General features: G+C 42.7%; 2 protein-coding genes across 3 annotated transcripts; both read left to right on the top strand.

Annotated features, from left to right (window-relative positions):
- Nucleotides 1–30,757: 30,757 nt before the first annotated feature.
- Nucleotides 30,758–55,875, top strand: LOC133420292 (L-amino-acid oxidase-like). 2 transcript variants are annotated; one of them, XM_061709952.1, is made up of 8 exons: nucleotides 30,787–30,890; nucleotides 36,797–36,855; nucleotides 37,031–37,254; nucleotides 51,080–51,192; nucleotides 51,287–51,488; nucleotides 51,700–51,765; nucleotides 52,250–52,386; nucleotides 54,672–55,875. In XM_061709952.1, the coding sequence occupies exons 2-8, from the start codon at nucleotides 36,825–36,827 to the stop codon at nucleotides 55,465–55,467; spliced, it is 1,569 nt and encodes a 522-aa protein (XP_061565936.1). In that variant the 5' UTR covers nucleotides 30,787–30,890; nucleotides 36,797–36,824; the 3' UTR covers nucleotides 55,468–55,875. The 2 variants fall into 2 exon arrangements, with proteins under 2 accessions (XP_061565937.1, XP_061565936.1); XM_061709953.1 differs by lacking the exon at nucleotides 36,797–36,855 and having other exon boundaries at nucleotides 30,758–30,890.
- Nucleotides 55,876–65,629: 9,754 nt separating this feature from the next.
- LOC133420939 (L-amino-acid oxidase-like) lies at nucleotides 65,630–70,559 on the top strand. The gene is made up of 6 exons (XM_061710818.1): nucleotides 65,630–65,670; nucleotides 65,748–65,879; nucleotides 65,974–66,175; nucleotides 66,387–66,452; nucleotides 66,929–67,065; nucleotides 69,350–70,559. The coding sequence occupies exons 1-6, from the start codon at nucleotides 65,630–65,632 to the stop codon at nucleotides 70,143–70,145; spliced, it is 1,374 nt and encodes a 457-aa protein (XP_061566802.1). The 3' UTR covers nucleotides 70,146–70,559.
- The last annotated feature ends 1,530 nt before the right edge of the window (nucleotides 70,560–72,089 follow it).

The following is a 72,089-nucleotide window of genomic DNA, read 5'->3' as shown; positions in this document are numbered from 1 at the left end:
TTCGTCACCATTGGTTCAAGAATGCGTTAAGAAATCCGTAAAATACAGTCGACCTCATCGTTTCAACTTGTTCTGTCATGAAAGAAGAGAGAGTACCTGAGCATCTGCTCGAATACGTCTGCCGACAGATGGAACAGGTTTCCTCTTGGATCATGTAAACTATTTGTAGCATCGTTTACAGTCATGTGCAAAAGTTAGTACCGATGTTCTTAAGTCCTTTGCTTTTTTGTGTGTAAAAACTGTGAAAGGCATTTGATCATAGAACCATGTCTGGAGGAAACTAGCAGAACCACCTCAGACCCACTGTCAAGCACGGTGGTGGAGGGATGATGGTCTGGACCTGGACACCTGTCGGTCATCGAGTGGAGACCGGAGTCTCTAGAGACTAATGTGACGACGTCTGTCTGACAGATGAATCATGTGACAGGAAATTATCCCAAACACAGCAGCAGGTCTACAGGAATCCAGATTCTGGAAGGACCTGGTCCAAGTCCAGACCTGAACCTGGTTCAGAGAGCTGTGGAGACGTGAATGTTTAAAAACCTCAATGAACTGAAGCAACGTTGGAAAGAAGATCGGAGCAGAATTCCTCCAGAACCATGAGATGCTGATGAAATGACATAATTACTTCAGGTTATAGCTGTTCAGGTGAATCTACAAGCAATTGGATATGTGGACTTCCATCGGTTTGGTCCGCTTTAAATGGACCGCAGTTGTTTTGCCTGTGTAGTCCGGTTTCTTAGGGTGGTGTGAAACGAACTCGGATGTGGATCGAAGAAGTGATCCGCCCAAGAAAGGAGGTCCCGGTTCATGTGAACTGAACGCAGGAAGCGGACTTCAACGCAAGGCATTATGGGTAAACACAACTTAAGTGAAAATGCACGTAGCATAATTGCTTGGATGCTTCAGATGTCAAGTTAGGACGAGGTTGACGCTTGGATAGCGTGGTTACACGGAAACATGTATCACTGGTAACAAGGACGTAGCGCTGCATCAACCAACAGATGAGCAAGTTTTCTTCTTTGCTTTGAGGAATAACATTTTCTGTTTTTAACACCATTTTAGTAAATTAAATGATGTCACAGTGAAAAAGGGTTATTGTTCGTCTGAGGTTGCGTTGGTCTAACAGTAAGAATGACTATGATGAGATCATTTTTATGGCGTTTTACACAGAAACCAAAGGATGTTAAGAGGGTAGCTTTTGCACATGACTTTATCTAAGATCGCGTGGCTCACGGAAAAAAGCGTAATAAATGAACCGCCTCGGGCTTGTGGACCCAGAACAACGCTGAAAAACAGTTACTGCCACCTGGTTTAACTCATCTACTCTGTAGACATTTCTGCACTGAGGAAAGAAACAAAAAACACACTTATATCCTGCTTTCATTACAAAAAAAAGAAAGAAAGAAGCTCTGGGCGTGATTGACACTGCTGAGGAAAAAGAAACAAACAAACGAACAAAAGCACCGTAAATAATTCTAACTCTCTATGTGTTTTGTTTGGGGCAGTGCAAGGGGGAAATTTGAGTTCTTCTTAACATTTACTGTCTATAACCTCTATACAAGCTTCCACTTCACAACAATCCACGATGCATTCAGAAAGCATTTACAAACATAGCGGTGTGTGATGATGAAAATTCTACCAAGCATTTATGTTTGCTACTGCAAAAGGCAAGAAAACACATTTTACAGTTATACATGCACTACTAAACAGGAAACAACACAAATAATACATATTTATAATAAAAATTAAAGCAGAAAAACAATATTCATCAGCCTATTGAGGTCTGTTCCTAACCGTCAACGCAAGTTATGCTTCTATTTATGCTTCTAATTATTATTTATTATTTATTACTTATCTCTTCACTGCTGTTGATCCCGCCATTTGATTGTGTTCAAACATGTGCATTGAAATTCTTAAGTGCCAGTTTTCTTTTTATACATTTCATGTTGTAGTTTGAATCAGAATGTGTTTATTGTGACAAATGTGTCTCATTAAGTTTTGATGTTCTTGAGTCTTTATTTTTCACAGAAGTTTTTTCCATCCTGTTGTGGGAACACTGACCAGGTTAACCTATTTGGACCCCCCCCCCCCCCCCAAATATAGCCCGGTATAGCTAATTCTAGATAGTTTTATGCTAACAGAGTTGGTCATGTTGGGAAAACAGTTAACTATCATTACTGATTAAGTTTTAATGTCATAAATATATTAGTCAGTTGGAGAATAACCAGCTAGTGTTGCATTTCTGGTCAGAACTGATGGACAAATGTAGCTTAATGCTAGTTGTAGATAGCATTATGCTAAATTGTATAATTACGCTACTCAATTTGAAAAAAAACCACGCTAGTGTTGCATTTCTGATTAAAAACAACAGACAACTTAGCATTATGCTAAACAGCGTAACTATAGAAATTGATAAAAAAATAACTAGCTAGCATTGCATTTCTGATCAAAACTGGTAGACAAAGCTAGTTCTAAAAAGCTAGCTTTTTTTAAATTGGATATTAAGGCTTGCAGATACAAAAAGAAAAAAAATACAGCTGACAAACATTTTATTTCTGAAAATAAGGAACTTACACGGCTAATTATAGCTAGCTGATGCAAAATGGCGCGGCGACGCTGGTCAATTGGAAAATAAGCCGGCTAACATCCAATTTATGATCAAAACAAAATGGACGAATTGAGCACAAAACTACTGTTCTAGCTAACTTCATGCTAAAATGGAAGTTGGAAAAATAGCTAGTTAGCGCTGTATTTCTGATGGAATCTGATGGACAGGTTTAGCATAAAGCTTTTTCTAGCCAGCTTGCTAGTTAACTGGGGGTTTCAACCGATGGCCTTCTTCCACTGATGATGATTTTATGATTGTTTAAATGACATGTAACTTAGATTTTTTGGGGCCGCTGGTTTCAGTGGGAAAGACTTGTTACTGATATACTACAGTTTCCTAAAAACCAGAATCAAGTGCATGAAAACATTTTTATTCCATTTCTTCTGATTGTCAGTTTCCTCAGTAGTCGGTTGGAAAAGCATTTTCTGATGTTGTTGAAGCATCAAGTTGTGCTGAGTCTCAGATCGTTGCGTAGTCTGTTGAGAGTTAAAAAAAAATTTAAACATCGGGCCGTGTTTGCTGGATATTCAGCCTTAACATGAGTAATACAAATGAATGTTGTTTGATTTAATGTAATAGCCTTCCAGCATCTTGATGTGAAATGTATAACTACCAGATAATAGCTCATTTTTAGACTACGCATCCATTTTGAGGGCCTTTTTGTTCTGCTGGAATACATCTTCCATTACATGTCCTCGAATGAGGATTGTTTCCTCCATGAAACAGAATAATGACTTTTGTGCTTTTCCTCAGATGTATGTAGTATTTTTGAGGAATTCTTAAAATAGTGAACAGCTTCACACACCGTCGCTTGCCTGCTCTTCCTCTCTTTGTAATTTTTTTCTGCCATGTCTGTTCTCTGTTAAACGCCCTCCCTGAATGTTCATGCAGACTCAACACTGGAATAAAACACTGATTCCTAAATGGCAACCAGTTGCTTTAGTTTGGTTTGTGAAAAACTCCTCATAACAGTCCAGAATATGAGGAATCGTGACGTCAACAATACGTTCACGACCACACGTGAAGGACACGACTGTCCCGACATCACCAGATAAGTTACACACGAGTGGACCTGCAACAATCTCACAATAAACCACATGAACATATAAAGGTAGGAGAACAACCATGGAACCTGTCAATCACAACCATGGAACCTGTCAATCACAACCATGGAACCTGTCAATCACAACCATGGAACCTGTCAATCACAACCATGGAACCTGTCAATCACAACCATGGGACCTGTCAATCACAACCATGGAACCTGTCAATCACAACCATGGAACCTGTCAATCAAAATGGCACAATGTTAGAGCAGGGGTCGGCAACCCAAAATGTCGAAAGAGCCGTATTGGACCAAAAACACAAAAAACAAATATGTCTGGAGCCGCAAAAAATGAAAAGTCTTGTATAAGCCTTAGAATGAAGACACATGCTGCATGTTTCTATATTAGCTGGGGGAAGATTTTTTTTTTTCATTATGCACTTTGGGAAAAAAGTCGAAATGTCGAGAAAAAAGTCAAAATTTCGAGAAAATAGTCGAAAAGTCGAGAAAAAAGTCAAAATCTCGAGTTTAATATTGAAGTACAATCTCGAGAAAAAAGTCGAAATGTCGAGAAAAAAGTCGAAATGTCGAGATTAAAAAGGAAATGAAAAAATAAAAAGAGAAAAAAAGGGAAAAAAGAAGAAATAAGAAGGAAGGAAAAAAGAAAAAAAGGAACATTTTTGAAAAATCTCCAGGGAGCCACTAGGGCGGCGCTAAAGAGCCGCGGGTTGCCGACCCCCGCGTTAGTGGAACCTGCTGATGCAGGATCAGGAGCAAGTCTTCAGGGACCAAACTGATCTGCTGGTCCAGGATCTGGACCATCAGCTGGTTTAGTCTGGACCTGCTGGTCCAGGACTAAGACTGGACCATCAGTTTTAGGTACCAAGAGGATCTTCTGGATCTCTGCCCTGAACTGGACCAGTTGCTCCGGTTCGGACCAACATGAACCTGACGACCGATACTTCTACTGATAACTTCTGCAACCTACGTTTCCTGAAGGCAACATGACTGAGGAACGTCCCCCGCCTCCTCTGTTCTGCTGTCACTCATGATGCCACGCCCCTCTCAGTTGATGCCACGCCCCCCACGCCAGATCGGGGCCAAAAGTCTGAACCTGAAAAAAAAATTTGAAACTGAAAAAAAAGAATTGAAACTGAAAAAAAAAGAAGTGAAACTGAAAAAAAAGATGTGAAACTGAAAAAAAGACGTGAAACTGAAAAAAAAAGATTTGAAACTGAAAAAAAGATTTGAAACTGAAATAAAAAGATTTGAAACCGAAAAAAAGATCTGATACTGAAAAAAATAAAATTGAAACTGTAAAAAAGAATTTTCAGGTTAAAATTTTATTTTCAAATTAGCAAAACTTTTGGCCTTGATTTGGCTCCATACACATGTCCGTCATTTCTCTTCTCCTCAGGCCAACACCAGATACAGGAGTGATGTCATTCAACTCTTCACCCCCCTCTAGTGACCCTCTGGTCTACTACTGCTCCCACTCCCAACTTGGACTCTTTATCGGCATTGGCATGATTGCAGCGAAAGCCCTCCTCCTCCTCCCTCTGTCAGCCTTCATCCTCTTCCTGGGTTACCAGCGATGGCGAGGGCAACGCTCCTTCAAAACAATGAGCCACTCGGACCTCTTCACTCTGCCACCTAACCGCCATGGAGATGTTCTGGGGCCCCGGTTTCATCTGCTACCTTTGGGGCATGTACAATAGCGAGGTGGCGACGATGGTGGTGGGACTCTGTGCTTTTTCCCTCACTTTCTATGGGGAGCTGTCTTTCCACATCCTGACCTGTGTGGAACGGTACCTGGCCGTCATTCACCCCATCCCCTACATGAGCCTAAGAAGCGCCCGTGGCGCCAGGATCAGAAACATCATCATCAGCTGCGTTTGGCTGCAGTGTTTTGGAGTGACCAGCGTCCATGTGGATTTGTCAGGAAAATACGTTTTCATTTTAATATGGTGCTCTTTGGTATTTTCTGTAATTATCACTTCTTTCTGTAGCCTCTCCATTCTCTGTGTCCTGATCCGTCCTGGACCGGGGGAGGGAGGCGGGGCGAAAAAGCGGGTCGACCAGTTAAAGCACAGAGCTTTCGTCACGGTCGCGGCCACATCCAGCGTGCTGTGGTTGTGGTTTGTCGGGATCCTGGTTGCGACTGCCGTGAGTAACTTGTCTCCGCTCAGGGAAGACGTCGGATGTGTGGTGATGGCGAGCGTCGGCTGGTTAAACGTGCCCACCAGTTTGGTGTCACCTCTGATGTACCTACACAGAGCAGGGAAACTACCATGTTGCTTTTCTAAACCACAGTGAAGACAAAGATTGAATTTTAGCCTCATTAATTAATTGTCATACTTAGTGTTGTTTTTGGGAGGCTCAATTTTAGTTTTAGTCTTGTCTCGTTTTGGTCAACAAAAATGAAGAGACATTTTAGCAGAGTTTTTATTTTGTAATCTACATTTTAGTCTCGTTTTTATTCGTTTACGGTATTGCATTATATTGTGGCAGGATGAGGCTCGACTCCAGAGGTTGGTAAAACACGTCTTTATTCCGTGACAGCGGAATCCAACTCCACAAAAGAACTGTCAGTTGACAACTGTAAACTAACACACGTTGCTAAGCAACCAAATAAATGCTTGTGACCACGCCCCCTTCCATACAGTCCTGATGGGTGCGAGGTCCGTTATTGTGTCCGCCACACAGCCCCCCCCAGAACACCCAGAAGGTTGTCCTTGGAAGGGCCCATCAGTCCCTCACTGGTGGCTTAATCAGCCGACCATAACGGCTGCGCCGTCCTTCCTGTACCACCACAGGAGCATCAGTGTGAGCAGGATGCTGCGGAGAAAAAATAACTTCTTCGGTGGTAAATTAGAACGTCCATCCTTTGCAGCATCGACAGGAGGTCTCAGTGGAGGGCGTCCACGACGGGGGACCTGGGCCGGGACCACAGCTTCATCCGCTACAGTGTGTGCGGGTTTAAGCCTATCTAGTGCCACGTGCTCTTTGCGGCCTCCTAGGTCTAACAAAAAAACCTTAGGGCCTCTCTCGAGGACTCTAAAGGGGCCGTCGTATGGAGGCCGTAGAGGAGAGCGATGAGCATCATGCCGCACGAAGACAAACTGAGCCGACTTGAGCTCCGATGGAATGAATGTCCGCGGAAAACAGTGGTGAATGGGCCCCGGGGTCAAAAAACGATTTGATGCGAAGGGACCGCTTGCTGGGTGAATTTGCGGAGCCGAGCTTTCAGGCAAAAATTCTCCTGGCACACGGAGTGGCTGACCGAACACGAGCTCTGCGGGCGACGCATTTAAATCTTCCTTCGGGGCCGTGCGCAAACCGAGCATGACCCACGATAAGCGGCCCACCCAGTTACCATCCGAGAGCGCAGCACGCAGTGCTGCTTTGAGGGACCTGTGAAAACGTTCACAAAGGCCATTAGCTTGTGGGTGGTATGCAGTAGTACGGTGTACCTGCACTCCCAAAGCTTCTGCCAACGACGACCAAAGTTCTGAAATGAACTGGGGGCCTCTGTCAGACGTGATGTCAGACGGGACACCAAAACGTGAGACCCAGGCACCCAGGAAAGCACGCGCCACATCTTTTGACCCTGTAGAGGACAGGGGCACTGCCTCGGGCCACCTGGTGGTACGGTCCACCATGGTGAGGAGGTGCGTGTAACCCTGCGATGGAGGAAGAGGGCCCACCAGGTCGATGTGGACATGGTCAAACCGCCTGGCTGGAATGGGGAACGGTTCCAGGGGCGCCTTTGTGTGCTGGTGAACTTTAGCCCGCTGGCATGCTACACATGCAGCTGCCCACTCCTTAACCTCCCTGCGGAGGCCGGGCCAGACAAACTTGGCCCCAACCAGTTTCACTGACGCCCGGATGCCAGGGTGTGAGAGGGAGTGTACGGAATCGAAAACCCGCCGGCGCCAGGAAACTGGGACCACCGGACGGGGCCGACCAGTGGAGATGTCGCAGAGAAGAGCTGGACCTCCGACCTCCACCGCCAAGTTCTCTAGTCTGAGACCGGTACCAGCAGACCTAAGAGTCGCAATGTCCTGGTCATCGGCCTGGTCAGCAGCCATAGCAGAAAAATCAACTCCCAGGTTTACAGGGCACACCAGCGCGCGTGACAGGCAATCGGCCACCAGGTTTGTTTTACCCGCGACATGCCGAATGTCCGTAGTAAACTCTGAGATGGACGCTAGATGGCGCTGCTGGCGAGCGGACCACGGCTCTGTCACTTTAGACATTGCAAATATCAACGGCTTATGGTCTACATATGCCGTGAATGAACGGCCTTCTAGAAAAAAACGAAAATGACGGGTGGCGAGGTACAGCGCCAACAACTCACGGTCAAAAACACTATACTTTCGCTCACTGTCACGTAGTTTGCGGCTGAAAAATGCAAGAGGTTGCCAAACTCCTGCCACCCGCTGCTCTACGACTCCCCCTACTGCTATGTCCGAAGCGTCGGTTGTCAAAGAAATGGGGGCCGAAGGTGATGGGTGAGCTAAAAGTACTGCATTGGCCAGGGCAGACTTAGCATCCTCAAAGGCACTGATGCGGTCAGGTGTCCAGTCCACTGGGTCACAGCCTTTCTTTTTTTGCAAGGCTCCATAAAGCGGCTGCAGGAGGTGGGCGGCGCGAGGGAGGAAACGGTTATAAAAATTAATCATACCCAAAAACTCCTGCAGCGCCTTAACCGAGGCCGGGCGGGGAAACTCTGCCACCGCTTGAACCTTAGACGGCAGTGGAACTGCACCCTGAGCTGAAATCCGGTGCCCTAAAAAATCAATAACCGGCAGGCCGAACTGGCACTTAGCCGGGTTGACAATGAGGCCGTGTTCATCTAACCTCTGGAAGACCAGTTTGAGGTGTGCCAAATGCTCTTCTGTTGAGGAACTGGCCACCAAAATGTCATCGAGGTAAATGAACACGAACGTGAGGTCTCGTAACACAGAGTCCATCAACCTCTGAAAGGTCTGCGCTGCCCCCTTCAGGCCAAAGGGCATGCGCAGAAATTCAAAAAGCCCAAACGGGGTAATTACAGCGGTCTTAGGCACATCCTCTGCTCTCATGGGAACCTGGTGGTAACCGCGTACTAAATCCACCTTAGAAAAGATGGTTGTCCCTGCTAAATGCGCGGAAAAATCCTGAATGTGGGGGACTGGATAGCGGTCATGCACCGTGACGTTGTTAAGACGGCGAAAATCCCCACACGAGCGCCACGAACCGTCTGCCTTGGGCACCATGTGGAGCGGTGAGGCCCAGGGGCTCTTGGAGCGTCTAACTATGCCTAAACGCTCCATAGAGGCAAACTCCTCTTTAGCAATGGCTAATTTCTGTGTGTCTAACCGACGAGCACGCGCAAACACCGGGGGCCCCGTGGTGGTGACGTAATGCTCGACGCCGTGCCTGGTTGTCGCGGTGGAAAAAACAGGTTTGATCAGCCGCGGGAATTCTGCCAGCAGACGTTGGAACACGTTACCTGCTGCTAAAAAACTAGCGTGTGCTAGCGGTCCAGATCCCCCAGTCTCACACGGGAAAGTCATAAAAGTCACTGCATCTATCAATCTGCGGTTTGCAACGTCCACCAGCAAACCGTTAGCACACAGAAAATCAGCACCGATGATAGGAACAGCAACACTGGCGATGACAAAGTCACTCTCAAACCGGCGTCCGTTGAAACAAACAGTCACTGTCCGGGTCCCGAAAGTGGTGATGGAGGAGCCGTTGGCGGCGCTTAACGGCGGTCCGTTACCTCCGGTCGACCGGTCCGTGGCGGTTGGCGGCAGGAGGCTCAGCTGTGAGCCTGAATCTACCAGGAAACGTTTCCCTGATGCAGAGTCTGCAATAAACAGCAGCTCCTGACCGCCGATCGCTGCCACTGAGCGCCGGTTTCCCGGTGGCTCCAACTGACACGGAGGGACGCAGCGTCTCGCCTTGGCGCCGAACCGTTGGTGGAAGAAACAGAGATCTGTCCCGCGTCGTCTCTGGGTCTTCACCGCAGCCACCACCGCTGGGTCCGCGTCCTCCGACGTCGATCGCTGGGCGGTTGTTGCGACGTGGTGAACGGTCAGACTCCGGGAAGCGATCAGGACCCGATCCGCTTCCTCAGCCAAGCCGCGGTGGTCGCCCGTTGCGAGGCAGCTGGAGTTCGCTAGCGCAGCGCGGACGGGCGGCGGCAGTTGGCGCAGGAAAAGATGTGGAAAAAGAAATCCACCATCGTCCTGGCCCAGCAGTAGAAACATCTGGTCCATCAGCTCCACCGCCGACCTGTCACCCAAGCCCGGCAGGGAGAGGAGTCTGTCCGCTCTCTCCGAGGCGGAAAGGCTGAACCTCCGGAGCAGCAGCTGCTTCAGCGCGGCGTACTTGTCCCGTTGCGGAGGCGCACGGAGCAGCTGAAGAGCCCGCCGAGTGGACTGTTGGCCAAGGGCGACGACGACCAGATGATACCGGGAATCATCGTCAGTGATTCCCCGTAGCCGGAAAAGCGCCTCGATATGCTGGAACCAGGAGCCGGAGTCCTCCTGCCAAAACTCAGGCAGCCTCAAAACCGCAGCGGAACCTGCGGCCTGCGGAGGCTGCTGAGATGAAGACGAGATGTCTTCTGTTTCTTCAAACATGTTCAAACAAGGGGTCACCAATGTGGCAGGATGAGGCTCGACTCCAGAGGTTGGTAAAACACGTCTTTATTCCGTGACAGCGGAATCCAACTCCACAAAAGAACTGTCAGTTGACAACTGTAAACTAACACACGTTGCTAAGCAACCAAATAAATGATTGTGACCACGCCCCCTTCCATACAGTCCTGATGGGTGCGAGGTCCGTTATTGTGTCCGCCACAATATATTATTTTATTATCGTTATCGTCACATGACCAGAATTTCCGTTGCGTCTCGTTTTCCTCAGGTGATAAAGGTTCGTTGATGATGATATTTAGTCATAATTTTTGTTGACGAAAGCAACCTTAGTGGGAATGCAGATGAAAGCACAGTGGTAGTAGTAGTACTTTGTCCTGCGTTTGGTCGGTTGGAAGAAAGTGTTTAGGATCTCGACCATGTGTCTGTTTTAGATGTGAAGATCCATAAAGGTAACCCCTGCCTCTCACCTGAAATGAGCTGGGATAGGCTCCAGCAGACCCCCCTGACCCTGCAAAGGATAAAGCGGGTAAGATAATGGATGGATGGATGGATGGAGATCCATAAAGGCTTCGGGCGGCATCCATTTCACGAGCAACATGGCGCACCCTCCCTTCCTGTAATAACTCGCCCTGCACACAAAGACACATACTCTACACTCAGTTCTTTTATCAAAACAATACATGATATTGCGTATGGTTTGCTGACCATTGTAGATGAAACACAGTCACCATATTTAGTCATCATTTTTGTTGACGAAAGCAACTTTAGTCATACCACTGATTTGCTGTTGATCCACTTGTGCTCGGCTGAAGTTACCCAGGTATTAGTCAGGGCCCTCAAATGGGAGCTGAGACTTTACTACTGGACTAACGTGCTCCTCATCTCCTCGTTTTATCCTTTAGTATAATACTTTGTAAAATCTTCAACAATCTGAAACCAGGGGCCTCATTTATCAACCCTGCGTACGCACAGATGTGTGCGTAATGTGTGCGTAAGAACATTCCCAAGCAAAGTATGGAATTTATCAACCTGTACTTGTGCGTAGGAATGTGTGTAATTTTAAACACAACTCTGACCATGCGTACACACAAAACCTAGTGGTAGAACAGTCAAACTGCAAATAGAACCCATTAAAAGAGTCACAGTGTTCAGCGATCTCAAACTTCACACATGTTCCCCGTTTTCTCTAATTAATAAACATTCTCCATTAGTAATTTAGCAGACATTTTGAATAATTGGTGTGACAAGCTATAAAAGACAGCTGTGGCAGGACGACCTGAAAAGAAAATACAAGTACCATGGCTTATCTTGCACTGTTGGAGGATTTGGAGAACCGTGTTTTCAAAGAGCTGATCTGTTCAGTGAGAGACAGAGTGGCTTCCCAGCAGGTAGCGCTTCCCCAAAAACATTCTGATGGATCGATGCCGTGATTTACAACCTATGTTGGAGCGAGAGACCAAACGCACCAAAGCCATCCCAGTCACATCCAGCTCCGTCCACCCTGGGATGTTTGACCACCGGAACATTTCAGAGAGGGATTGGAGACATACATGTATGCGGCATTTCGCAGCCGTCACTAAGCAGAATCATGCCGGCAGTGTTGGATGCAATAATTTCTCTGGCCCCAACTTACATCCAGTTCCCATACACACATCAACAAGCCGAAATTAAACGAGGATTTCACGCCATTGCCGGATTCCCAAACATAATTGGAGCTATAGATTGCACCCAAATCGCAATAAAAGCACCATCACACAATGAATTCAGTTACGTGAACATGAAAGGATTTCATTCAATCCATGCACAAATAATCTGCGATGCAACTATGACTCTGTCAAACGTTATTGCCCGGTGGCCTGGAGGAACGCACGACTCATTTATTCTGCAGAACAGCTTTATTGGTGTTTGCACCTCCAAGCAGGAGCTTTTGACTCCAACCAAATCTTAATATGGATAATCTTCCAAGAAATATATGAAACATGGTCAACATAATTATTTTACTAGGTAAATATCACATACATAAATGCAAATGGAATAACAGCAAACCGTCCATTGTACATCTGAAAAAAATGAATGTAAACTGTAGCCTACTTAGCGTCTCTTAAACTGATGTGTGAAAAAAACGATATTGCCAAAGGCTTATATGAAACGATGTCTTTGTCTCTTAATTTTTATTAATACACTTCCCATAGCTTGTCAGTAAATGTATCTTTTTTTTTTTGCTCTCAACCCCCTAAATGTTGAATATCTGTAGATAATTGATTGTTTCGTTTCATGTGCCTTTTATTGTAAACCCTACAGAATTTTGTCCAATAAAGTTTTTAAAAAAAACAACCTCCAAACGGGAGCTGTTGTTGCTCCATATATGGTCAATTGGAGGCGTTTCTGTATGCAAATGACGGTAACCATGCACGAGCACGGCAGTTAAGAACAGGTGGGATTTATCATCACTGATGTGCGTACGTTCGATAAATTCAGATTTTTTTGTACTTACACACATTCTAAATTTCATTCCTACGACAGAATTTAGAACCTTTTCTACGCACAGTTGAAAATGAGGCCCCTGGTGTGGAAGGACCTGCACGAGTACAATGGCTCCCACATCAAAGCGAACATCTACACGTCCAGTAAATCCTGACCCGAGGAAACTTTAACCAGCTACATTTAACGTCCTGTCACTCCTGTCTCTCCTTCCCCGGGCCCCCAGGGCGTCTAGAAACACCCCTGGACACGGCCATCTGTGTCAGGGTGTATTGAAGCAGGGAAACATCTAGAACACGCAGGACTGTGGCTCTTGAGGACCAGGACTAAAGACCACTGCTCTATATAATTAAGTCAATAAATAAACAGCAAAGTCTTGTACATTTGACAGCATTCAAATATCCTTTAAGCAAAGATAGATGTTTAGTCAAATTATGACATGGAGACAAAGTACTGATGTATTAATGTTTTATTAAAATCCATACTCTTTAATAGGAGTCCTCTTAGGACATCATTTGATTTACAGCTGAGGAAAAGTCAAACATGCAAAAACATGAGAATACACTCTCCTGGTACCAGGAATCTCTTAAAAGCAATTCACAATTAGATAATTTTCAAAAAGTAGTTTGAAAAAATATTTGGAACCTAACAGGTCGATGTTGACACATTTGAAAGGAAATGTAATGATCAAAACTGTACGTTCAACCAATCCTCTCGGCCGAGGGACAAGTCACATGGTTTCAGATAAAAGGGCTTTTTGTCACGTTGTGCTGTTGATAGGACCCAAATGCAGGAGAGCAGAAGTTCCAAAAATGGTGGATTTATTAATCCTGAAACAAAAACCAAAAGCGCTGCAAAGCAGGGTTGACAAAAGGAGACACAAGAGCCAAAATCCAAAAAACCTGACAGGACACAAGGAGAGTAGAAACAGTACGGACCAGCAGGGAGGGAAAGACGAGACCAGATATACAGAAGGGTTGACGAGACACAGGTGCAGACAATCAGGAAATGGGAACCAGGGAGGTCAAGACAAAACTGAAACACAAAGACACGGGTTTCAAAATAAAACCGAAACCGAAACAAACCGTGACACTTTTGTTTTGTTTTTCATCTATAATTGTTGTTTTCTAGGGAACACAGAAGACATTTGTCCACCCAGGGTTGGACTAACCATCTACCAAAAACCCATGACCCACATCTCAGATGCCACAAGTATGAACGTTAAAGGGGACCTATTATGGCATCTAATACCTATTTTAAACAGGCCTTGAATGTCTTAAAAACAAGCTTTTGATTGTTTTTGCTAAATAAATTAGAAATTCAGGCTCTAAGCCACGTCTTTATGGTCCCATTCTCTAACCTCCTTCTCTATTCTGGATTCTGAGTGGGCGGGGCGGCTATGATAATGAGGCTCTGTGCTGATTGGCTGCCTGACGCGAATGACGCGATACACAAAAAATGATGGAAGCTCCGGCTGGCGGAGTTACCGTGTCCTAACTGTATGCCAGGGGTAGGCAATTCCGGTCCTCGAGGGCCGGTGTCCTGCATGTTTTAGATGTTTCCCTGCTTTAACACACCTGATTCTAATTAATCATCGTCATCAGCTTGTCATCCAGGGCTGCACAATTCTGTTAATGACACAAGTACTTTTATCACGGCGTGCTGAAGCAGGGTAACATCTAAGACATGCAGGACACCGGCCCTCGAGGACCGGAATTGCCTACCCCTGCTGTATGCGATGCGAGCGAGCGTCAGCGACAAAATCAATTCCGTTGCTTTTATTTTCTAGTGGACTGTCACTAACTGGCCGCAAGCAACGCAGCGCGACGCAGGGCGACGCAGTGCGATGCGGCTTGCCGTTTTGAGCTGAACATTTGTCGGACGCCCTGCTTCTTCCTGTCGGTTGAAAGCGCTGTAGGAAACAGTCATGGATGAGGAACAGCTGATCCAGTTAGTTGAAATGAGAAGTTATCTCTATGATTCCTCCTCATTTCACTACAAAAACCTCAATAAAGTGGCAGCTGGCTGGAGGGAGATGGACAGAGAGCGTCCAGTGTCATGCAGTGCTACGATAGTCGGACGCTCGCATGCAGTTACACGGTTTTATAGTTGTGGGCGTGGTTTGTATTTTGGTTACGTAACGAAAGGGAGCAGAATCTTATTGGCTCGTAGATCCACATCACACTGGACGGCTCATCCGGGCGGCTGTACAGACACTGCAGAATTTGGTTGCTTTCCTCCTTCTCTGAGTGGGCAGGCTGAGGGGAGACCACTTTATACATGTTAAAGCAAGAAAAAACCTGGTTTTCATAATAGGTCCCCTTTAAATGTTACGATCCATGACAGCAGAATTAGAAGGAGACTAGGGTTTGTGTGGATGGGGTTTCCAAGAGCAGTCTTCAGTCTTAAAAGAAACAGAAACATGGAAACACAGTTGAGGTTTATAAAACTCCATCTGAACAAACCAGAATACATCTGGAACAATGTCCTATGGACAGATCAGACCAAAGTGGAGCCAATTGTTTGGTAACAACCAAGAAACATTTCAGGACAATGAACACAGTCAAGCATGGTGGTGGAAGGATCATGATTTATTCCTGTTCTGGAGCCGTGGGCCCGGAACATCTTTCAGTTATGTGTGTAGTCTACTGAATGACTTGGTCTTGACTTGTCCTAGGAGAGTTCGGGGACATAGCTGAGGAAAGTAATACTCGTTGCTGGAGTTTTAAAGCAGTCGGGCTAACCAGATGATGCCGGCTGGACTGCCTCTACATCAGTAGATTATTGGGTTCTACAGTACGTCTTGCAGCAGCTTTATCCTCTGGATCTTCCACTCTTTGTGAATCGGTATGTTGACAGCATTAAACAAACAGAAGGGCAAGAAGGGCTCAAGGGCTTGTAACAAGGCTCCACTCATTTTACCGTATTTTGCACACCATCAGGCGCAATATCGATGAACGGGTCTATTATCATACATAAGGTGCACCGGGTTTTAAGGCACATGATAAAATACATAAAGCGAAACAAAACAGTCTGGTCAGTCGAACTTTATTCAACTCATTCACAATAACTCAGAATATTGTTCAGTTTTAACTAAAACAGAAAAACACACTCAGATTTTAAATCATTCGTCTTACAGGAATCCACCAAAAAAAAGGGGAGGAGGTGAGCGTCGTACTACGTCCTGTTCTCTGATTGGTTCATCGTTGGTAGACACCTGAAGTTAGTGTGAGGCTGGAACAACATTTGATTATAATTGGATTATGATGTAGATTGGAAAACTGGGTTTACGCTAAAAACCTAACATTGACGTCTAATTACAGTAAGGTAAAATTGACTAGATGTTGGATGGTGGTTGCTTGCAGCGCTGCATAATTTGTATCCAACCAAGGACCGACTTTAATGTGTCAGCTGAGCGGCTTCGTTGCTACCAAAGTCACACTCATTTTTACAGATTTTTGAGCGCAGTGTAGCCTACCCCATAAAATTGGTTCGAGGTCAGTAAGGAACACAAAATTCATACATAACGCGCACCTGATTATAAAGCGCACTGGCAGATTTTGAGAGAAAATTAAGGATTTTAAGTGCGCCTTGTAGTGCGGAAATTACGGTATATTACAGCAACGTGGTAGTTTTCCTGCTCTGTGTAGGTATAGCAGAGGTGACACCAAACTGGTGGGCACGTTTAACCAGCCGACGCTCGCCATCACCACACACTTGACATCTTCACTGAGCGGAGACGAGTTACTCACGGCAGTCGCAACCAGGAGCCCGACAAACCACAACCACAGCACGCTGGATGTGGCCGCGACCGTGACGAAAGCTCTGTGCTTTAACTGGTCGACCCGCTTTTTCGCCCCGCCTCCCTCCCCCGGTCCTCGACGGATCAGGACACAGAGAACGGAGATGCTGCAGAAGGAAATGATGGTTATGCAAAATACCAAAGAGCACAGTACCAAAATGATGAGGTGGTTTTGGTTTAAAACTACGTGGAGGCCCATCATTCCCAAACACAGAAGCCAAACACCCCCGATGCAGATGTTCCTGATCCCGGCCCCACGGGCTCCTCTCAGCCCCACGTAAGTGACGGGATGAACAACAGCCAAGTACCGTTCCACACAGGTCAGGATGTGGAAAAAAATCTGTCCGTAGAAAGAGAGAGAATAAAAGCAGAATCCCACTTTTACCAGTGCCGTGTCATCCCAGTACGTCCCAGTGAGGAAGAGGAGGAGGCCGGGACCCCAGGACGTCTCCATGGCAGCCAGGTGGTAGGTGAAGAGGTCCGAGTGGCTCGCCGACTGAAAGGAGCGCTGCCGCCGCCATCGTTGGTAACCCAGGACCAGGACCGAGGTGGACAGAGCCAGGAGGAGGGTTTTCACCACAGACACACCAGACGTGATTAATGTTGCAAGTTTTGACTCTGAACAGTGGTAGACCAAAGCACCAGTCGAGGAGGATGAAGAATTAACCGACATATTTTCTGCAGATGGTGTAAACCTGGGGAAGAAAGATAAATCACAAATAAAAGGGACGAGATAAGAAAACAGGCTCAATAGGTACAAATGTTTGAAATGCTTGATATTTCATGAACGGAGACATGCTGAAGTCAAACCAAGATTTAGAGGAGACAGAAATTTAAATCAGGCGACTCTGAGCATCAAATTCCGTTTGTAAGGCAAGGCAAGGCAAGGCAAGGCAAGTTTATTTGTATAGCACAATTCAACACAAGGTAATTCAAAGTGCTTTACATCAACATTAAAAGCAGCAAGACAGAATTAAACAGTAAATAACAAATAAAATGAAGTAAAATGATAAGAAAAGAGGTAAAATAATAAAAACCACAAGTTGTTAAAAAGTCAGGGCAGTAGAGTACAGCAGGTACATCTCATTCTTACAATGGCAAGAATTACGTTTCTATACGGTCAAAACGTACATAGACCGGGTCAAATACAGTATTACAAAAGTAATCTGTGACAATTCGTACAGCTAATTAAACCAATTTGACATTTCTATGCCACAATGCCTGTTTCCAGGTCTTATTTCACACAATTGACCAGAATTACGTTTCTATACGGTCAAAATGTACATACAGTACAATACAGTATTACAAAAGTAATCTGTAGAGTACATTGAATAAAAAGCTGTGTTTTATCCATGAACGGCCCATTTTTGAGAACACACCAACGCCTTTTCTGACTTTAAAAGGTTTAAAATTGACTTAAACTTCCACGTCATATCAAATTAAATTTTTAAATGTCATCTATTTCAGACTCTTTATGAAGATACAATCAGAAGATGCAGTGAGCATATTACTATGGAGGATTTTTGTGCCAAAATTAAATAAATAAATACATCATTAATTAATCAAAATGGGAATGAAATATATCATTAATTAATTAAATGTGTCATTAATTAATTAAAATTAGAATGAAATATGTCATTAATTAATTGAAATACAATTCATTTTAAGTAAAAATCTATATTTATTATTTCAGCATTTAATTCATTAATGACACATTTAATTAATGATTTCGTGTTGCATGTGAATCATGAAATGTAAAACTGCATTTAATTAATGAATGACACATTTAATTAATGATTTCGTGTTGCTGAATCATGAAATGTAAATGTAAAACTGTCAGTTTCACTCGTCAAACGCAAATCTAGTGGAATCCACTGCTTTGGTCTGAAACTGGAGGTAGAAGAGGAGCCTTTCTAAACATGACAGCTGTGAGTTGCATGTTGTAGAGAGTTGCGTGATGCAGCAGCAGGTATCTGCTGTGACGGAGCCGCTGGAGCCGGAGGAGTTCTGCTCAGAGCTTCTTCAATTAAACTCGCTGCTTCTCTCAGCAGCTCTGGGCAGGATTTTGACATTTTGTACACCTTGCTGTACCAACATTTGTGGTTAGAGGACCGATTCTTCAGTGGTTGTCAATAACATTTTGGAGTAGAGTAAACATTTTGGAGTAGAGTAAAAATGTTGGAGTAGAGTATCCAAACCAACGTAGAGGTGAATAGCGGGTCAGTGTATCTTTTGGTCATTGGATTTTTCCATCATGAGTGGGAATCAAAAAACAAAAAACGATTGGTTTATTTGATTTTCCTTTTAAAACAAAAAACAAATATTGAATTACAGTACATTTTTTATTTTTCTGTGTTAATATGATTTAACAAAGATTCAAAATACGCTTTTATTTTCGTTTTCTATTTCATATAAGAAAAATGAAATCACTAGTCAACAGGAACGAAAAAACGAACCAAAAACAACCGTTTATTCATATTCGTGCACCGGAAGCTGGCATTTACAACCGAGTGAACTTAGTTCTGGATATTTGACAGGCATTCCTGTGACAATTCTCTCCAGGGGAAGTTGTTCTTTACCACCCCGTCCCACTCGAGCCAGCCACTCTAAGCTACTATTCCCCCCCCCTGTGTTTTCTGCGGTGCATTCACACTATACGCGAGGCATGTATTTTACTCGTATTTACTGACATTACGCCCCCAGATGTAGCTACAGTTGTCATAGCAACAGTAAACACCAGGTCAAAGCAGCAACGGGACTGTGGTCATTTGTTGTGGGGATAATGGGCTGACGTCAGTTCTAGAGCTTGTTAAAAGATAGAAAAATGTTCTTTACCACAGGCTGCTGCATGTTAGCATCTCAATATCATGTGAAAGTTCACTCTTCTGATGGATTTGAACTACATGCATTTGCAGCTACAACAATGTCAAGACGGTCATTCATGATTTCCACTGCAGCCTCCATGTTTCTACCGGGAGAAGGGTCGTGAAAAGCACGGAAAAATAATAATTAAAAAAAAAACTAGAATAGGCTACAATATGCCGACAGTCCATTATGCCGAAGGTCGTGCTATAATTGTTACGTAACGTTTGGGTAGGCTGTGACCTTCATCAGGTTAACTGTCAGACAGTTCATGTAGGTGGAAAAACACGTCACTCATTGTGTCATTCAATCTTCATTCATAAATTCTGGCTCAGGTCTGACACTGAGTGGCCTAAATAGTAAACGGTCACGCAGCACGCATCAATTACCACTTGAAACAAGAAACACACACAGGAAAAACGCCGAGATAAATATCTATCCATACAAAATAAAGAACAACAGCAACAACAATAATAATACATCTATTAGACCAAAAGGTAAAATAAAATTAACTTAGGCTTTTTTACCCACAAAATGACAAGATGGTGATAAAATGAAAATAATAAACTCTATTGTCATAGGACTTTTCTAAGTTTGCAAGGCACTTCAAAAACAGATTTTTAAAAAAGCACAGATAAAAACAACACAGACAACGAAATATACAGGCCCTTATAGCTTATAAGATAATATAATAGGCTATATTAGGCTATGAATAGTTTTATAAATGCACAACAACGTCTGAGTTAAGGAAGTCTGAGAGAGAGAGAGAGAAAGAGAGAGAGAGAGAGAGAGAGAGAGAGAGAGAGAGAGAGAGAGAGAGAGAGAGAGAGAGAGAATTAGCAGAGCCTACAGACGTTTAAAAGTCCAAACAAAAGTATTTACTCACAAGAAGTGATTGTAATCAATTAGATAATTTAAAGTAGATTTTTACTAAATATGATAATACATCTAGGCCTATGCGTGGTCTAATGATCAGCTCTCAACGTAAGACTATATTAAATTCTCTGTGGATTAATGCTCCACCTGCATCAATTGGATCCTCGTCAAAAGGACATGTCATGTTCGTAGCCTAATAGTAGTGAAAAGAAAAGTTGTAACACTGATTTTTTTTTCTTATAATCAATGAAAGACGGCATAACTGCCTCAACTGCGCTCTTGGTTGGTAAAGAACAGCTCATTCGCGCGCTTGCTTTGTAAATGCCAGCTTCCGGTGCACGAATATGAATAAACGGTTGTTTTTGGTTCGTTTTTTCGTTCCTGTTGACTAGTGATTTCATTTTTCTTATATGAAATAGAAAACGAAAATAAAAGCGTATTTTGAATCTTTGTTAAATCATATTAACACAGAAAAAGAAAAAATGCAGTGTAATTCAATATTTGTTTTTTGTTTTAAAAGGAAAATCAAATAAACCAATCGTTTTTTGTTTTTTGATTCCCACTCATGATGGAAAAATCCAATGACCAAAAGATACACTGACCATAGCGCCACCTAGTGTATCGTAATGTGTTCACAACATGGATGTATGGTTCACAAGCCCTGCAACAATCCATTATGTGGATTCGATTAGCCTTGACTTGATGTGCAGGGGAACCAATGAGGTGTTTGGAATCCGCCCACTGAGTTTGACGAGTGAAACTGACAGTTTTACATTTCATGATTCACACGCAGCAACACGAAATCATTAATTAAATGTGTCATTAATTAATTAAATGCAGTTTTACATTTCATGATTCAGCAACACGAAATCATTAATTAAATGTGTCATTAATTAATTAAATGCAGTTTTACATTTCATGATTCACACGCAACACGAAATCATTAATTAAATGTGTCATTAATTAATTAAATGCAGTTTTACATTTCATGATTCACACGCAACACGAAATCATTAATTAAATGTGTCATTAATTAATTAAATGCAGTTTTACATTTCATGATTCAGCAACACGAAATCATTAATTAAATGTGTCATTAATTAATTAAATGCAGTTTTACATTTCATGATTCACACGCAACACGAAATCATTAATTAAATGTGTCATTAATTAATTAAATGCTGAAATAATAAATATATATTTTTACTTAAAATGAATTGTATTTTAATTAATTAATGACATATTTCATTCTAATTTTAATTAATAAATGAAACATTTAATTAATTAATGATATATTTCATTCCCATTTCAATTAATTAATGATGTATTTATTTATTTAATTTTGGCACAAAAAATCCTCCATAATTACAGGCAGACAGGATTTCTGATAAAATGCATCTTCCAACATAAAACCGACGTTACTCATCCTGTAGATAAAACACAAAATAAAATGACCAGTGTTAAGTGTGAGCCTTCTCAGAAGCTCAGATGTGGCTGTTTTTCAGGAGGTGGTCCCATCTTTGTAAAGATGTTAATAATTCAATTCTGACAAAGTCTCAGAATCAACTCGGTTCAACTCAAAAATACTTTATTAACCCCTGAAGGGAGATTAATTAAAGGTTCAGGCAAAGTCATGTCTTTCGTGGTAGACAAAAAGATTTAAGTTACTTTCTAAAATTAAAAAATGAAGAGGAAAAAGGTTAAAATCATGAATCTGAACCACGCGGTGTAAAACAAAACAGCACGGACCTTAGTCAGTAATGTGAGTCCCAGGTGAACTCGGAGACTCTTGTTGACCTCAACGACACCTTAACGCCTCTGCCGCGTGCTAATGATGCTCGGGACCAGTCCAGACGCTGTTTTTGCATATTGGAAAACAAATGAAACATAAGGCGTGACCATCACTGTCAGATGGAAATTTCACTGTCAAATCATTGTTCTATGCATTGATCAGGTGGCAGCGAACACTCGTTTATGTGCTTTAGGAAGTGAAGCTTTGCTTCGACTGTCCTTCACCATCAACAGGTTTCTAATAACATGGGCACAAAGACACCTGTTTAGTGAAATAAATCAAGTTTTTTACGATCCATATATATATATATATATATATATATGTATGGATCGTAAAAAAGTTGATTTATTTCAACAATGTCACCAGGAGACTGAGGCTCTGTCTTTAGAGCCAAAGAGAAACCATAACAGGTCACCACAGAGCTTCAATGTAACACCTAAAAACCACCAACCAGGCCAAAAATCTGGGTGTAGTGATGGACTCAGACCTGAATCTGGAAAAAAACACATCAAGACAATAACAAAGTCAGCCAACTACCACCTAAAGAATCTATCAAGGTTAAAAGATCTTGGGCCTCATTTATAAAAGAGTGCGTAGGATTCATACTAAAAGTGTACGTGTGCTCAAAAGCCGAAAATGGCGTGCGCACAAAAAAATCCTGATTTATAAAACTGTGTGCACGCACACCTGCACGCAATGTTCTCTTTATAAATCACAGTCCAGCTGGAAGGTTGCACACGTGAATTCGCCTCATATCCTGCCCTCTACACGCCCACTTTATACCATAAACGGTCAATGCAAACTACTACATGACTGTATTTGCATATAAATGAGCCTGCTGAGCATGCGCAAAGCCTGTCTGTCTGTAGTGTTTCCTACACTGCTGTGCGTCAGGATGAATGAGACGTGTCGAGCCGGAGTTCTGTCGAGGTGTCCTACCTTGGCAGAAAATACTACCGTACGATCCCCGTTTCTTTTATTTAGGTTTCTTTTTTTTCAAAGGCTTTTTCATGCAAATAGACGATTTAACAGCAGGAAGTCAGAATGTGCTTCACATAGATCTATGTGTACGACGCATAGAGAATGCGTCAACAAAATCTAACCGACCTAGCCAAAATAAAACTTCCTATTCTACCTAAAAAAAGAAGTTACAACATGTGGCACTCACCTCTAACCTGGTGTACATAACAAAAAATAACCTATGTGATGCAGTGTACAGGGTACCCCATCTTACCCTGTCCCTTCCCCGTAAGGAACTGAGTGAGAAAGTTTGCAAACTGAAAATGCACTACTGTGGAAGGTTAACTGAGGACTCCACAAACTAAGAATTGAGAAACCAAGTACTGAGACTGTTGGCTGGAGCACAGGAGGATTGCAGCTGGAGGAGAAGAGACCTGATGGCTGGGACACAGGTGCTTTATATATGGTGACGAGCTGAATTGATTGGTGGGACCGCTGAGTGTTGGCCCAACCAGTGGAGAGGGGTGGAACCGAGTGGAGGGAATGGGCTGGACCTGTGAGTATGAGACAGAGTGGAGGGAGTGGAGAGAAGGAGGAGCAAAGAGGAGAAAACACCAAACTGCCCCCCCATACCAGTACACGCAACACTGAGATAAAAGAATCGGGGATGGTACGGTAGTATTTTTTGCCGAGGTAGGACAACTCGGCAGAACACCAGCTTGGGTGTACATGGATCGATAAGTCTGATATGTGATGACATTAAAAGTATGACATGAATCTGGCTTCATTTCACCACCTCACCGCCTGCGTCGCCAGTTCCCCATATCTTCAAAATGTTCATGCGCTAGGGTTGGCGTAAAGATACGCACATTTTTCCATTAGTTTCTTTTTTTTAAATCCCAACCTTTGTGTAGAAGCTGGCGTGTGCATCTTTCAAGCCCTGTTTTGTGTGCACGCAAGCTTTATAAATGTGGCCCCTGATGTCTCAGCAGGACCCGGAGACTCGTCCACGATTCATATTTAGTAGCTTGATCATTGTAACAGCATCTTTACAGTCCACCTTAAAAGTCAGTTAGACAACTGCAGCTAATTCAGAACTCTGCTGCTCCAGTCCTCACTAAGACCAGTAGTCTGGGGCCCCGGGGATATTTTGGTTCAGATTCTCGCAAATTCGCCAAATTTGGCACAGATGTTGTCCATACCATACTTAATCATTTTAAGATGGGTGCCAAGATTGGCGCCCCATGGTGCTGCCATATTGCGCAATCCAATATGGCTGCCACCCCCAAAAAACGGAAAGGCCTAGAATCATAAATGATACCACTTTTTATGTGTTTTCTGGATCGTAGAATCTGATTCTGGTGTTATTTCAATGATTTGAGGTCAAGATTACCGCTCAAGGTCAATTTTACTCATCAAAGTTGGTATATAAAGGCAATATAGGGGTAAAATCCAGTATTTCTGGTGTGCCATGCTAGATGCTAGGCCCAAAACATTTTTTTTTTTTTTTTCATTATAAGCTACACTTGTATGTATGTATCAATGTTTCACAACTCAAAACAGTAGATTGTTTATTATAAACAATAAACGAATAACAAACAATTTTCAATTGAAATTTATATGTGCCAACAGAAAAAGACAAACAAAATGTGTTTAGGGACACAGCCTTTTTTTTTTTCTTTTTTCTCCACAAATCCACAAGTACAACTTCAACTTTAACTAAACAACTGACAGTAGCGGACAATGTAATCAAAACAGTTATTCCGTAAAACTTCAAAATGTCATTCACATTCTTTATTGTGTCTCCATTCCTTGCAAAGCGGGGAGTAAATGGCTGTCATCTTCGTTATTAAGGCACCCACCTTCGCATTTGCAGAGGATTGTGCATCGGACACCGATACGATTGCATTTGCACCTTCCCATGCATCCCTTGAGGCAGCCACAGCGTACAAGAAGGTCACATGCTGCTGATGCATCATTAAGAGTGGTCCACAGTGGTTGCCATGTGCCAGTGCCATCTTTGTGCCAGCCCCACTCACTGAAGTCAGGAATTTCCTGCTGGACCGAGGTTGCCTGATTCCAGTAGAAACTTGCCTGCAGTAGCGCTCGCTTGACATGCTGGAACAATGCAGCTTGGGTAGGTGGGAGGTTTTCCAGTGATCTACTTCCAGTGGTGAAGAGACGATGTCTGGCACCAGCTTTCATTGACACCAGCTGCACCACACCCCTTGCTGTACATGAGGACGACGAAACGCTCAATGTTCTGCATATGCACAGACTCAAGACTGAAGAGGTCAGGGGTGTGTGTGAGAGCAACTAGTGTGTTGGTGAGGTCTGGTATGCTTCTCCAGGCTGCCCAAGCTGTCTTCTTGCCACATCCAAGAAACTGGGAAGTTGTGTCACATCCTGTTAAGCTGTGGAAGAGGGGTAGTGCCAAGGACTTTGATGGACCGAGATCAGAGTAGATGGTATGGACTGGTATGTCACAATATTTTCGACCAGTACCAAAACCCACCCAGAGCTCTGTTAGGCCAAGGGTCTCGAAAAACCGGATTGCCAAAATGACAACATCGTTGTCTACGGTGCGAACATAGGCTGTTGTATGACCCTGCTCTGCTGCATGTGCCAGATGCAGGAGGATCTGTCTGCCTCAGAATGGTTGCACTTCTGAAGTTTTCTGACATCACAAGGCATGTTGGAGAGCACAGTCTCAAAGCGGGTAGTCAGAAGGAGCTTTCCACGCATGTCATTCTTTGAGATCTGTGTGCTGATGAATGAGAAGAGCTCCTTTTTGTTGACCTCGTTTTTAGGAAGCCACTGTTCCATTCATGCTTAGGGATTGGAGTGCTACCATCACCTACTTTTGTCCGTGAACCATTCCCACGTCGTTTCTGTGTCAGATATTTTAGGTTATTTTCCTCTGGGTAGTTGTCCCATACAGCATCAATGCGTTGGGTACTAGTTGTCATTTGGGCCTCCAGGAATGGCATAATGTTGAGCAAGACATACTCGCTGAATGTCTTTGCTGTTGTGGGGCGCACCATGTGGATGACTGCTGCCATATCCAACACCACAACGGTAGCTTGTTTGGCAGAAGCTGCACGACCTGTGCTAGCATTGAGGCATTGAAGAATGTCGGACTTTGTCCCAGATCACAGAGACCCTCTGTCCTTGAGGGGTAATCTTGACCTCAAATCATTGAAATAACACCAGAATCAGATTCTACGATCCAGAAAACCCATAAAAAGTGGTATCATTTATGATTCTAGGCCTTTCCGTTTTTTGGGGGTGGCAGCCATATTGGATTGTGAAATATGGCAGCACCATGGGGCGCCAATCTTGGCACCCATCTTAAAATGATTAAGTATGGTATGGACAACATCTGTGCCAAATTTGGCGAAGTTGCGAGAATCTGAACCAAACGGTCCTTATTTTGCCCCGGGGCCCCCGACTACAGCAAAGTGGACCACATCAGTCCCGCTCTGAGGTCTTTACACTGGTTGCCTGTCCATCAGAGAAACAGACATTAAATCCTGATGCTGGTCTATAAAGTCCTGATGCTGGTCTATAAAGTCCTGATGCTGGTCTATAAAGTCCTGATGCTGGTCTATAAAGTCCTGATGCTGGTCTATAAAGTCCTGATGCTGGTCTATAAAGCTCTGATGCTGGTCTATAAAGTCCTGATGCTGGTCTATAAAGTCCTGATGCTGGTCTATAAAGCTCTGAATGTGGCCCCCGTTGGAAGACGAGGTCCTGCATGTTCTTCGTTTAGGGAGGGGCGGCCCTGCTCCTCAAGTTCTCTGGAACAGGGTCTTTATCAGTTTTCAGAGTCAGAACCAGACACGGAGAAGCTGCATTCAGTTTCTATGCTCCACATGTCTGGAACAAACTCCCAGAAGCCTCAGATCAGCTGAAACAGATCTTTATTTGAGTCCAGGTTGAAGATTCACCTGTTCTCAGAATAAAGGATAAAGATCCAAACCTGCAGTCCCAAAACCTAATCATATTTTAAAAACTGATTCATTTTACTGAGTCATTTTACATACATTCTTCTTTTTTTTGTATGTTTAAACTTTAAATCATGCTTTTTATTTCTACTGTGTGATGTTTTAATGTTGTTGTTGAATTGTGATATACGACTAAACTTGCCTTTCTTAATATTAAGCAAGTATTGATTATATTTTCAGTGATACCTTAATCCACGGCGTCCATCAGTCATCACGTAAATATTGTGTAATACAGCCTGAGGACTGAGAACAGATTGTTTATCCTGTGTTATTTCCTTGTTTCAACCGTTTTCCACACACCCCGTTTCCACGGAAAGCTTCCATAACTGTAACAGCTGATTAAGATAAGATAAGATAAGATAAGATAATTCTTTATTTTCTCCCTCAGTGGGGAAACTCACTTCTGTTGTCAGCAGTACACTTAACACACACATGCAGGGGAGGGGTAACAAAAAAAGTAAAAAGTAAAAAATAAAAAAATATATATAATTAAAGCTGCAAGCAGCGATGAACGGGCCCTCGCACTCACGGCCACCGCCCCCCATAAGCATATCAGAAATGACACCACCCACAACTTCCTATGTTAAACCATTCAAAAGTTATAGCAGAAAAAAGGGACAACTAATCAGAAGAAGGGGCGGAGCTAATTAAGGCCAACAAAGCTTAAGGACTCATTACAGAGTCCCATGACACCACCCACGACTTCCTATGTCAAACCATTAAAAAGTTATGGCAGAGAAAAGTATTCTAGGGGGCGCTGTTGAGCCATTTTGCCACGCCCATTAATGCAAACCATGAAATACCAAATGTATCGCCAGGCCTGGCTTGCATGCAAAATTTGGTGACTTTTGGAGAACTATCAAATATGGACCAATCAGATGAAGGGGGGGCAAGCCTTTTGGCGTCTAGCGTCGCCACGGTAACACTTTTGAAAGAGAAAAGTAATGCGCGTAGTTGCAGGACGGAGACGCACATTTTGATGTATAACACACCTGGGTGCACGTTACGGTTCGGGCCGTATTAATTGCCGAAGGAATCGCATAAATTGCGCCAAAATTACACAACTAATTCAAAATGGCCGACTTCCTGTTCGGTTTCGGCCATGGCTCCAAGAGACTTTTCTTTAAGTTGTGCCATGATACAGGTGTGTAGCGATTTTCGTGCATGTACGTCAAACCGTATTGTGGGGCTTGAGGCACAAAGTTTTCCAGGGGGCGCTGTTGAGCCATTTTGCCACGCCCATTAATCCAAACCATGAAACATCAAATTTATCGCCAGGCCTGCCTTGCATGCAAAATATGGTGACTTTTGGGGAACTATAAAAATATGGACCAATCAGATGAAGGGGGGCCGCGCCTTTTGGCGTCTAGCGTCGCCACGGTAACACTTTTGAAAGAGAAAAGTAATGCGTGTAGTCGCAGGATAGAGACGCACATTTTGATGTATAACACATCTGGGTTCACGATACGGTTCGGGCCGTATTAATTCTCGAAGGAATGGCATATTGCTCCAAAATTACGCGATTAATTCAGAATGTTCAAAATGGCCGACTTCCTGTTCGGTTTCGGCCATGGCGCCAAGAGACTTTTCTTTTAGTTGCGACATGATACAGGTGTGTACCGATTTTCGTTCATGTACGTCAAAGCGTATTATGGGGCTTGAGGCGCAAAGTTTTTTCTATCTGAACCAATCAGATGAAGGGTGGGCGCACTTTTTGGCGTCTAGCGTCGCCACGGTAACGCTTTTGAAAGAGAAAAGTAATGCGTGGTGTCGGAGGATGGAGACGCACATTTTTATGTATAACACACCTGGGTGCACGTTACGGTTCGGGCCGTATTAACTGCCGAAGGAAGGCATCAATTTCGCCAAAATGACGCGATTAATTCAAAATGGCCGACTTCCTGTTCGGTTTCTCGACATGACGCCCAGAGACTTTTCTTTAAGTTGTGTACTGATACAGGTGTGTACAGATTTTCGTGCATGTACGACAAACCGCATTGTGGGGCTTGAGGCACAAAGTTTTCTAGGGGGCGCTGTTGAGCCGTTAGGCCACGCCCATTAATGCAAACCATTAAATATCAAATTTTTCGCCAGACCTGGCTTGCGTGCAAAATTTGGTGACTTTTTGGGCACGTCTAGGGGGGCAAAAAGGCCTTCCTTTTGTCAGAACAATAAGAAGAAGAAGAAGAAGAAGAAGAAGAAGAATTCCTGCAATTACAATAGGGCCTTCGCACTGCAAGTGCTCGGGCCCTAATTACAAAGTATGAACAGTATATACAGTACATTGGGAAAAAAAAAAAAGAAACAGTGCAAAAAAACATTATCAGGTTTCATGAGAAACAACCACAAGTTCAAGTTGTGACGGTGTAAAATATAAAGACAATAAGTTGTGCTCAGTAATCAGTCCTGCTTCATGTCACATCTTCATGTCAGCCTTGAGTCCCGGTGCTGTCTGGATCCAGATACTACGGCTTAAAAAGGGAGATGGTGATGAACAGAATAAATGCAGTTGGTGGAGTCTCTGCTGCTGCAGTCACCTGGACTGTCACTTCTCAGCTTCCCCTGCACCGGAGCGCAAACCACACTAAACTAAATGCAGAAAAGACAGAGGTGATCATTTTTGGCCCTAAAAATGAAAGGGAAAAGATCAGCGCTCACCTTGGCTCCATGTCATTGACAGATACAAATCAAGCCAGAAATCTGGGTGTAATTATTGACTCAGACCTGAACTTGAGCAGCCATCTAAATCTGCCTATTACCACCTGAAAAACATTGCTAGAATTAAGTGGTTTCTGTCTAAACAAGTCATGGGAAAACTTATTCATGCATTCATTTTCAGCAGGTTGGATTATTGCAATGGCATCTTTACAGGCCTGAACAAGAAATCTATCAGGCAGCCACAGAACGCTGCCACCAGAGTCTTTACAAACACCAGGAAACTGGACCTTATTACACCAGGAAACTGGACTATATTACACCAGGAAACTGGACTGATCTGTTAGTTCCTATGATGCTCCCAGACCCCTGAGGTTCATCTGGATCTGGTTTGTTGTGGTTCCCAAGAACCAGAACCAAGCAAGGTGAGGCAGCGTTCAGTTATTCTGCTCCTCACCGGTGGAACAAACTTCCTGTAGACCTGAGGTCTGCTCCAACTGTCAGCTCCTTTAAATCAGACCTAAAAACATTACTGTTTACTCAACTTGTGCTTTTTATCATTTTACCTTTTTCCTTATCATTGTATTTGTTTATTTACTGTTTAATTATGTCTTGCCGCTTTTAATGTTGATGTAAAGCACTTTGAATTACCTTGTGTTGAACTGCGCTATACAAATAAAATTGCCTTGCTTTGCCTTGCCTAAACCCCTGCTGCTGGGCCAAACTCCCTCCAGGATCCTAGTGAAGGTTTGGAGCTGGTCCAGTCTTCCATCACCAGAACTGAACCAATATTATTCTCCCTGGGTCTGAGGTTCGACTTGGTAAGAAGGTTTAGGTCAAAAGAGTCCAAAATTGTTTTTGCAGAAATACTCAAATGAATATAAGCTTGGCCTGAGTAGAAAACAAATCCAGGAACTTTCTCACCTCCACACTGGTTTCATTGGAAGGGGTGTGAACGTGGGAATGCCTCCGCACCAACGCAAACAAACGGCTTTCTCAACAATTCCGAGTAAGTGCATGAGTAAGCTTCTTTAACAGCAACCACTGTCACCTTCATAACCTCCAGCAGCTCCCTCTATCAGAGGTGGAGCGTTCGTTGTCGACCAGTTGGGATTCTGCGTTCCTGCACATCGACATCTTCAGACGGTAGGATTTGGTTCTCCATTCTTGTTTAGACACTATAAATCTGCAAGTTGTTGCAGATTTAAAGTGCAAAATGAACAATTCTTTAAAAAAATCGGTTCACTAACATCATAACTCTCTCCTCGCTCACATCCGCAAATGCACAGACTTACCCACCTTCAAATCGCATCTCAAAACTCACCTCTTCAAAACAGCTTTTAATGTGTGATTTGTTTTGTATTGTTTATCTTATCTCTTATCTTTTTTCTATCCTGTGGTTTTAATTTTCTTGATCTCAATGTTTTATCTTTGTGTCTGTGAAGCATCTTTGACATCTTTTAAAAGCGCTCTATAAATAAAATGTATTATTATTATTATTATTATTATTATTATTATTATTATTATTATTATTATTATTAGGGCCCGAGCACTTACAGTGCGAATGCACTATTGTATATGTAGGAATTTTTTTTTTTCTTGTTTTTATTTTTCCGACGAAATGAGGGCCTTTTTACCCCCCTAAACGTGCCCCAAAAGTCACCAAATTTTGCACGCAAGCCAGGCCTAGCGAAGAATTTGATATTTCATGGTTTGCATTAATGGGCGTGGCCTAATGGCTCAACAGCGCCCCCTAGAAAACTTTGTGCCTCAAGCCCCACAATACAATTTGACGTACATGCACGAAAATCGGTACACACCTGTATCATGTCACAACTTAAAGAAAAGTCTCTTGGCGCATTATTATTATTATTATTATGGGCATGCCAAGTAGTGGCATGACCATATTGCAATCGTCCAGAATGGCCCAAAGGGCAATGTTGCTAGCATTTTGCTAACAAGCTAAAGTCGCAAAAGTCCCACTGCGCACCAGCGGGTGTACAGCATGACCCGGCTCGGATGTGGAAAAAAAAAATCCCCAAAAACTAAAACACGGCCGGAAAAACGAGGAAAAACATGAAAATGAAGGCGATATATTAGTATCTAGAACAGGTTTCCCTTTTCTTATTCTTATTCCGCACTTTTTTTCGACCGTTAATGCGGCCCGAACCGTAACGTGCACCTATGCATGGCATACATCGTTGGATGCGTCTACATCATGCCTCGATGGGCATTACTTTTCTCCGTAATAGGGGTTACCGTGGCAACGCTAGTTGCCAAAAAGCAAAAAAAAAGGCGAAAATTCCGACGCTTATTGCTCGGCCGAACTTTATCGTAGAGACATCGTTCAAACTTTCAAACACTCAGCCCGATTGTCCCTAACCGACCGTACAACCTTATTATGCCAAGTATTACAGTTTTTGTGATATTGACCTTTCATTTTTTTTTTTTTTTCCGTTTGACTTTGGACGCTTGTTGCTAGGCAACAGATTATCGTAGAGACATCGTACAAATGTTTCCCGACTCGGCACGCTGTGGACTTCAACATACTCAAATTTCATGAAGCTGGGATTTAAGGAAATTTTATGTCAAAATCCAGGCCACATGGCCCCATTCATTCGGATGGAGTTTTGTACCATGGTGAAAAAAAAACCTATCCGTTAACCTAGCCTGAACCGGAACATGAACCCATACATGGCATACATCGTTGGATGCGTCTCCATTGTTCCTCGATGGGCATTACTTTTCTCAGTAAAAAGTGTTACCGTGGCAACGCTAGACGCCAAAAAGCAAAAAAAAAAGCCGAAAATTCGGACGCTTATTGCTCAGCCGAACTTTATCGTAGAGACATCGTTGAAACTTTCAAACACTCGGCCCGATTGGCACTAACAGACCCTACAACCTCATTATGCTAATTACTACAGTTTTCGCGATATTGACCTTTCATTTTCTTTTTTATTTCTGTTTGAATTTGGACGCTTGTTGCTAGGCAACAGGTTATCGTAGAGACATCGTACAAATGTCCCCCGACTCGGCACGCTGTGGACTTCAACATACTAAAATTTCATGAAGCTGTTATTTAAGGAAATTTTATGTCAAAATCCAGGCCAAATGGCCCCATTCATTCGGATGGGGTTTTGTACCACGGTGAAAAAAAAAACCTATCCGTTAACATAGCCTGAACCGGAACGTGCACCCATACATGGCATACATCGTTAGATGCGTCTCCATCTTGCCTCGATGGGCATTACTATTCTCAGTCAAAAGCGTTACCGTGGCAACGCTAGATGCCAAAAAGCGCGCCCCATTAATAACTATTGGGAGCACAGGAATGAATGAAATACAAGCGTAAAAACACCTCAAACTGACATAGAGCCACCCCGAACACAACCACTACAGCCCCAAACCAAAGCGGTGAGAGGGAACGAATGGGCGGTAGGGCATGCCCATATCAAAATTTCCAGAAATTTTCTAGTTATTATTATTATTATTATTATTATTATTATTATTATTATTATTATTATTATTATTATTATTATTATTATTATTAGGGCCCGAGCACCTTCAGTGCGAAGGCCCTATTGTATCTGTAGGAATTTTTTTTTTTTTTTTTTTTCTTTCTTTTTTCTTCTGACGAAAGGAGGGCCTTTTTGCCCCCCTAAACGTGCCCAAAAAGTCACCAAATTTTGCATGCAAGTCAGGCCTGGCGAAAAATTTGATATTTAATGGTTTACATTAATGGGCGTGGCAAAATGGCTCAACAGCGCCCCCTTGAAAACTTTGTGCCTCAAGCCCCACGATACGGTTTGACGTACATGCACGAAAATCGGTACACACCTGTATCATGGCACAACTGAAAGAAAAGTCTCTTGGCGTCATGCCCTAAACCGAACAGGAAGTCGGCCATTTTGAATTAGTCGTGTCATTTTGGCGAAATTTATGCCATTCCTTCGAAAGTTAATTCAGCCCGAACCGTAACGTGCCCCCAAGTGTGTTATACATCAAAATGTGCGTCTCCATCCTGCGACAACACGCATTACTTTTCTCTTTCAAAAGCGTTACCGTGGCGGCGCTAGACGCCAAAAAGCGCACCCACCCTTCATCTGATTGGTTCGACAGAAAAAACTTTGTGCCTCAAGCCCCATAATACGGTTTGACGTACATGAACGAAAATCGGTACACACCTGTATCATGTCGCAACTAAAAGAAAAGTCTCTTGGCGCCATGGCCGAAACCTAACAGGAAGTCGGCCATTTTGAACATTCTGAATTAATCGCGTAATTTTGGAGCAATATATGCCATTCCTTCGAGAATTAATTCAGCCCGAACCGTATCGTGAACCCAGATGTGTTATACATCAAAATGTGCGTCTCCATCCTGCGACTACACGCATTACTTTTCTCTTTCAAAAGTGTTACCGTGGCGACGCTAGACGCCAACAAGCGCACCCCCCCTTCATCTGATTGGTCCATATTTGATAGTTCCCCAAAAGGCACCAAATTTGGCATGCAAGCCAGGCCTGGTGATAAATTTGATATTTCATGGTTTGGATTAATGGGCGTGGCAAAATGGCTCAACAGCGCCCCCTTGAAAACTTTGTGCCTCAAGCCCCACGATACGGTTTGACGTACATGCACGAAAATCGGTACACACCTGTATCATGGCACAACTGAAAGAAAAGTCTCTTGGCGTCATGCCCTAAACCGAACAGGAAGTCGGCCATTTTGAATTAGTCGTGTCATTTTGGCGAAATTTATGCCATTCCTTCGAAAGTTAATTCAGCCCGAACCGTAACGTGCCCCCAAGTGTGTTATACATCAAAATGTGCGTCTCCATCCTGCGACAACACGCATTACTTTTCTCTTTCAAAAGCGTTACCGTGGTGGCGCTAGACGCCAAAAAGCGCACCCACCCTTCATCTGATTGGTTCGACAGAAAAAACTTTGTGCCTCAAGCCCCATAATACGGTTTGACGTACATGAACGAAAATCGGTACACACCTGTATCATGTCGCAACTAAAAGAAAAGTCTCTTGGCGCCATGGCCGAAACCTAACAGGAAGTCGGCCATTTTGAACATTCTGAATTAATCGCGTAATTTTGGAGCAATATATGCCATTCCTTCGAGAATTAATTCAGCCCGAACCGTATCGTGAACCCAGATGTGTTATACATCAAAATGTGCGTCTCCATCCTGCGACTACACGCATTACTTTTCTCTTTCAAAAGTGTTACCGTGGCGACGCTAGACGCCAACAAGCGCACCCCCCCTTCATCTGATTGGTCCATATTTGATAGTTCCCCAAAAGGCACCAAATTTGGCATGCAAGCCAGGCCTGGCGATAAATTTGATATTTCATGGTTTGCATTAATGGCCGTGGCAAAATGGCTCAACAGCGCCCCCCGGAAAACTTTGTACCTCAAGCCCCACAATACGGTTTGACGTACATGCACGAAAATCGCTACACACCTGTATCATGGCACAACTTAAAGAAAAGTCTCTTGGAGCCATGGCCGAAACCGAACAGGATGTCGGCCATTTTGAATAAATTGTGTCATTTTGGCGAAATTTATGCCATTCATTCGGCAGTTAATTCAGCCCGAACCGCAACGTGCACCCAGGTGTGTTATACATCAAAATGTGCGTCTACATCCTGCGACACCACGCATTACTTTTCTCTTTCAAAAGTCTTACCGTGGCGACGCTAGACGCCAAAAGGCGCGCCCCCCCTTCGTGTGATTGGTCCATATTTGATAGTTCTCCAAAAGTCACCAAATTTTGCATGCAAGCCAGGCCTGGCGATAAATTTGATATTTCATGGTTTGCATTAATGGGCGTGGCCTAACGGCTCAACAGCGCCCCCTAGAATACTTTTCTCTGCCATAACTTTTGAATGGTTTGACATAGAGAGTTGTGGGTGGTGTCATGGGACTCTGTAATGAGTCCTTAAGCTTCGTTGGCCTTAATTAGCCCCGCCCCTTCTTCTGATTGGTTGTCCCTTTTTTCTACTATAACTTTTGAATGGTTTGACATAGGAAGTCATGGGTGGTATCATGGGACTCTGTAATGAGTTCTTAAGCTTCGTTGGCCTTAATTAGCCCCGCCCCTTCTTCTGATTGGTTGTCCCGATTTTCTGCTATAACTTTGGAATGGTTTGACATAGAGAGTCCTGGGTGGTGTCATAAGATTCTGTATGGAGTCCTTGACCTTCATTGGCCTGAATTAGCCCCGCCCCTTCTTGTCATTGGTTGTCCCTTTTTTCTGCTATAACATTTTAATTGTTTGACATAGGAAGTCGTGGGTGGTGTCATGGGACTCTTTAATGAGTCCTCAAGCTTCGTTAGCCTTAATTAGCCCCGCCCCTTCTTCTGATTGGTTGTCCCGATTTTCTGCTATAACTTTGGAATGGTTTGACATAGAGAGTCGTGGGTGGTGTCATCAGATTCTTTATGGAGCCCTTGACCTTCATTGGCTTAAATTAGCCCCGCCCCTTCTTCTGATTGGCTGTCCCTTTTTTCTGCTATAACTTTTGAATGGTTTGACATAGGAAGTCGTGGGTGGTGTCATGGGACTCTGTAATGAGTCCTTAAGCTTCGTTGGCCTTAATTAGCCCCGCCCCTTCTTCTGATTGGTTGTCCCGATTTTCTGCTATAACTTTGGAATGGTTTGACATAGAGAGTCGTGGGTGGTGTCATCAGATTCTGTATGGAGTCCTTGACCTTCATTGGCCTGAATTAGCCCCGCCCCCTCTTCTGATTGGTTGTCCCTTTTTTCTGCTATATCTTTTGAATGGTTTGACATAGGAAGTCGTGGGTGGTGTCATTTCTGATACTTATGGGGGGCGGTGGCCGTGAGTGCGAGGGCCCGTTCATTGCTGCTTGCAGCTTTAATTATTATTATTATTATACAGAACAAATGTGCAACATAGAAATCTTATTGATGTTTATTGATTCTCCAGCAGGTAACCTGCTGACACAGACTCTAAACTCTAAATAAAAAAAATACAGCCAGGACCTTCTGTGTTTCTGACATGTATTTCTCTTTATTCTCAGAAGAGAGAAAAAGGCAAACTTGACTATAATGGATCTGCCTGCAGTTAAAAGGCATTCGCGTGAGTAGTTTGTAATTGACTCCAGAATGTGGTGATGAAATTGTGAAATAATAATATTGCAACAACGCCATAAACCAGCGCAGCTGTGTGGTAAAACTCCAGAGCCCAGTCAGTGTTTTCGGGTCCCAGCTGTCAAACCGCTTTTTAATCTCCCAAAAATATTTTGTGCTTGCAGTTACATTGGGCTTGCTGCTGCTGCTCGCTCTGAAGCACAGCCTCACTTCTGACGGAGTGATTCCCATCCTCCGTCACTGTTTGGAGGACGCAGACTACAAGGAGCTGCTGCTGACAGCTAAAAACGGCCTCCCACACATAACCAGCCCTCATCATGTCGTCATCGTTGGAGCCGGGATGGCAGGACTCACAGCGGGAAACTTACTGAAAGATGCAGGACATCAGGTAGCTGGACACAATAATAATAATCATGAAAACAGTATAATATATAATATCTATCTATCTATCTATCTATCTATCTATCTATCTATCTATCTATCTATCTATCTATCTATCTATCTATCTATCTATCTATCTATCTATCTATCTATCTATACAAAGTGGGGCAAAAAAGTAGTCAGACACCAACTGTGCAAGTTCTTCCACTTAAAAAAATGAGAAAGGCCTGTAATTTTCATCATAGGTTCACTTCAACTATGAGAACAGAATGAAAAAAAAAAATCCATAAAATCACATTGTCGGATTTTTTTTTCTTCTTTTTTCTTTACCTTGTCTGCACACATATTAATGGTTAATACCATGCTGGTAAAAACCTAAGGCATATATATGTGCATTTTTACTATATTTAATATATATACATATATATACACATACATACGCATACACACACATACAAACCAGGTGAGTTTTTTTTTGGGGGGTGGGGGGGCATCTGCTGCTAAACCGGGAAGCAAGAACACATGGAGGCTTCACGTCGAGCACTGGAAATCTGCAACAAAAACCACAAACGAAACACGAAACCGACACGGAGCCGACCAAAACATGAGCAGCAATCGTCCCAAATCTCGAGATCCAATCAAAATCTGAGCTAAGCTACTGCGACTAACTAACCCCAAAAACTACAGAGCAAGCATGCAGGTGAACAAGCCAATGTATATGTCTATGTGTGTGTGTGTGTATGTATACATATGTCTGTGTGTGTGTGTGTGTGTGTGTGTGTGTGTGTGTGTGTGTGTGTGTGTGTGTGTGTGTGTGTGTGTGTGTGTGTGTGTGTGTGTGTATATGTGTGTGTATGTATATATCTGTGTGGCTGTGTGTTTATGTGTATGTGTGGCTATGTGTTTGTATGTTCCGTGTGTATATGTATATGTCTGAGTGGCTGTGTGTGTGTGTGTGTGTGTGTGTGTGTGTGTGTGTGTGTGTGTGTGTGTGTGTGTGTGTGTGTGTGTGTGTGTGTGTGCGAGCGTGTATATGTATGTGTGGCTATGTGTGTGTGTGTGTGTGTAAGTGTATATATATGTGTGGCTATGTGTATGTATATGTGTGGCTATGTGTGTGTATGTATGCATGTACGTATGTATGTATGTATATGTGTGTGTGTGTGTGTGTGTGTGTGTGTGTGTTGGCGGGCTTGGCTCGCAGGGTGTAGTGATGCGTCTAGTGCAGCATGCTAGAGAGACGTTGCATGTAGGGATGCATGTGACCACCCTCCCTTAGTTCCTGCCGCTGACCAACCCAGTCTGGGTAAAGGGAGCCGAGTGCGTAAGCCTCCCGAGATCAGTACATAGCCTCTCCTTCACCAAGACCCCTCCCTTGCCTCCTCGTGGCAGCACACGGTAACTGGAGTCTCGCGACTCCAGGCTAAAAGGTAGGGGATCGACCCGCTGCCTTGTGGGTAAGTCCAGGAATACAAAGGCTAGGGGAGCACACCCTGAGAGAAAAGCACTGTGACGGAGGCACACATAGGCGGGCCACGACAGACAGGGGTTCCGGCAGCTTCCTGCAGTCATGGAGAGGTGCTGGTTGTCCTGGGTTTTCCCCCTTGCCACTAGGTCCCATCTCTCTGTGGTGAAGACAGTGCGACTGGGAATTGTGCATCCCCAGTGGCACTCTAAACAAATCATTGCACAGGTCTCTACTTCTGACCTGGTGGATCCAGAACAGCAATGGATTCTGAACTCAAAGTCTGGCGGCGCCAGGATATCTGATGACGGGGGCAGGTTAGGATGAAACTGGGAGCCTCTAGTTAGATGCCTGCACGTCAGTGATACAGGGCTATAATGGTCGCTATCAGCTGGGATCTGAGTGGCAGCTGATTTCTGCAGACCCCTGTATGTCTGAGCAGCCCTATTTAGGAGCCACACTGCTCACCCCAAGTCTGGGGGAAGGCCTAGAAAAGGTGGCCTAAACATTGCCCACTCTACACTTCCCGGGTAGGATACCGCACCTACCGGGACATTCCAACACTGCGGTCGAAAAACAATAAAGAAAAAAGTTCCCCTGAAATTGGCTACATGGAATATCAGAACCCTTCTGGACAACAAACCTGACAGGCCACAGAGAAGGACTGCGCTTGTTGCCTCTGAGCTCAGACGCTATGGCATTGACATCGCTGCCTTGAGTGAGACCAGACTTCTGGACGAGGGATCCCTGATCGAAGAGGGCCAGGGATATACCTTTTTCTGGAAGGGATACCCTACAGGAGGTCCGCATCACCATGGTGTCGGTCTTGCCATAAAAAACAGCCTGCTACCCAGTCTCACTGAAACACCTACCGGCATAAGTGAAAGACTTATGTCTGTCCATATTCCCCTGGCAAAACAACGCTTTGCGACTCTTCTCAGCGCATATGCGCCAACTCTACCATCTGAGAATGAGGCAAAGGACAGCTTCTACCAGGAACTAGATGAGGCCCTACAGCGCATCCCCAGCAGTGACAAAATCCTTCTGCTTGGTGATTTTAATGCCAGGGTAGGGAAAAACCACCTCATATGGAAAGGAGTGATTGGGAGGCATGGCATCGGGAAGGTCAACGGCAATGGCATGAGATTACTCAGTCTCTGTGCAGAGCATGACCTGACAGTCACCAACACAATCTTCCAACAAAAAAATAAATACAAGGCTTCCTGGATGCACCCACGCTCCAAGCAATGGCATCTGCTGGATTACATCATCGTGAGGCGTAAGGACATCAAGGACGTGCATATCACCCGTGCAATGCGAGGTGCTGACTGCTGGACTGATCACCGCATGATCATCTCCAAGCTGCGAGTGACAGTACGACCCCCTGTTCGTCTCCGTAAAGCTGGCAAGAAGAGGTTGGACTGTGCCCGACTTGAAGAAGCCGAGGCCCGGAACAGCCTGCGATCTTCCATTGCAGGGAAGCTGCAGGAAATCGACTCCTTCCTGACCCCTGAAGGCAGTATGGATGACAGCTGGACCCGTCTGAGCTCGAAGCTTTACGAGGCCGCAGCTGAGTCTATTGGTTACCGCCGGAGGAGGCATCAGGACTGGTTCGATGAAAACTCAGAATCAATCAAAAGCATACTGGACACCATGCACAAGGCACATAATGCAGTCTTGAACAACCCTACATCTGGCCGGCTAAAGCAGCAGTGGAGAACATCTAGGAAAGAGGTGCAGTCCGTTCTACGGAAACTGAAGAATGACTGGTGGACTGACAAGGCTCAAGAAATCGAACATTTTGCAGTGAAGAACGACATGCACAACTTTTATAATGCTGTAAAAACCATCCATGGCCCCAGGAACTCCTCTCTCTCTCCCGTGAAGTCTGCTGATGGCTCAACGCTCATAAAGGACCAGAAGCAAGTTGTGGATAGATGGGCTGAACACTTCCAGACACTCTTAAACCAACCTGCCACTCCAGATCTGGCAGTGCTGGATGAGCTGCCCAGCTACCCAACCATTGAAGAACTGGACCAAACACCAACCTTCTCTGAAGTCCGGGCTGCAGTTAGGTCACTGAAGAACAACAAGACCCCTGGCCCTGATGGCATCCCTGCAGAGATCCTCAAACAGGGAGGCTATTTCTTCACCAGAGCAATCTCCCACTACATCGCTGGCGTATGGAAGCATGGAGCGGTCCCCCAACAATGGCGGGACGCAAATGTTGTGACCATATACAAAGGGAAAGGTGAGAAGTCTGTCTGCGGCAATAGTAGGGGAATATCCCTCCTGTCTGTCGCTGGCAAGGTCCTTGCCAAAGTGATGCTGTCAAGACTCATAAGGAGCATAACGGAACACCTTTTGCCCGAGTCTCAATGTGGCTTCAGGAAAAACCGCAGCACTGTGGACATGATTTTTACAACTCGCCAACTACAAGAGAAGTGTAGAGAGCAACACCAAGACCAACACATGGCTTTTGTGGATCTATCGAAGGCTTTTGATACGGTCAACAGAGACCTGCTCTGGGCGATCCTTCTCAGGGTTGGTTGCCCGAAGAAGTTTGTAAACATCCTGCAAAGTTTTCACAAGGGGATGATGGCTCAGGTGACAACAGGAGGACAGGAGTCAAGGCCTTTCAAGGTATGCACTGGTGTTAGGCAAGGATGTGTACTTGCACCAGTACTATTCAACATCTTCCTCATGTGCATCACCTGGCTGCTGCACAAGGAGGTTGAAGGAAGCAGTGGTGTGTTGGTGGACTACAGGTTGGACGGGAACCTATTTAACATCAGAAGGCTGCAGGCTGCTACCAAGGTCAAAACTGTCAACATAGTGGAGCTACAGTATGCAGACGATTGTGCCTTCGTGGCACATACATCGGAGGCTCTGCAGGCAACATTAACAGCTGCTGTAAAGGCCTATAGCAGACTAGGTCTCACTGTGAACACTGTGAAGACGGAGGTACTCTGCCAGCGGAACTCCCCTCCCCCAACTCGACCACCATCACCTGTTTTTAACATCGATGACAAGCCTCTTGCAGTAGTTCCAGACTTTAAATACCTTGGGAGCATCCTATCCGAAAACTGCAGCATGGACAATGATGTTCAAAACCGAATAAGATCTGCCTCAGCCTCCTTTGGTAGACTCCGTAAGAGGGTGTATATGAACAAAGACCTCAACATTCACACCAAAGTAGCAGTCTACCAAGCCATTTGTGTCTCCACACTCCTGGACGGCTGTGAAGCCTGGACCCTGTATCGCCGACATGTACAACAGCTGGAGAACTTCCACATCAAGTGTCTCCAACGCATCCTTGGGCTCACATGGTGTGATCGCGTACCACACACAGAAGTGCTGAGCAGAACTGGTACCAAGAGCATGGAGGCCACATTTCTCCAATACCAATTACGATGGGCTGGCCACACCATCAGAATGCCAGATGACAGACTCCCACGCCGATTGCTGTACGGTCAACTGCATCATGGCCAACGATCTGCAGGAGGGCAAAAGCGGAGATACAAGGACCAGCTCAAGACAACACTCAAGAAGTGTGGAATACAGCACACACAGCTGGAAAGGTCTGCCTTGGATCGTCCTCTCTGGAGGCAACTCTGCCTTTCTGGGCTTCAACGTTTTGAAGAGGAGAGGAGTGCAGCGAGAGAAAGGAAACGCCAGAAGAGGAAGATAGTCCCTGCAGCCAAGACCAGCACAACAAACACTAACCTCACATGCCCCCACTGCAATAGAACATGTGGCTCTCGCATTGGACTTTTCAGTCACCTCAGAACCCACCAACAGAAGAAGTAGAAGTCATCATCGGACACGATGGACTACCATAAGCAAAAAAAAGTGTGTGTGTGTGTGTACGTGAGTGTATATATATGTGGCTGTGTGGATGTATGTGTGTGTGTGTGTGTGTGTGTGTGTGTGTGTGTGTGTGTGTGTGTGTGTGTGTGTGTGTGTGTGTGTGTGTGTGTGTGTGTGTGTGTGTGTGTAATAATCCTGTCAAAGCTCTACCTGAAGTGTATCTATAGTGGGGGAGGGAGGGGAGGCAACCCCGCCCACCTGCGAGACCAGAGGCGACAAGGAAGAACCCGGAACCCAGGCCACCCGCACATTGTCGGATTTTTAAAGAATGTATTTTCAAATTAAATCTGCAAGCAGCGATGAACGGGACCTCGCACCCTTGTGCACGTTCAGTGGAAGCGCTTGTATGACTTGCATGTAGATGTCTTAAGGCCAGGACATATAAGTTACAGCATTTAAATGTATTTATTTGCCCTCTCGTGGACACATAAATTACTGCATTTAAATGTATTTATTTGCCCTCTAGTGGACACATTAATTACTGCATTTAAATGTATTTATTTGCCCTCTAGTGGACACATAAATTACTGCATTTAAATGAATTTGTTTGCCCTCTAGTGGACACATACATTACTGCATTTAAATGAATTTATTTGCCCTCTAGTGGACATATAGATTACTGCATTTAAATGCATTTATTTGCCCTCTAGTGAACACATACATTACTGCATTAAGATGTATTTATGTCCCCTCTAGTGGACACATAAAATACTGCATTAAGATGTATTTATTTCCCCTCTAGTGGACACATAAGTTACTGCATTTAAATGCATTTATTTGCCCTCTAGTGGACACATAAATTACTGCATTTAAATGCACTTATTTGCCCTCTAGTGGACATATAAGTTACTGCATTTAAATGCATTTATTTGCCCTCTACTGGACATATAAGCTACTGCATTTAAATGCATTTATTTGCCCTCTAGTGAACACATCAATTACTGCATTAAGATGTATTTATTTCCCCTCTAGTGGACACATAAATTACTGCATTAAGATGTATTTATTTCCCCTCTAGTGGACACATAAGTTACTGCATTTAAATGCATTTATTTGCCCTCTAGTGGACACATAAATTACTCCATTTAAATGTATTTATTTGCCCTCTAGTGAACACATAAATTACTGCATTAAGATGTATTTATTTCCCCTCTAGTGGACACATAAATTACTGCATTTAAATGTATTTATTTGCCCTCTAGTGGACACATTAATTACTGCATTTAAATGCATTTATTTGCCCTCTAGTGGACATATAAGTTACTGCATTTAAATGCATTTATTTGCCCTCTACTGGACATATAAGCTACTGCATTTAAATGCATTTATTTGCCCTCTAGTGGACACATAAATTACTGCACTTAAATGCATTTATTTTCCATCTAGTGGACATATAAGTTACTGCATTTAAATGCGTGTATTTGCCCTCTACTGGACATATAAGTTACTGCATTTAAATGCATTTATTTGCCCTCTAGTGGACACATAAATTACTGCACTTAAATGCATTTATTTTCCATCTAGTGGACATATAAGTTACTGCATTTAAATGCGTGTATTTGCCCTCTACTGGACATATAAGTTACTGCATTTAAATGCATTTATTTGCCCTCTAGTGGACATATAAATTACTGCACTTAAATGCATTTATTTTCCATCTAGTGGACATATAAGTTACTGCATTTAAATGCGTGTATTTGCCCTCTACTGGACATATAAGTTACTGCATTTAAATGCATTTATTTGCCCTCTAGTGGACATATAAGTTACTGCACTTAAATACATTTATTTGCCCTCTATTGGACACATAAGGTACTGCATTTAAATGTATTTATTTGCCCTATAGTGGACACATAAATTACTGCATTTAAATGTATTTATTTGCCCTATAGTGGACACATAAATTACTGCATTTAAATGTATTTATTTGCCCTCTAGTGGACACATAAATTACTGCATTTAAGTGCATTTATTTTCCCTCTAGTGGACATATAAGTTACTGCATTTAAATGCGTGTATTTGCCCTCTACTGGATATATAAGTTACTGCATTTAAATGCATTTATTTGCCCTCTAGTGAACACATAAATTACTGCATTTAAATTAATTTATTTGCTCTCTAGTGGACATATAGGTTACTGCATTAAGATGTATTTATTTGCCCTCTAGTGGACACATAAATTACTGCATTTAAATGCATTTATTTGCCCTCTAGTGGACATATAAGTTATTGTATTAAAATGCATGTATTTGCCCTCTATTGGACATATAAGTTATTGTATTAAAATGCATGTATTTGCCCTCTACTGGACATATAAGTTACTGCATTTAAATGCATTTATTTGCCCTCTAGTGGACACATAAGGTACTGCATTAAACTGCAATTATTTGCCCTCAAGTGGACACATAAATTACTGCATTTTAATGAATGTATTTGCCCTCAAATGGACACATAAATTACTGCATTTTAATGAATGTATTTGCCCTCTACTTGACATATAAATTACTGCATTTAAATGCATTTATTTGCCCTCTAGTGGACATATAAGTTACAGCATTTAAATGCATTTATTTGACCTCTAGTGGACATATAAGTTCCTGCATTAAAATTATTATTTGCCCTGTAGTGGACACATAAATTACTGTATTAAAATTACTTATTTGCCCTCTAGTGGACACATACATTACTGGTAAAGAAATGCTCTATTTGAGGTATAAAAGTGAAGTAAGTTACTGCATTTAAAGGAGCTGTATGTTAGAGCAATAATAAAACGAATCATAAAATGACCCCGATATGTCAACAGACATTTAAAAATCATGTTCATTTCAAATGCTTATGTCACTGACAACAGCACTCAAGCCAGGATATTCCAGTTTAAAAAGAGGAGTTGCAGCCCTCAACTGATGTTTATGTTGTCATTTTTTGTTTTGGCCTGAAGCTCCACCCTCCACCTATCTCCCAATCACCAAGTCAGTATTGTTTCTGAAGCTCCACCCTCCACCTATCTCCCAATCACCAAGTCAGTATTGTTTCTGCATCCGGGTTGCCAGCTCGGCTCTAATTATGGCAGCCATGGCAGCCTACGTTCCTGCTGCATTCTGCAGCCTACCTGGCAACCTCTGGTCGGGGGGAGGAGGGGGAGGGTACACGCCGCTCAACAATATTTTGAAAGTGACTGCAGTACCAGTTTTGGCCATTTCTTACAGACGGCTCCTTTAAATGCATTTAGTTTCCCTCTACTGGACATATAAGTTACTGAAGTTAAATGTGTGTATTTGCCCTCTACTTGACATATAAGTTACTGCATTTAAATGCATTTAGTTGCCCTCTAGTGGACACATATAAGTTACTGCATTAAGATGTATTTATTTGCCCTCTAGTGCAGGGGTTCTTAACCTTTCTGACCTTGGGGCCCAATTTTTTCAGTACAGAGTGGCCCGGGGCCCGTTAAATATTAACACTGTATAGCAGGGGTATTCAACTTTAAGAGGTCCATTTAGAGAAAATTTACTCAAGCGAAGGTCCAGAACATCATAATAAATTGAATGTATGTATAAATAAATATATATATATATATATATATATATATATATATATATATATATATATATATATATATATATATATATATATATATATATAATATATATATATATATATATATATATATATTAGGGGTGTAACAATATATCGTGCCACGAAATTTCGCGATACAAAAATGTCACAATACGTGTCGTGGAGGTGACAAACTGTATCGCGATATTGGATTATTAATATTAATCTATTGTGTTGACTAGTAACGCGCATCCGACCGCGACCGGACCGCGCGGACCAAAATCTTCCTCCGCTCAGAAGAAACTAGTCCCATTTTGCAGTCCCGTTTTGAGGTCTGAACCTTTACTTATGTAAGTCTGGTGTAGAGTTAAGCCTTACCTTATTAAATTAAACCTTTTTGGGGTGGTGAGTAGGATAAACACGGGACAACTTCTGCTAAGTTCCAGTGTACTTCAATGTCCACTCAACAGTGTAGGATTTTAGAACATCAACACAGCACCTAGTGCCGTACTGTGGCGTATCACTCCGCCCAATCTAAAACAGACTAATCACTACAGATAAACTGACTAGTGTCATTATAGTCCCTGATTTACAGAATATAAAGAATATATTTATAAAATAATGAACCCTGAATTAACAAAATAACCTTCTTAACAAAAATAAATCTCCTCTTACACTTATAAGGTGAGCATGAATCAATCTTTTTTATCATGTAAAAATGTATTTATTTACTGTTATTTATTTAATTTTAGTTGTTAAATCTCTGGAAAAGAAAAAAGTCAAATCATACATGAGAGAAACTATTCAGTTTGTGGCAAAATATTTTTACTTGTATGAAACTGAAGATGCATAATGCAAACCTGACATTTACTTTTAGTTCAGTTTGTGGAAAATGGTTGGCCTGGCTTTCTCTTTAAAACTTAAACAGTTATAAAGCATTACAAACTGGAACAATAGGGCAAACGCACAGCATTATTTTGTATTTTGTGTCTTTCAAATAAAAGACAATTTCCTCATGACTACCTCATTCAAGGTTGTTAAAAGAATACTGCTATATCGTATCGTATCGTTATCGTGACCTCAATATCGTGTATCGTACCGTATCGTGAGATTAGTGTATCGTTACACCCCTAATATATATATATATATATATATATATATATATATATATATATATATATATATATATATATATATATATATATATATATATATATACATACATTCAAGTAGCCTCATAGTTGTATCAACATCTGCATCTGACTGTTATATTAAAAAAGTACATATTTGCCCATTAACATGTGTAACTTCAATTACACATATTTTTTTCTCTTAAAAATAAAATAGATTTTATTTTATTTTCCAAATGCTATCTTATTTTATTTCTTTACCAGCAGTTTGAATTTCCCCTTTTCTTTGTTAATTGTCTCAACACATTTTTATAATAAATGAATATAAACACATCTTAACAATTGAACAGTTTTGCAGTTTTTATTTCTTCCCCTTAATCTTATGTCCCCACTTTCTGTCGTTCAGTGAGAGAACTGGGGCCTCATCTATAAAGCTTGCTTGCGCAGAAAAAGCGCCTGAAAGTTGCGGAAGCCACCTTCTACGCAAAGTCTCGGATCTAAAAAGAAAAAACTAACCGAAAAATCTGCGTATCTTTACGGCAACTCGGACCCTCCCGTAAGGATTTACTTAAGACACGGGGCAGGCTGTGAGGTGGTGAAATGAAGCCAAATTCATGTCATACTCTTAATAATGTCATCACATGTCACAACATATCAGACTTATAATAAAATAGTGCTGATAACGGAGCAGGGAGCGGCGGCGGGGGGGGGGGGGGGCTGCCGCTCTGAGCCCACTACTCTGTGTTCTGATTAAAATAAGGAAAGTTGGACTATATAACAATTGCGTTCATAAGGATGAAGTTTAAAAAAAAAAATTAAAAATTAAAGAAATAGTCTCTTCTCCCCGTGTGTGTTTGCCTGTCATGCACGGGTACGTGCGCTCATGTTGTTACAGCCGGAATTATGGTTCTGCGTCACACCAACGCAGAGCCTACGCCGTAGGGTCCGACGTATGGTGCGCGTCGCCGCGTACCCTACGCCGTAGGCTCTGCGTTGGTGTAACGCGGAACCATAAATCAGCCTAGAGCAGCTCTGAGGAGAGACGGGAGGGAGGAGGGGGAGCGGGGGCCGCCGGGCCCCCGCTCCCCCTTGATGTCTTGATGATTTACTGATCCTACCGTTAGTTTTTAAACTGTAAAAAGTGGGGGGGGACAAATACATGATTTTGAAAAGACGGGGGGACGTGTGTCCCCCTGTTGCGCCGGGGAACTCACGGCGTTCAGCGCAGCAACGGCGTGCTGCCACTCACTCGCTTTATTTTATTGTATAGCCTACTATTTATATACTTATTCTAACTTTTACTGTGACCACCAAATAATGGGGTTTTCCTGTCCTCCACATCATATCTAGGTCTCCGTGAAAGTCAGTGTCACGGTGGCTGCTACTTCTCATTTATTCTGACGCCAAACCATGGATCTGCGCCAAACAGGCTGCAGGAAGCCACTGCGCATGCTCAGCAGGCTCATCCATATGCATTTCTGGGCGTGATAGGAGGCGGATTCAGCTACGCAACCTTCCAGCTGGACTGCGTGGAAGTCTGCGTGCACATGGTTTTATTGATCCGGATTTTTTTTTGCGCACGGAATTTTCGGCTTTTGAGAGTACGTCCACTTTTAGTATGAATCCTACGCACTCCATTTTAAATGAGGCCCCTGAGCTCTAATTTCTCCTGACAGGACTTTAAATCTGGTCTGGATGGTGTCAGAATCTCATGCACATGTGAAGGTGCTCATTGGTGAGCCCGAGCGGCACCGACCTCCCCGGCCGCGGGGACGCGTCAGGATAAATGATCACGCCGCGCTCGCTCGCTCTGGGCGCAGACCCAAGTAATCGATCCCTGATCCTGGCGGATCTAAACATACTCTGTGCAAAATGAAGGATTTCTCTATAAATACACACCATTTCTCTTACTATTACACGTACAGCTAGCTGAGGGTCTTCTTCTCCTCATTTGGTCGGGAGTTGCTATGCAGTCCCGCGGCCCTCGCGGCCCACACGTACAAAACTGATTTTCTTTCACGGCCCACTAGATGGCGCTCGCGGCCCAAGTGTGGGCCGCGGCCCTATGGTTAAGAATCACTGCTCTAGTGGACACATAAGTTACTGCATTTAAATGTATTTATTTGCCCAATAGTGGACACATAAATTACTGCATTTAAATGTATTTATTTGCCCTCTAGTGAACACATAAATTACTGCATTTAAATGCATTTATTTTCCCTCTAGTGGACATATAAGTTACTGCATTTAAATGCATTTATTTGCCCTCTAGTGAACACATAAATTACTGCATTTAAATGAATTTATTTGCCCTCCAGTGGACATATAAGTTACTGCATTAAGATGTATTTATTTGCCCCCTAGTGGACACATACATTACTGCATTTAAATGCATTTATTTGCCCTCTAGTGGACATATAAGTTACTGCATTAAGATGTATTTATTTGCCCCCTAGTGGACACATAAATTACTGCATTTAAATGCATTTATTTGCCCTCTACTGGACATATAAGTTACTGCATTTAAATGCATTTATTTGCCCTCTACTGGACACATACATTTCTGCATTTAAATTAATTTATTTGCCCTCTAGTGGACATATAAGTAACTGCACTTAAATGCATTTATTTGCCCTCTAGTGGACACATAAGGTACTGCATTAAACTGCATTTATTTGCCCTCTAATGGACACATAAAGTACTGCATTTTAAGGAATGTATTTGCCCTCTACTGGACATATAAATTACTGCATTTAAATGCATTTATTTGCCCTGTAGTGGACATATAAGTTACAGCATTTAAATGCATTTATTTGACCTCTAGTGGACATATAAATTACTGCATTAAAATTACTTATCTGCCCTCTAGTGGACACATAAATTACTGGTAAAGAAATGCTGTATTTGAGGTATAAAAGTGAAGAGCCCAAGCACCCCCGACCACCCCCCCCCCCCCCCCCCCCCGAACACACACGCACACACACACACACACACACACACACACACACACACACACACACACACACACACACACACACACACACACACACACATACACACACACACGCACAACCACAAACAGGTTCATTTATTTTTCTTGTCATGATCTGTTGTAAATACTGATCAACAAGACAACAGTAACCTGTCGTTTTACTAGTAGTAACTAGCTTCAGCTAACCTATGTATAGCCTTTTTACAAGCCTCCTCTTGATACAGGGCTATAACCCACCTTCTGTCTTTCAACTACTTTGAAATGCTTTGTTTCATCCCCATAAAATTTTCCTCATTCTCCCTCTTCCATTTTCGGGTTTGTGTCCCCGACAGCTTTTTTTCTGCTTCTCCATAACGTTAACTGTCAATTCAAACACTCGCGCTCCTGCGCGTGCTCGCGGGGGCGCGCAGTGTGTCGGGGAGGAGAGGTGGGAGGACGAGAGGAGAGGAGGTGAAGGAGCTGAGGGGCGCCTAATCAGTAACGTGCTGCTGTTATTAACCATATAAATTACACATATACGCTGTCAAATACTGAAAAAGCACACTCCAAATAATTCCCGGCTGTCGCTTAGTGCATAGTACCCACTTTTTGCGCCACTGCATACACAGTAATAGATTTATGATATCACATGCGTGCCCAGACTGCCGTCAACACTACATCCAGTTTTCTTTGGGTGGGCAGAGCATGTCCGTGGGGGGGCACTGCCCGCCCCTGTCCCCCCCTGGTAAAGCCTATTGTATGTTGTATGTATGTTAACATTTACCTCCTCAAACGTGATGCTGCGTCGAGTGTGTTCTGCAGTTTCTTCCATTTTGTTAAGGTAACTATCCTGGAGGCCAGTGGACGAGTTGGAGGACGGGTGGACACCTACAGGAATGAAGAAGAGGGCTGGTATGCTGAGCTGGGGGCCATGAGGATCCCAAGTTTTCACAAGTGGGTTTATAAAATAAAGATTTGCTGCTTATTTAAAAGATAAAAAATAAAACCAAGGGACTCCACAAAGTGACGAAGTGACATCTCTCTCCAGGATTCTCCACTGGTATATTCACAAGCTGGGCTTGAAGCTCAATAAATTCATCATGAACGACAACCAAACGTTTTACCTGGTGAACGGACAGAAACTCAAGACGCTAAAAGGAAAACAACACCCGGATTTGCTGCAGTACAACCTAAGAGGAAATGAGAGGCATAGATCAGCAGATGAACTTCTCCAACAGGCTCTACAGAAGGTAAATATTTTAATAAACTTGTGTTTTTTTTTTATTTTAATTTATGAGTACATAAATATTGGCCCTGCATAAAACCATCATGGATGACAAATCTACATCTGGAGATCAAAACCTTTTTTCGTGTGTCTCTTTGTGTTTTGTACCAAGTTTAAGTGTATCTATTTGTGCTTTGACTTTAAATGACACCAGTTCAAATCCTCTTTTTTTGTAGGTAGTACATGAAATTAGGATTCATGGCTGCAAAGCGATAAAAAAGTTTGATCACTACTCTGTGCAGGTAAGATTCAACGTGATCTGTTAAAATTCTGTGAAACTGTGAAATGAAGCCACATTTCTTCCTCCAGAAACTTTGCTCAGCATTATCCTAGGATTTCATGTTGGGTTTCCATGTGCTGCATGGTTCTTTGAGGTACCTGTGATGATAACCCTTTACAGATTTACAAAAATCCTGATTACAGACCACCTAAACATACATCACAAACTAGAGTTATCTAGATCCCTGGTCTTCAATTCCGTTCCCCGTGGTCCTGCACATTTTAGATGTTTCTTTGCTTCACCACACCGTGATACAAATGACTGTGTCATTATTAGACTTGTGCAGACCCTGATGACATGCCGATGACGACGTTTAATTAGAATCAGGTCTGTTCAAGCAGAAAAATCTAAAACCTGCAGGATTGTGGCCCTCGAGGACCAACTTTGGACACCCCTGGTATGCAGTACAGAAACATTTACATGAATTTGGATGTTTATCTTAACAGGAGTATCTGAATGAAGAGGGAGGTCTGAGTGGAGAAGCCATCAGGATGGTTGGAGATCTGCTTAACGAACAGAGCCTCATGTTCACAGCCCTGACGGAGATGCTCTATGACCAAACGGACGTTAGTGACCATAACACGTAAGAGCTGACAGATGTTAAAAATAGACAAAACCTTTTGATAACTGCCTCATTCCACAGACTAAAGGCCTTCATCAGCCGAGAGCTAAAAAACTCACTGGCCTAGTTGCCAAAAAACACCTCTCTTATACAGCTCTGAGAAGACTGAGTTCAGATTTGACTTTCCTCCTTTGCCATCAATCTCCAGGGAAATACTTCAGTCACAAAATCTCAGGTCTCTTAGAAAAACCTAAATCCTTTTTACTCTCTCAGAGCCTTTCTCTTTGGTAAAACCAGAGAAAGATCTCATTGAAATATCTGTCCCCTTATTTGAAGAAGGGACAGTTGTTCCTTGAATGACCGGAATAACATTTCAAGCGCCATCTTTTTTTTTTCTTTTTTTTTTAACCTTTATTTAACCAGGCAAGCAAATTAAGAACAAATTTCTTATTTACAAATGCAGCCTAGGGGGGTAAGGGGAGGGAGCTAAGATGAAAAAAACTAAGTTATATAAATACACAAAAAGAAATTAAAACACAATACAAAAGATAAGATAAGGTAAAAAAAGATAAAAAAAAGTGCAGGAGTCGGTTGTACTTAATAAAAAATGTAGTTTGAAGGTGGAGATGGAAGTGAGAACAGAAAGTTTAATGGTTTTTTGTAAGGTGTTCCAATCAGAGGCTGCAGCGAACCGGAAGGCATTGCGCCCAAAGGTGGTGCGGACACTGCGATCACATGAATCCCAACTCAACTCAACTTTATTATGAAGCATTTTAATAACACAGTTGACCTAAGTGTTGAACACAAACATGTACTCAGATAAAAACATTTAAAAAATTTAAAACATTTTAAACAAACATAAACATAAAAGCAAAAAACTAAAATAAAGCAGTGAAAATGCCAAGTCGAAAAAGTTTTAAGGGAGGATTTCAATCAGAAAGTGTGTCAGAAAGAGCGTGAAGGCGTGTACAGCTGAGGCAGGTCGGACTGATACTTTGGAGCGAGACCATGGAGACGTTTAAAAACAAATACAAATTTGTTTTAAATCAACGCGTAAATGAAGTGGGAGCCAATGAAGTGATGGTAAACTTGGAGCCAAATGCTGTTGTTTTCCTTCAATTAAACGTTGTGCAGCAGAGAGAAATCGAGCAAATGATTTCTGGCTGACGCTAATGTAAATTTCATCACAACAAACTAAACGTGTTGTGATAATAGCATGGATTCAAATCTCAAAGTGACATCCAGAAAGAAGACTTAACCTTGGCCAGCTGCTGGAGGTGAAAAAAACTAGACTTGACCTCTAAACTAACATGTGTATTAAAGTTACAGTTGATGTCTGGTTTTAAACATACGCTGTAGGTTTCAAATGTGTGCTTAAAAAGCCCAAGTTGACATGCACCATATCACTCAGCCCAAGTAACACAACCTCAGTCTTATCTTGATTAAAGTCTAAGGTATTAAGTGACATCCATGCAGAGTAAGCTTTTCCATGCTTCAGTGGAATATACATTTGGCCTTAATCAGGATAAAAGTGCAATGAAATTCCATGTTTTTGGAGGACTAATACAAGCAGAACCAAGTATATTGATAAAAGAAGAGGGCTGAGAATAGAGCCATGAGGCCCTCCGCGTGTGAAAGGTGCTCTGGAGGACTCCAGAATGCTGACTCAACTTTCCAGGAGAGTATGAAAGAGCAATAAACCAATAAACCCCAAAAAGCTCAGAACCTGGTTAAATTCAGACCAAGAATTTTGCACTCTTGGTATTGAAATTCCTTAGAGAGGAAAGGGAGCTTAATCAGTCGTGTAACTACCACATGCTTAAAACTCGAGGGTACAATCCCATTAACTAAACTGCCATGAATGACATTGAGCACAGTCTAAATCTCCCACAAAGAGCATTTGTCTCATTATAATAACACGTTTGAAGTGGATATGGAAACAAACCGAGACTTCCGTCTTCACCCTGCATTGATTTCGTCAGTTATTTCGTTTAGGTTCTTATGAACACGGACAAACTTGAGCAATACCACGGGAAGTCACAGGGGCAGTATTGAGTCAATCAATGAACTAATGATGAGAAAAAACTCAACAAATTGTTTGTTGGTGTTGGTTGTTGATTCATCACTTCCGCCTCGTAGATGTGTTGCTTCACAACCATACGAAGGCACTAAAAATTGTAGGAAACGTCTGGAGTGGACACATGGACGAAATACAAGAATTGTAGATACATTCAGCCTTAAACTTTTACTGGATTCTATACTAAACCCATTTATGCCATGATTGTATCACTTTCTTTTTTTTGAAGGTATGATGAAGTGACTGGTGGAATGGACCTACTCCCCACAGCATTTGCGAAAAACCTCACAAGCCAAATCTTCTTAAATGCAACGGTCAAGCACATAAAGCATTCAGATAAAGGGGTCACGGTCACATTTCTGAATCAGTCCACTGTGGCTCAGCTTCCCGCTGACGTTGTCCTGGTAACCACCACAGCCAAAGCAGCCCTCTTCATAGACTTTGAGCCACCTCTTTCCATCAAGAAGATGGTAGCTCTGAGATCAGTCCACTACGACAGCGCAACCAAGGTCTTTCTCACCTTCAGCGAGAAGTTCTGGGACAGAGATGGCATCCACGGAGGAAAGAGCGTCACAGACCGACCAACTCGCTTCATCTACTACCCGAGCCACAATTTCACAAAACATGACAAGATAGGTGTCCTCCTGGCTTCTTACACCTGGTCTGATGACTCCCTCCTCTTCCTAGGTGCAAGTGATGAAGATGTGAAAGAGCTGATTTTAAATGATCTGGCACTGATCCATGGTGATTATATCAAATCTCTCTGTACTGGAGTTGTGGTGAAGAGGTGGAGTGCAGATCCTTACAGCATGGGTGCCTTCGCTCTTTTCACACCCTACCAACACCTGGAATACACCAAGGAGCTCTTCCGAAAAGAACCGGGGGTTCACTTTGCCGGAGAACACACGGCCTTCCCGCACGCTTGGATCGAGACGTCCATGAAGTCTGCCATCAGGGCGGCTGCAAACATCAGTAAAGAGGCGCAAAAGGAGTCAGTGAGAGGTCCAGACAGAGATGAGCTGTGAGGTTTTGAGTCTGGGGTTACTATGGCAACATGTCATATAGTTGTAACCAGAGGTGGAAAAAGTACAAAAATAAGTAAAAGTAAAAAGTACCTCAACTTAAATATAATAAAGTACCAAAAGCACATGGTGTAAAATGTACTTAAGTACAAAAGTACAAAGTACAAAGTAAAAAGTACAAAGTACAAAGTACAAAATTCAAAGTACAAAATTATTTTCAAAAGGATTGCAAAGAAATGAAGAATCCAAGAATTTGCTTACAACTCTAAATAATGGTGATATTATTCTGACCTCTTTAGCGTTTGTTTCCATTACCCCATTTTAATTTCTCCCTTTGCTCATCACTGCTGCTGTCCCCCATTGGCCCCGCTGACAGGTGCACCCCCAGCCTGTAGTATGCAGTGACAACATTAAGCAACCCCAGCTGATAAAGGATGAGACTTTTTAACTTTTAAATGCCAAAACCACCTTAGAAGGGGTGGAATCAAAGAATGGTGCGCATGGACACGCGTCGGCTGCCGCTCAAGGCTGATTTATGGTTCCGCGTTACACCAACGCAGGGCCCGTACCCTACGGCGAGGCTCTGCGTCGATTTTGTTGTGATAAGCTATACACGGGAAGTATTATAACTTATCTTATATAATAACGGCACACGGATACTTCTTAGTTTCAGCTGAACTCGGGAGCTTGGTTTATTTCCAACGTCTCAGTCCGCACCTGCAATTCTCACTGACTGTTAGAGCAGCGCAATACATCCGGTTAAGGATAGACTTTCAAAATAAAAGCTTTAGCAGTCAACATTGCTAAACATTACATCTCCCTTTAACAAAAAAAATAAGATGTGCCTATGGAGATAATCAATGGCATGCAGAAAAACTGAAGCACTTAAACACAATTCTGAGCCACAAAATTAAGTCACAGTATACTGTAAATCCTTAGCAGTGCAAATAACATCAGTATACTCAAAAGTGCTATAATATTTAAGTGTGCTACTTCTGGAACAAAATTAACAAGATCAACAAATCCTGAGGTACTTCAAATAACTTAATAGAGGGAATCACTCTGTTTTAACAGTAAATAGGCTGGTGAACATATCAATATAAAGTACAGTATTATAAATCACAGTACTACAAAAACAGGTTTTTCTTCCTTTCAATTTTTTTTTTTTTTTTTTTTTTTTTTTTTTTTTGTTAGGGCAGCGAACCGCCTGCACCCTTTAAAAGTCAGTTATAAGTCGAGGACTTGCCTCGGCTTAATGACACGTCCATACCTTGTGCGTTGACAAGGCTCAGTGTGAACAGGTTTACACACAGAACTGGTGTGATGACGTTGCGCACCTGGGTCTTGTGGTGTAGTGTTAGAGTCATCATCGCCGGCCTCTGGATGCTGTGTGATGGGTGCGTGGTTGTCCAGCAGGTGCCGTCGGTTGCGTCTGAATGACTGACCTTCACCGGTCTCGATGTAGTAGCTCCGCGGTGTCTCAGCTGGTCGGATGACTGTCGCTGGTTTCCACGTGCCATCTCCCTGCTGGAAACGGATGGGTGCTCTGGCGCGCAGCGTTGACAGCGGTCTAGTAGATCTGACGTAGTGTTGTTTCTGGCGCTGCTGGCAGTCCTCTCTCCTTGCACGAACAGTAGCCTCGGGGGTCACCTGAGGTCGGAGTTGTTGAGTTGTCGTGGGCAGGATGGAGCGTAGTCTGCGGCTCATCAGGATCTGGGCTGGGGATTTTAGTCCATCAACTGGTGTGTTCCTATACTCCAGAAAACAGAGATAGGGGTCTTTCTTGTCCTCTTTGGCCTTGGTGAGGATTCGCTTTGCAGTTTGAACAGTCTTTTCTGCTAAGCCGTTGCTCTGCGGGTAATGCGGGCTCGAGGTGATGTGCTGGAAACCCCATGACTCTGCAAACTGCTTGAACTCACTTGAGTTGTAACATGGCCCATTATCACTGACGACCCGGCGGGCGATTCCTTGCCTTGAAAACACCGCCTTCATCTTGTGAATGACAGCGGCTGTGGTGATGTTAGGCAGGCGCTCAATTTCAAAGTATCTGCTGAGATAGTCACAGATAATTATATAGTTCTCAGAGTTCCATGTGAATAGATCTGTTGCTACAGTCTCTCATGGGGTCTCTGGGATTTCATGTGAGAGCATGGGTTCTTTCGTGTTGGCACTACGGTGTGTTTGGCATATGTCGCATCTTTGGACTGTTTCCTCAATCTGTTGACCCATGCCAGGCCAAAACATTACATCTCTTGCCCTGTGTTTGCTCTTCTCAACTCCAAAATGTCCCGTGTGGATGCACTTTAGCATGTGTGGTCTGAGCTTGTGTGGAATGATTATTTTCTCACCCTTCAGAAGGATCCCATCAGCCTCTGTGATCTCGTCACGGTGGTTCCAATAATCACTGACGAGTGGGTGACAACGTTTTCGTGTTTCCGGCCAGCCTGACCGAATTACTTGCTTTAGCTTGGAGAGCTGCTCGTCCTGAGCTGTCTCTGTTCTGATGCTATCTAGCCTATCAGTACTCACTGGGGCTGTGCTAATGACAGTATGTACCTGAGTTTCCATAGCCTCAGATAGGGACTCGTCCTCTTCATACATGGATTTTCTCGACAGTGTGTCGGCTACAGGGATCTCTTTACCTGGCCTGTGGACGAGAGTTATGCTGTATTTTTGTAATGCAAGCATCATGCGCTGTAAGCGCGGTGGAGCAAGAGCTAGTGGTTTGCGGAGAATAGCCTCTAACGGCTTGTGGTCTGATTCCACAGTTATGTTTCGCCCATAGACATACTCGTGGAACCTCTTACACCCATAAAGGACTGCATACAGCTCCTTCTCTATTTGGGCATAATTCTGCTTGGATGCATATGCTACTGGTCTGCCTTCCTGCATGATGGTTGCACCCAGGCCGTGTTTTGACGCATCTACTTGCAGTGTCACTTCTTTTTCAGGATCAAAGTAAGCTAACACTGGCCCTGGCTCTGCTGTGATGATCTCTTTCATCTTTTGAAATGCATTCTCATGCATAGTGTCCCATTTAAACTCTGTGTCCTGCCTTAGCAGTAGTCTGAGTGGTGCACACACCTCAGCTAGGTTGGGTGCAAATCTCGCTAGGTAGTTGACCATGCCTAGCACAGTTTCAAGCTCTGCCTCACTTGTTGGCGGTGACATGTCTCTGATGGCTCTCACCTTAAGTGGGTCTGGTTTCAAACCGTTTCCTGTGAGCTTATGACCAAAGTAGCTCACCTCAGGAACACAGATACGGCATTTATCTGGGTTTAGCCGTATGCCTCTCTCTCTGGTGCGGTCGAGCATGGCCCGGAGATTGTTGTCGTGTTCCTGCTTTGTTTTTACAAACACGACGATGTCGTCAACGATACCGGTTACTCCTCTCAGGCCTTCATATGTCTCATCCACCCTCCTCTGGAACTCGTCCTGGGCGGACACGATGCCGAAGGGCAGCCTGAGGAAACGGTATCTTCCGAAAGTGGTGTTAAATGTAGTGAGCAGTGATGACTCCTCACTCAGCTTGATTGCCCAATACCCTGATCTAGCATCTAGGATGCTAAAATACTTTGCCCCTGCTAACTTGGATGTCACATCCTCTAGTGTGGGTAGGGGGTAATATGGCCTCATTATTGCCTTGTTTAGGGGTCTTGGGTCTAAACACACTCTGAGTTTGCGTGTTTTGGGCTTTTCGCACACAACTAGAGCATTAACCCACTGGGTGGGCTCTGTCACCTTGCATATTATGCTGTCCCTTTCCATGTTGTCTAGCTCTGTTTTTAGACGGTCCTTAAGGGCAAATGGTACCCTCCGCGGTGGGCAGACAACCGGTGCTACGTTGGGGTCTATTCTGAAGCTGCATTCGCCTGGGAACGTGCCGATGCCTTTAAAAACATCTGAGTACTCACTCAAGATGTGGTCTGACTGGGTGCTGCTCTCTTCGTCACTGTTGACGGCATACACTACTTTTATGAGTCCCAGGGCTTTGCAGGCTTTGTAGCCTAGAATAGGTGGGCCTTTACAGTTCACTATGTAGAACATTTCTATGGTTGACTTAGTTTTGTATGTGCTCGCTATTTTGCAGCAGCCATTCACTTCCAGTGCATGTCCGCCGTAGCCTGTCAACTTACGGTCAGCAGCCATTAATTGTGTGCTGGGCATGAGCGCATTAAAGTCTTTGGCTGGTATTACACTTGCCTGTGCCCCAGTATCTAGCTTAAAAGTCAGTTTTTTGTTCTGTGGGCCCATTTCAATAGCTGCATATGCACTTTCCTCATCTTTCCTCTCTGTAGTAACAGTGTCCACAAATAGCTCTGAGCCATCATCTTCATTACTTTCACCAACTGTGTGGATTTCTCTGTGCACTGTTCTACCTGGGGTGTGAGGCTTAGTTTTGCACACTTTTGCATAGTGATTGAATTTTCGACACTTTAAACATTGTTTGCCTTTTGCTGGGCACTCTATGGATTTATGGTGGTGTCCCCCACACTTGCTGCAGGCATTTTCATGCGTTCTTGGGCTGTCATGGTGCCTGCTAGCTCCCTTTATAAAAGCTGGCCTACCAGGTTTGCGGTGGATTGCATGTACTTCATGACTGTCGTTAGCCATAGCCTTTAGCTGCACTTGTGATAGCTCATAGGAGCGGGCTATATCGATCGCTTTATCGAGCGTGAGCTCCGGCCCCTGGCTGAGTAATTTTTCGCGCACTCTAGGTGAGTTGGTAGCGAAAATTATACGGTCCCTGACCATCTCGTCGCTGTCTGTGTAGTTGCAGTCTTTAACTAGCAGCTTGAGATCTGTCGCAAAGTGCTCAAATGACTCACTGTGTCCTTGCGTTTTCTCCTGGAATTTATATCTTGCAAATATAGGATTTGCTTTGGGAGTGAGGTATTCTGAGAATCTGTCATAATATGTATTTAGCAACTTAGCTTCATCTTCAGCCAGTGTCCATGTGTTGCTGATGTCCCGTCCTTTGTCGCCAATCCACAGCAGAAGAAAGCTGCATTTTTCCTCTTCTGTTCTCTTTTTGAGCGGTCCTGTGAACATCAGTTGGGCATGTTGCTTGAATCTCCGCCACGCATCTGGTAGATTAGATGAATCCCAGTCCATCTTCGGGGTAGGAACGCCAAACGCCTCCATTGTTAACTTTCCCTCGTCTTTTTTTTTTTTTTTTTTTTTTTCGTCTTCTACGCGGGTCCGTCGTCTAACTACTTTTTCTTCGACTTTCACTCTGACACCATGTTGTGATAAGCTATACACGGGAAGTATTATAACTTATCTTATATAATAACGGCACACGGATACTTCTTAGTTTCAGCTGAACTCGGGAGCTTGGTTTATTTCCAACGTCTCAGTCCGCACCTGCAACTGTTAGAGCAGCGCAATACATCCGGTTAAGGATAGACTTTCAAAATAAAAGCTTTAGCAGTCAACATTGCTAAACATTACAGATTTAACGCGGAACCATAATTCAGGCTTCAGTCCTCATCGGTACTCGACGCGACGGCGGTTCCTCCGGCCTTCCAGCCGCCTCTGCGGCGCAACTCTCCCGGGAGCTGCGGCTCCTTCTCGGTATATTCACGCGCCCCCCCTTCCATCCCGTCCGCCTCATGGTTCCGCGTTAAATCGACACACACCTTACGTGTGCGTCGCTGCGTACCCTATGTCGTAGCTCTGCGCCGGTGCAACGCGGAACCATAAATCAGCCCCCGCTGTGCTGTTCTTTAATTTGTAGCGAGTAACGACGTGTCCAATTTTAAATATAGCGGATTAAAAGTACGATTTTTTCCCTGAAATTTAACAAAGTAAAAGTAAAAGTACAGAGAAATGAAAGTATCAATAAAAGTACAAATTCTCAAAAATCTTACTTAAGTACAATAACGAAGTACTTGTACTTCGTTACTTTACACCACTGGTTGTAACCAAATTCAATCTAAATCAACATTGGACTTGGAGTCTTTGCTGATCTTTGCTTTCATGCTGATCCGTTGTCCCCGAAATGAAAGTAGATTTTATTTGTCTAGGTTTATTCAAAACGTCTTCGGGAACTGTACTTTTTTCAGTGTGGTTTCATTACCATCCTATTTTTAAGATGTGTTCGGAAAGTTGTTCTTCTGGTGTTTTTCCTCAGCAGCTCAGTGGTTTTTCATCCTCCCTGTCCTCTGGAGACTTTCTGTAAATTTTGTTTTTTAAATTTGTTTGAATCGTTATCTTTGGTGGGGTATATTTGGGTGATTACATCTCATACATCTTATTCATTTTGATAATCCATTGTTCAAAACTCTTTGATTTAATATCCTTCCTCTTTTTCTAGGTTTTCTATCAGACTAAATTTCTTTGAGTGTATGTAATCTATTTGATTTCCTTTCGGTGAGCACTTAGTTCCACAGACAGGTTTAAGATTTTTGAGGCTGAACGTGTCATCATTAAGGAAAATTTTTGAGTGTTTCACAACGGTAGTCTTACGTTTTTTTTCTTACGTGTATTTGCCCTCTACTGGACATATAAGTTACTGCATTTAAATGCATTTAGTTGCCCTGTAGTGGACACATATAAGTTACTGCATTAAGATGTATTTATTTGCCCTCTAGTGGACACATAAATTACTGCATTTAAATGCATTTATTTGCCCTCTCATGGACAAATAAATTACTGCATTTAAATGTATTTATTTGCCCTCTAGTGGACACATTAATTACTGCATTTAAATGCATTTATTTTCCGTCTAGTGGACATATAAGTTACTGCATTTAAATGCGTGTATATGCCCTCTAGTGGACATATAAGTTACTGCACTTAAATACATTTATTTGCCCTCTATTGGACACATAAGGTACTACATTCAAATGCGTGTATTTGCCCTCTACTGGACATATAAGTTACTGCATTTAAATGCATTTAGTTGCCTTCTAGTGGACACATAAATTACTGCATTTAAATGTATTTATTTGCCCTCTAGTGGACACATAAGTTACTGCATTTAAATGTATTTATTTGCCCTATAGTGGACACATAAATTACTGCATTTAAATGTATTTATTTGCCCTATAGTGGACACATAAATTACTGCATTTAAATGTATTTATTTGCCCTCTAGTGGACACATAAATTACTGCATTTAAATGCATTTATTTTCCCTCTAGTGGACATATAAGTTACTGCATTTAAATGCGTGTATTTGCCCTCTACTGGATATATAAGTTACTGCATTTAAATGCATTTATTTGCCCTCTAGTGAACACATAAATTACTGCATTTAAATTAATTTTTTTGCTCTCTAGTGGACATATAGGTTACTGCATTAAGATGTATTTATTTGCCCTCTAGTGGACACATAAATTACTGCATTTAAATGCATTTATTTGCCCTCTAGTGGACATATAAGTTATTGCATTAAAATGCATGTATTTGCCCTCTACTGGACATATAAGTTACTGCATTTAAATGCATTTATTTGCCCTCTACTGGATACATAAATTTCTGCATTTAAATTAATTTATTTGCCCTCTAGTGGACATATAAGTAACTGCACTTAAATGCAATTATTTGCCCTCAAGTGGACACATAAATTACTGCATTTTAATGAATGTATTTGCCCTCAAATGGACACATAAATTACTGCATTTTAATGAATGTATTTGCCCTCTACTTGACATATAAATTACTGCATTTAAATGCATTTATTTGCCCTCTAGTGGACATATAAGTTACAGCATTTAAATGCATTTATTTGACCTCTAGTGGACATATAAGTTCCTGCATTAAAATTATTATTTGCCCTGTAGTGGACACATAAATTACTGTATTAAAATTACTTATTTGCCCTCTAGTGGACACATACATTACTGGTAAATAAATGCTCTATTTGATGTATAAAAGTGAAGTAAGTTACTGCATTTAAAGGAGCTGTATGTTAGAGCAATAATAAAACGAATCATAAAATGACCCCGATATGTCAACAGACATTTAAAAAACATGTTCATTTCAAATGCTTATGTCACTGACAACAGCACTCAAGCCAGGATATTCCAGTTTAAAAAGAGGAGTTGCAGCCCTCAACTGATGTTTATGTTGTCATTTTTTGTTTTGGCCTGAAGCTCCACCCTCCACCTATCTCCCAATCACCAAGTCAGTATTGTTTCTGAAGCTCCACCCTCCACCTATCTCCCAATCACCAAGTCAGTATTGTTTCGGCATCCGGGTTGCCAGCTCGGCTCTAATTATCGCAGCCATGGCAGCCTACGTTCCTGCTGCATTCTGCAGCCTACCTGGCAACCTCTGGTCGGAGGGAGGAGGGGGAGGGTACACGCCGCTCAACAATATTTTGAAAGTGACTGCAGTACCAGTTTTGGCCATTTCTTACAGACGGCTCCTTTAAATCCATTTAGTTTCCCTCTACTGGACATATAAGTTACTGAAGTTAAATGCATGTATTTGCCCTCTAGTGGACATATAAGTTACTGCATTTAAATGCGTGTATTTGCCCTCTACTTCACATATAAGTTACTGCATTTAAATGCATTTAGTTGCCCTCTAGTGGACACATATAAGTTACTGCATTAAGATGTATTTATTTGCCCTCTAGTGGACACATAAGTTACTGCATTTAAATGTATTTATTTGCCCAATAGTGGACACATAAATTACTGCATTTAAATGTATTTATTTGCCCTCTAGTGAACACATAAATTACTGCATTTAAATGCATTTATTTTCCCTCTAGTGGACATATAAGTTACTGCATTTAAATGCATTTATTTGCCCTCTAGTGAACACATAAATTACTGCATTTAAATGAATTTATTTGCCCTCCAGTGGACATATAAGTTACTGCATTAAGATGTATTTATTTGCCCCCTAGTGGACACATACATTACTGCATTTAAAGTCATTTATTTGCCCTCTAGTGGACATATAAGTTACTGCATTAAGATGTATTTATTTGCCCCCTAGTGGACACATAAATTACTGCATTTAAATGCATTTATTTGCCCTCTACTGGACATATAAGTTACTGCATTTAAATGCATTTATTTGCCCTCTACTGGACACATACATTTCTGCATTTAAATTAATTTATTTGCCCTCTAGTGGACATATAAGTAACTGCACTTAAATGCATTTATTTGCCCTCTAGTGGACACATAAGGTACTGCATTAAACTGCATTTATTTGCCCTCTAATGAACACATAAAGTACTGCATTTTAAGGAATGTATTTGCCCTCTACTGGACATATAAATTACTGCATTAAAATTACGTATTTCCCTCTAGTGAACATATAAGTTCCTGCATTAAAATTATTATTTGCCCTCTAGTGGACACATAAATTACTGCATTAAAATTACTTATCTGCCCTCTAGTGGACACATAAATTACTGGTAAAGAAATGCTGTATTTGAGGTATAAAAGTGAAGAGCCCAAGCACCCCCGACCACCCCCCCCCCCCCCCCCCCCGAACACACACACGCACACACACACACACACACACACACACACACACACACACACACACACACACACACACACACACATACACACACACACACGCACAACCACAAACAGGTTCATTTATTTTTCTTGTCATGATCTGTTGTAAATACTGATCAACAAGACAACAGTAACCTGTCGTTTTACTAGTAGTAACTAGCTTCAGCTAACCTATGTATAGCCTTTTTACAAGCCTCCTCTTGATACAGGGCTATAACCCACCTTCTGTCTTTCAACTACTTTGAAATGCTTTGTTTCATCCCCATAAAATTTTCCTCATTCTCCCTCTTCCATTTTCGGGTTTGTGTCCCCGACAGCTTTTTTTCTGCTTCTCCATAACGTTAACTGTCAATTCAAACACTCGCGCTCCTGCGCGTGCTCGCGGGGGCGCGCAGTGTGTCGGGGAGGAGAGGTGGGAGGACGAGAGGAGAGGAGGTGAAGGAGCTGAGGGGCGCCTAATCAGTAACGTGCTGCTGTTATTAACCATATAAATTACACATATACGCTGTCAAATACTGAAAAAGCACACTCCAAATAATTCCCGGCTGTCGCTTAGTGTGCATAGTACCCACTTTTTGCGCCACTGCATACACAGTAATAGATTTATGATATCACATGCGTGCCCAGACTGCCGTCAACACTACATCCAGTTTTCTTTGGGTGGGCAGAGCATGTCCGTGGGGGGGCACTGCCCGCCCCTGTCCCCCCCCTGGTAAAGCCTATTGTATGTTGTATGTATGTTAACATTTAGCTCCTCAAACGTGATGCTGCGTCGAGTGTGTTCTGCAGTTTCTTCCATTTTGTTAAGGTAACTATCCTGGAGGCCAGTGGACGAGTTGGAGGACGGGTGGACACCTACAGGAATGAAGAAGAGGGCTGGTATGCTGAGCTGGGGGCCATGAGGATCCCAAGTTTTCACAAGTGGGTTTATAAAATAAAGATTTGCTGCTTATTTAAAAGATAAAAAATAAAACCAAGGGACTCCACAAAGTGACGAAGTGACATCTCTCTCCAGGATTCTCCACTGGTATATTCACAAGCTGGGCTTGAAGCTCAATAAATTCATCATGAACGACAACCAAACGTTTTACCTGGTGAACGGACAGAAACTCAAGACGCTAAAAGGAAAACAACACCCTGATTTGCTGCAGTACAACCTAAGAGGAAATGAGAGGCATAGATCAGCAGATGAACTTCTCCAACAGGCTCTACAGAAGGTAAATATTTTAATAAACTTGTGTTTTTTTTTTATTTTAATTTATGAGTACATAAATATTGGCCCTGCATAAAACCATCATGGATGACAAATCTACATCTGGAGATCAAAACCTTTTTTCGTGTGTCTCTTTGTGTTTTGTACCAAGTTTAAGTGTATCTATTTGTGCTTTGACTTTAAATGACACCAGTTCAAATCCTCTTTTTTTGTAGGTAGTACATGAAATTAGGATTCATGGCTGCAAAGCGATAAAAAAGTTTGATCACTACTCTGTGCAGGTAAGATTCAACGTGATCTGTTAAAATTCTGTGAAACTGTGAAATGAAGCCACATTTCTTCCTCCAGAAACTTTGCTCAGCATTATCCTAGGATTTCATGTTGGGTTTCCATGTGCTGCATGGTTCTTTGAGGTACCTGTGATGATAACCCTTTACAGATTTACAAAAATCCTGATTACAGACCACCTAAACATACATCACAAACTAGAGTTATCTAGATCCCTGGTCTTCAATTCCGTTCCCCGTGGTCCTGCACATTTTAGATGTTTCTTTGCTTCACCACACCGTGATACAAATGACTGTGTCATTATTAGACTTGTGCAGACCCTGATGACATGCCGATGACGACGTTTAATTAGAATCAGGTCTGTTCAAGCAGAAAAACTGCAGGATAGTGGCCCTCGAGGACCAACTTTGGACACCCCTGGTATGCAGTACAGAAACATTTACATGAATTTGGATGTTTATCTTAACAGGAGTATCTGAATGAAGAGGGAGGTCTGAGTGGAGAAGCCATCAGGATGGTTGGAGATCTGCTTAACGAACAGAGCCTCATGTTCACAGCCCTGACGGAGATGCTCTATGACCAAACGGACGTTAGTGACCATAACACGTTAGAGCTGACAGATGTTAAAAATAGACAAAACCTTTTGATAACTGCCTCATTCCACAGACTAAAGGCCTTCATCAGCCGAGAGCTAAAAAACTCACTGGCCTAGTTGCCAAAAAACACCTCTCTTATACAGCTCTGAGAAGACTGAGTTCAGATTTGACTTTCCTCCTTTGCCATCAATCTCCAGGGAAATACTTCAGTCACAAAATCTCAGGTCTCTTAGAAAAACCTAAATCCTTTTTACTCTCTCAGAGCCTTTCTCTTTGGTAAAACCAGAGAAAGATCTCATTGAAATATCTGTCCCCTTATTTGAAGAAGGGACAGTTGTTCCTTGAATGACCGGAATAACATTTCAAGCGCCATCTTTTTTTTTCTTTTTTTTTTAACCTTTATTTAACCAGGCAAGCAAATTAAGAACAAATTTCTTATTTACAAATGCAGCCTAGGGGGGTAAGGGGAGGGAGCTAAGATGAAAAAAACTAAGTTATATAAATACACAAAAAGAAATTAAAACACAATACAAAAGATAAGATAAGATAAAAAAAGATTAAAAAAAAGTGCAGGAGTCGGTTGTACTTAATAAAAAATGTAGTTTGAAGGTGGAGATGGAAGTGAGAACAGGAAGTTTAAGGGTTTTTTGTAAGGTGTTCCAATCAGAGGCTGCAGCGAACCGGAAGGCATTGCGCCCAAAGGTGGTGCGGACACTGTGATCACATGAATCCCAACTCAACTCAACTTTATTATGAAGCATTTTAATAACACAGTTGACCTAAGTGTTGAACACAAACATGTACTCAGATAAAAACATTTAAAAAATTTAAAACATTTTAAACAAACATAAACATAAAAGCAAAAAACTAAAATAAAGCAGTGAAAATGCCAAGTCGAAAGAGTTTTAAGGGAGGATTTCAATCAGAAAGTGTGTCAGAAAGAGCGTGAAGGCGTGTACAGCTGAGGCAGGTCGGACTGATACTTTGGAGCGAGACCATGGAGACGTTTAAAAACAAATAAAAACTTGTTTTAAATCAACGCGTAAATGAAGTGGGAGCCAATGAAGTGATGGTAAACTTGGAGCCAAATGCTGTTGTTTTCCTTCAATTAAACGTTGTGCAGCAGAGAGAAATCGAGCAAATGATTTCTGGCTGACGCTAATGTAAATTTCATCACAACAAACTAAACGTGTTGTGATAATAGCATGGATTCAAATCTCAAAGTGACATCGAGAAAGAAGACTTAACCTTGGCCAGCTGCTGGAGGTGAAAAAAACTAGACTTGACCTCTAAACTAACATGTGTATTAAAGGTACAGTTGATGTCTGGTTTTAAACATACGCTGTAGGTTTCAAATGTGTGCTTAAAAAGCCCAAGTTGACATGCACCATATCACTCAGCCCAAGTAACACAACCTCAGTCTTATCTTGATTAAAGTCTAAGGTATTAAGTGACATCCATGCAGAGTAAGCTTTTCCATGCTTCAGTGGAATATACATTTGGCCTTAATCAGGATAAAAGTGCAATGAAATTCCATGTTTTTGGAGGACTAATACAAGCAGAACCAAGTATATTGATAAAAGAAGAGGGCTGAGAATAGAGCCATGAGGCCCTCCGCGTGTGAAAGGTGCTCTGGAGGACTCCAGAATGCTGACTCAACTTTCCAGGAGAGTATGAAAGAGCAATAAACCAATAAACCCCAAAAAGCTCAGAACCTGGTTAAATTCAGACCAAGAATTTTGCACTCTTGGTATTGAAATTCCTTAGAGAGGAAAGGGAGCTTAATCAGTCGTGTAACTACCACATGCTTAAAACTCGAGGGTACAATCCCATTAACTAAACTGCCATGAATGACATTGAGCACAGTCTAAATCTCCCACAAAGAGCATTTGTCTCATTATAATAACACGTTTGAAGTGGATATGGAAACAAACCGAGACTTCCGTCTTCACCCTGCATTGATTTCGTCAGTTATTTCGTTTAGGTTCTTATGAACACGGACAAACTTGAGCAATACCACGGGAAGTCACAGGGGCAGTATTGAGTCAATCAATGAACTAATGATGAGAAAAAACTCAACAAATTGTTTGTTGGTGTTGGTTGTTGATTCATCACTTCCGCCTCGTAGATGTGTTGCTTCACAACCATACGAAGGCACTGAAATTGTAGGAAACGTCTGGAGTGGACACATGGACGAAATACAAGAATTGTAGATACATTCAGCCTTAAACTTTTACTGGATTCTATAGTAAACCCATTTATGCCATGATTGTATCACTTTCTTTTTTTTGAAGGTATGATGAAGTGACTGGTGGAATGGACCTACTCCCCACAGCATTTGCGAAAAACCTCACAAGCCAAATCTTCTTAAATGCAACGGTCAAGCACATAAAGCATTCAGATAAAGGGGTCACGGTCACATTTCTGAATCAGTCCACTGTGGCTCAGCTTCCCGCTGACGTTGTCCTGGTAACCACCACAGCCAAAGCAGCCCTCTTCATAGACTTTGAGCCACCTCTTTCCATCAAGAAGATGGTAGCTCTGAGATCAGTCCACTACGACAGCGCAACCAAGGTCTTTCTCACCTTCAGCGAGAAGTTCTGGGAGAGAGATGGCATCCACGGAGGAAAGAGCGTCACAGACCGACCAACTCGCTTCATCTACTACCCGAGCCACAATTTCACAAAACATGACAAGATAGGTGTCCTCCTGGCTTCTTACACCTGGTCTGATGACTCCCTCCTCTTCCTAGGTGCAAGTGATGAAGATGTGAAAGAGCTGATTTTAAATGATCTGGCACTGATCCATGGTGATTATATCAAATCTCTCTGTACTGGAGTTGTGGTGAAGAGGTGGAGTGCAGATCCTTACAGCATGGGTGCCTTCGCTCTTTTCACACCCTACCAACACCTGGAATACACCAAGGAGCTCTTCCGAAAAGAACCGGGGGTTCACTTTGCCGGAGAACACACGGCCTTCCCGCACGCTTGGATCGAGACGTCCATGAAGTCTGCCATCAGGGCGGCTGCAAACATCAGTAAAGAGGCGCAAAAGGAGTCAGTGAGAGGTCCAGACAGAGATGAGCTGTGAGGTTTTGAGCCTGGGGTTACTATGGCAACATGTCATATAGTTGTAACCAGAGGTGGAAAAAGTACAAAAATAAGTAAAAGTAAAAAGTACCCATTAAGAACATTACTTAAGTAAAAGTATAAAAGTACCTCAACTTAAATATAATAAAGTACCAAAAGCACATGGTGTAAAATGTACTTAAGTACAAAAGTACAAAGTACAAAGTAAAAAGTACAAAGTATAAAGTACAAAATTCAAAGTACAAAATTATTTTCAAAAGGATTGCAAAGAAATGAAGAATCCAAGAATTTGCTTACAACTCTAAATAATGGTGATATTATTCTAACCTCTTTAGCGTTTGTTTCCATTACCCCATTTTAATTTCTCCCTTTGCTCATCACTGCTGCTGTACCCCATTGGCCCCGCTGACAGGTCCACCCCGTTTTATATAATAGATCCATGGTTCACCCCCAGCCTGTAGTATGCAGTGACAACATTAAGCAACCCCAGCTGATAAAGGATGAGACTTTTGGACTTTTAAATGCCAAAACCACCTTAGAAGGGGTGGAATCAAAGAATGGTGTGCATGGACACGCGTCAGCTGCAGCTCAAGGCTGATTTATGGTTCCGCGTTACACCAACGCAGGGCCCGTACCCTACGTCGAGGCTCTGCGTCGATTTAACGCGGAACTATAATTCAGGCTTCAGTCCTCATCGGTACTCGACGCGACGGCGGTTCCTCCGGCCTTCCGGCCCGCCTCTGCGGCGCAACTCTCCCGGGAGCTGCGGCTCCTTCTCGGTATATTCACGCCCCCCTTCCTTCCCGTCCGCCTTATGGTTCCGCGTTAAATCGACGCACACCTTACGTGTGCGTCGCTGCGTACCCTATGTCGTAGCTCTGCGCCGGTGCAACGCGGAACCATAAATCAGCCCCCGCTGTGCTGTTCTTTAATTTGTAGCGAGTAACGACGTGTCCAATTTTAAATATAGCGGATTAAAAGTACGATTTTTTTCCCTGAAAATTTAACAAAGTAAAAGTAAAAGTACAGAGAAATGAAAGTATCAATAAAAGTACAAATTCTCAAAAATCGTACTTAAGTACAATAACGAAGTACTTGTACTTCGTTACTTTACACCACTGGTTGTAACCAAATTCAATCTAAATCAACATTGGACTTGGAATCTTTGCTGATCTTTGCTTTCATGCTGACCCGTTGACCCCGAAATGAAAGTAGATTTTATTTGTCTACGTTTATTCAAAACGTCTTCGGGAACTGTACTTTTTTCAGTGTGGTTTCATTACCATCCTATTTTTAAGATGTGTTCGGAAAGTTGTTCTTCTGGTGTTTTTCCTCAGCAGCTCAGTGGTTTTTCATCCTCCCTGTCCTCTGGATACTTTCTGTAAATTTTGTTTTTTAAATTAGTTTGAATCGTTATCTTTGGTGGGGTATATTTGGGTGATTACATCTCATACATCTTATTAATTTTGATAATCAATTGTTCAAAACTCTTTGATTTAATATCCTTCCTCTTTTTCTAGGTTTTCTATCAGACTAAATTTCTTTGAGTGTCTGTAATCTATTCGATTTCCTTTCAGTGAGCACTTAGTTCCACAGACAGGTTTAAGATTTTTGAGGCTGAACGTGTCATCATTAAGGAAAATTTTTGAGTGTTTCACAACGGTAGTCTTACCTGTCGAAGAAAATAAAATTTGGGTGAACAACGTTGATTGCTGTGTTTGATTGTCTAGTCTTAAAAAACAGAACAGGCCGAGTTGAGCGTGGGATACGGGTAGGGCTGCACGATTAATCGTTAAAAAATCGCGATCTCGATTCATGCTTGAACGCAATCTCATTTCCAAATGACGACGATTTAATTTTTTTTTTTTTTTTTTTTTTTTAAAGATGGCTGCATAAAAAAAGGACTAGGCCTATGTTCTAGGTTGTCCTGGTAGTCCTGTCATGG

Source organism: Cololabis saira, chromosome 20, assembly GCF_033807715.1.
Source record: "Cololabis saira isolate AMF1-May2022 chromosome 20, fColSai1.1, whole genome shotgun sequence".
NCBI classification, from domain to species: Eukaryota; Metazoa; Chordata; class Actinopteri; order Beloniformes; family Belonidae; genus Cololabis; species Cololabis saira.
This window is presented reverse-complemented; position numbering and strand designations above follow the sequence as displayed.

Bases quoted from the DNA above. Each gene is read 5' to 3' on its own strand.
- LOC133420292 (XM_061709952.1), top strand. From the start codon at position 36,825: ATGGATCTGCCTGCAGTTAAAAGGCATTCGC. The intron at 36,856-37,030 runs GTGAGTAGTTTG...TTGTGCTTGCAG, and splicing joins TGCAGTTAAAAGGCATTCGC to TTACATTGGGCTTGCTGCTG. The intron at 51,766-52,249 runs GTAAGATTCAAC...TTATCTTAACAG, and splicing joins TTGATCACTACTCTGTGCAG to GAGTATCTGAATGAAGAGGG.
- LOC133420939 (XM_061710818.1), top strand. From the start codon at position 65,630: ATGTCCGTGGGGGGGCACTGCCCGCCCCTGTCCCCCCCCTG. The intron at 66,176-66,386 runs GTAAATATTTTA...CTTTTTTTGTAG, and splicing joins TCCAACAGGCTCTACAGAAG to GTAGTACATGAAATTAGGAT. The intron at 67,066-69,349 runs GTTAGAGCTGAC...TTTTTTTTGAAG, and splicing joins GACGTTAGTGACCATAACAC to GTATGATGAAGTGACTGGTG.